A 70,884-nucleotide genomic window follows, 5' to 3' on the forward strand; every position below is an offset into this window, starting at 1 on the left:
AGCAGTATATGCACCAGTGATGAATTAACACCTTTTTGGTTGAAGTAACAATTAGTTTATGCACTCGATGCTAGAATTCTGAGTTTTCTCAATAATTTCTTATACAGTCGATCATCTGCTCCATTTTTTTTATCTGATTATTAATTTCTGCAAGTATATCAGTTTGGTCGCAGCTAATAGGCTAGCTAGCTCCAGCAGGCCGGCCTGGTTGGTGGCTTGGCGGTGGAGGCCGGAGGGGGGCGAAGTTATTGATCGATTAGGTGACGAGCAAGCACACACTACTGGCGAGCACCAGCCAGCCTACTGCATCGATGGTACATGTACAGTTGCCAGTGTCTCAAAGTCTTGCACTCCCTACTAGCATGCAGTAGCAGGCCCGGCCGTCGACAGCTGACATGGACAGGGTCCCTCCCTCTCTTAACACTGCTCACTGCCAACTTATATCCATCAATGGAGATTAATGATTTGCTCTTAGGCCTTGTTTAGTTACCAAAAAATTTTACAAAATTTTTCGGATTCTCCGTCACATCGAATCTTTAGACACATGCATGAAGTACTAAATATAGACAAAAATAAAAACTAATTGCACAGTTTGGTCGGAATTGACGAGATAAATCTTTTGAGCCTAGTTAGTCCATGATTGGACAATATTTATCAAATACAAACGAAAAAGCTACAGTGTCCATTTTGTAAAATATTTTGGAACTAAACAAGGCCTTATCATGCATCCCATCTTTCTCACTGTCTTCCTTCTCAGCTTTTATATAAACCACTATGAGCAGCGGCACCAATGAGTAGTAGCCAACCTTGCTCTCCATTTCCTGCCAAGTGCCAACAAGTCCCTCTCCTCCTCCTCCAAAGAGACTAAACCACAAGATCGAGAGAATAGTTGCAGGGAGGCACAGGGATCTTCTTTCAATGGCGGACTTCTCACAGAACGACTCGCTCCTCCTCAAGATGCCTAGCCACTCCCCAAACTTCTCAAGCCTCCTGTTCTACGGCCACAACCATGGCGAAGCAGCAGCTCCTGCAAATGCAAATGCAATGGTAGAAGACGCCTCACTTGAGAGCTCTTCTGCTGTGGTTGACACCTCCCCACAGGACAGTGCATCTCCAATGGAGAGGAAGAGGAAGGCTACAGAAGACAGTGCTACACTGAGTTCTGCTCAATCCAAGGTAGTAGCAACTTTACACAGCCACCATTGCCATTTTTTATGCAACATTGTTAAAAAGAAAATTGCATTTTGGTTTATAGGATTGCAAGCAGCAGGAGAGCAAGAGCAAGAGGGGGAAGAGGCCCAACAAGGAGACTGAGGAGAAGAGCACCACTGAAGATGAGGCCACCAAGGGGTACATCCACGTGAGGGCAAGGAGGGGTCAGGCAACAGACAGCCACAGCCTTGCAGAGAGGGTACACTTCCCAATCTAATCCTTGTAGCATTAATTTGACAGTTAGTTGTGTGTAGTTTGGTTTCAGTTTTTGCCCTCCATTCATCTCTTACATGAACACCTCCTGATGGCATCCCATTTTTTGTTGGACTCCCTTAGGTGAGGAGAGAGAGGATCAGTGAGAGGATGAGGATGCTGCAAGCACTGGTCCCTGGTTGTGACAAGGTCAGATTAATTACTTGGATTAACTATATGTGATATCTGCTAAATCATGGGTCTAAGTATTAATTTTGAGGAGGAACAAATGTGCTTTTTGGACAGGTTACTGGAAAGGCCCTGATTTTGGATGAGATTATCAATTATGTGCAGTCCCTGCAGAACCAAGTTGAGGTAAAACACAAACCATGAAGCATTGCATATATTGGTGCTAAAAATGTGGCACTTTAGACAGTTCCAGACAGCAATTTGCAAATCATACTCCCACCTGTTTCCTTTTTCAGTTCCTTTCCATGAGGATTGCCTCCATGAGCCCAGTGCTATATGGGTTTGGACTGGACAGTGATGGCCTCCATGATCACGCACAAGTATGAAACAAACAAATTCATTTTGCAGTCTAAAAATATGGTTAAATTAATTGATGTTAAAATGGTTAACATGTTTTGTGCTGTTTCAGAAGATGGGAGGCATGTTCCAAGAAGCCCTTGCAATGCCAGGTCCAGTGCTGAGCCAAGCTAGCCCAGCTCCATCTCAAGCCATCATGGACACCACCTCCACCACACCCTACTCACTGCAAGGCCAGGGTTCCATCTCTTTCTCTCAGGTTGGCATGTGTTCCATTTCCTCTCATATACATATACTACATGCACATAATCTCCAAACATATCAGAATCCATCCATCATGTTTTAACCAATGTGAGGTCACTCTTTTTCAGGAAAATGGCAGCACTTACCTGATGCAGCAAGCAGTGGGGGAGCCAACAAGGCAGGAGCTGCTCAACCAGTTGGTGTTCAACAACATGTGCTCTTTCCAGTAGGGGAAGAGTATTTGTGTGAGAGGAAGCGAGAAAGGGACCCCACATTGACAATAGGTACTATTGCAAGCTAAGTTCATTGATTGGGAGGCCTACTAAAAGTTGCCTCTGGCACCACTGGTCTCATGTCTGAAAATTACACTTCATCTACTCCTAACTGAATTATTAGGCTATCATGCTAATGTCCGTTTAATAACATTTTATTTGCTGGTCTCTGGACAGGAGGAAATAATGCTGCAAGATTTGGTAGGAGCACCAGATGAGTTTGAGATGTTGGATCTAGTCCATCCCCTTGTCTGGATTGGAGAGAGCAGCAAGTAGAGCCTGCTGTTTATTTACACATTTTCAGTGACTTCGTAATATTTGTAACTCCTGTATTAGGCATTGTCCATGAGGATTATTTTCTCAGCGGCTGCACCGTCATCGTCACCAGCTCACCGTTGTAGTCTTTGAGCAATCGGTTGTTAATATAAGAGAGCTATTTTGTTCTTTGCCAACAGTGATTAACCGCATTCAGTCCAACTCCCAGCATCTACAAATCATTAAATTGTTTTCTTTAAACCAAGAATCGAACAAAGTGAGAATGCATGGAGTTCTTACATCTGTAGTTCAATCATTTCAAATGCAAAGAGTGATGGACCGATCAGTTTGTTCCCATGCTCTCTCTTGCATCAGGTATGGGCAGAGCTGTCTGACTGACTTCGTGTCCTTGGCTCTCTTTGACTAGTTCAGACAGTCTTCGTACTGTTTGCTCTTGTGAGAAATAAACTTAGGCCTTGTTTAGTTTCCACCAAAAACTAAAAACTTTTCAAGATTTCCTGTTACATCGTATCTTATGACACATGCATGAAACATTAAATATAGATAAAAATAAAAACTAATTTCACAGTTTGCCTGTAAATCGTAAGACGAATCTTTTAAGTCTAGTTACTTCATGATTGGACAATGTTTGTCAAATAAAAACAAAAGTGCTATAGTAGCGAAAACCAAAAAATTTTCACAACTAAACAAGGCCTACTCCCTCCGTCTCTTTATATTTGTCGCTTAAAAAACGTGCTAGTCATGCTTTCTTAACTTTAACTAGATTTTCACAAATATTAGCAACATTTGTCTATCTCTAAGTAAATTTATTATAAAAATAAATTCAACGATCTATCTAATCTAATTATATTAATTATGTACTATAAATATTAATATTTTCTTGTATATATTTAGTCAAAATTGAGTCTGTTTGCGTTGTCGGAAGTGAGAACGACATATAAAAAGCTACCGAGGGAGTAAATAACATTTCATCGGCAACTAAGATATATCGGGTGTGTTTGCATCAGGTATGGACAGAGCTGTCAAAGGTCTCTCTCCTGTGTCTGTGTGTTTTTCTCTGCACTTTACCTGCATACGTACATGTTATAAAGTGTATCTTACCTACATAAGCATTGAGCAATGACAACCCAAGCCATCGACACAATGCTACTTGCTGCCTTTAGTATATTTTTGGTTTGAGGCATAGTCCTATGGGATGGAGTGCTCTAATTTTAGTTTTGAGCCACATGATTGTCACATCGATGTTTGGATACATGTATAAAGTATTAAACATAGACTATTTATGAAACTAAAAACACAACTAGAGAGTTATTTGCGAGACAAATCCTTTGAGTCTAATTAATCTATGATTGGACACTGATTGCCAAATAAAACGAAAATGCTACAGTACTTGTTAAACTTTAACAACCCCAACCAAACACCCCTATCTTCTTTGTTCAGTTAAAAAGATGGAATATTCGTTGTTCTTCGTTTGGTCAAGGGGCAATGAAAAATGGGACGAGATCACACTTGACACGTGAGATTCACTTATTAGTCTCTTCCTTTTTTTTTCCTTTCTTCTAGCCCCCGTCGATCTGCCGCTACCCGCATTGGACATTGCCTTGAGCTTGAGGTCTCCACACCCCATTCCCCCTCCCTTCGTCCGAGCTCGCCTCGACCTCGCTAACCACCGGAGCAGCTTGCCCTTGCCAGCCACCAGAGTTTTTCTCACCGCAAGCTGGAGATCCGATTGTGCCCCATCAAGCGTCACCTATGTCGTGTCGTCAAGCTTGAGCGCTAGAGCTTCCCTCCCACCACCACCCCCCAGGCACCCACACACCACTACCACCACTCACGCTAATCTTTTTGTCCTCACTATCTCTTCGTTTTTTGGTAAAAGAACATACTCTCTTCTAAGAGCAACTCCAAGAGCTTGGCTATTTTTGTTGTTGAAGCTATTTTAGAATTAGCATATCAAAAAGTAGGCTCCAATAGATGTGCTATCTGGTTTTGTAAAGTAGAAAGTTGGCTATCCCTTGATTTTCGGTGGCCATATATAGCACATTGGCTATTTGATTTGTAAAATAGCAAGGTTGTTGTGAAATTCTTCTTTTTAAAGAACTTTTCAATTTTACAAAATAGTAGAATTTAGCTACTAATTTTAGCCAAGCTCTTACAGTTGCTCTAAGCCAAACACTTCTCTACGTTGGCACAGAACCACTATACCCCCTCTCCTCCTGCTCGTGTTAGTCGTTCTTCATCCCTCACCGTCCCTTTAATTTTTTTTTAAAAAACATAGCATTTTTAGATAAATGACAGAATCCAGCCTCTGTATCCACACGTGGATATATTATATATGGAACCAAACTTTATAGGAGTCACTACACTCTAATTAAGCCTCAAAACTAAAGTACGCAAAAAAAAAAAGAGCAAGAAGACTAAAAGAGCTTCCAGCTTCCATGCCCTTACTTCAAAACTTCTTTGATCTTGTGAGGTAGCAATCCTTTCGCGTCCTAGTTTGCTTAAAAACTCTGGATGTCAGGCCTACCTAACTCTCATATAAACCGAACACTGCCCTATGTTAACACGGTTCCATCCCCCTAGACACCCCCCACCCAACCACCACCACCACTTGCGCTAATCCTTCTTCTCGTCCCTCACCGTCCCTTCAATTCGTTTCCTGAGAACAGAACGAACTCTCATTTAAGCCAAATACTTTCCTATGTTCATGAGTTCATCTCCCTTGACCTGGAACCAAACAGTCTCAGAATTGCGCCCCCCCCCCCCCCCCCAAAAAAAAAACACACACACACACACACACACAAAACTAGATTGCTTTTGTCTTGCATTGGAGGCTGTTTTAGGAAGGGTAGCTACAAAGAACTAAGCACTGAAATTATTTGCAAATGAAGCATGGAACTGGTTAGCATCTCTCTGGCTCTTGCACAGGTTTTATTTACATACGCATGCATTGTTTTCAGAATCTTCCAGACTTCTTCAGAAGATAATATACACTTGTAAACTCTCTGCCTTTTTCATCCCACCACACTGTAAACGGTCACACAAAATAGAAACTATTCTGAATTGCTCTCAAATAAAAAAACATTAAAAGAAGGAGAAAAAATGCAGTTGCCTAATCAAATCACACAGCACCGCCATCATCAGCCTTTGCCCTACCACTGCAACAGAAACCGTCCCACAGACTGGCATGTCTGCGGCTCTGCCTGCAGCTGCAATACGTCACAGAAGCCCCACTCACTCCCCAGTGACCACTGACAGTGATTTTGTTATCACTTGGATTTAATATTCTACCGGTAAATAATCACCATCCACTGCCGGGGCCGGGCCTTGATTATTTGCTTCAGAACATGTCTCTCTGCAGTCCTGGTCTAGCTAGCTAAAGAAGTCTGCTCATGATCATATTTTCCCTTCCACTGAAATTGTTCTGTACGTTCATTTCCAGAGGAGGTACGTATTTCATCAAGTTCAGTACAAAAGCTACCTAGCTCCAAAAAGTCTCTGCGTGTATGATATATATACGCTTCCTTACAGAATGTTGTACGTAAAAGATGAGCGAATTTCCACACGGTTTTTGAATGAGCCCCTAGCTACACCCATTTGTAACGTACTGCTATTGCATGGTACGTACTACCGATGTTGTAATCACACCAACAAATGGTTTGTGTACATCGAACAGTGTTAATTCAAGGAGTTAATAATTTCAGTTTTGTTTCCCCAGCAGCTTCTCTGAGGAAATTAAAGCCACAGTCATGATTGTGTTTGTGTTCAAGCCTCTGGAGCCATTCAGATTCAGAATTCGCATTCAAGCATGCAGCTATCGCTGAGAAACTTCCAAACCACGCTGCATAAGTGCAGGGATAGATTCAGATTCAGTACCCGTTTTAACTGCTCCACATGGCAGACTTGCTACTCGTCGCTGTTTTCACGAGGGAATGACTGTAGCAAACGCCAATTTTTCCCCGGTGCAATTTGCCTCCCCTCCCCTGCCCTTCAATTCCCTACAGACCTCTCGATCAGTACTTAGAGTACTTCAGTTTTCATGCGCTGGCTGTAGTTTTTTTTTTCTTGCACTGTTTCAGTGCGGTAAGGACGTGAGGGGGGCAAAATAGGTACTTGAGAAAGCACTGACGTTTGTACATGGCAAGAGTTTACCCCTTGCTTGCATGCAACAATAAGTTGGCAAGGACTTTGTCGCTGCCGTGGTACACAGTGAAACATTACGCCCTTGTTGACCAAGGATCTGTTGGCGTTTACTGATTCTGTGGTACATCGTATTCTCTAAGGGCCCATTTCATTGGACTTCGTTCAGCTCCGGCTCTCACAGTATAGAACTACTGTAGCACAGCTAAAAAACTGTGGCATCAGCAGCTCCTTCATTTTTACTAGTATTGGAGCTGTTTTCCCCCGTTGCCTATACGCGCAGAGAGCCAGAGCCGCATAAGAGCGGTACCAAACAGCCCTAAGGTCTCCATTGATAGATTTTATCTCCTTACTCGAAATTAAATAGGAGTCGGTGAATTCACTAGTTCTGCGTTCCACTATAATAGTCAGAGTTGTTTAGAGCCATGTTAAATAGGGTCTAAGACGTATGGCGCTTGTATGCTTTTAGTACTTCAGAGACATTCAAACTAAATATTATGCAAATTTTATTGAAGGACATATGAAAACATAGAGCAAAATGGAGTTATTGTGTGTTCTTATATGCCCCACTCTAAACACTTTGCAAAACCTAACAACCTAGGATGGGGTGATTGCAACCACAGGGAACCTTTTAACAGCACAAAACGTTACATAGAAAACCCAAGGAGTGGGCCTAGGAACAAAGAGACATATAGATCAGACGGTAAACATCCTAGTCACACAAAGAAAGGTCTTATATTCGAATTCTAGAAACACACACGAGGAGAGTACTTGGCCATTGCACACTATATATATCAAGGAACCAGTATTTTTAATAAAGAAAAAAAATGGGAAATGGCCATTCATACCCCTACTAAATGTTATGATACCACAATTTCTCTTCTATCAAAGCATTTAGTTTGGGACAATGCATGGAAATACTTATTTGTGTAACCTGTGATAACCTCAATGGACAAGTACCAAACACGTACGTAACCATAAAATTTAGCTTATTATTTGTACATTTGCAGATAGACTCGCTTGCATCCCTGATAATATTGTAGAACAAAGAGAGTACTTGTTTACAACCCAAGCATGCATGATGGTTTATTTTATATGTTGAAAGTGGTATTTATACTTATTTCTTGTTAGTTAATTTTACAGAAGTTGTTTATACAGCGGTGAGAAGGTTGAAATTTTAAATATTAGGAAAATATTATAGGGAAATGAATCTTAATATTACTAATGGGAGGCCTTCAAGGCTCCAACAAAAGCCACCAAGTTATATTTGCGTACAAATTAAATGTGCTAAAAGATAAAATCCTCACAATAATTAGAAACATCTTGTGTTTAATTCATTGGGCTCTAATCACCGTCACCAATAATAATCTACTCTATTTTTTAATGTCCACATCTATCATTGTAAAAAAATATTCATTAATTACCTAAACTTGAATATAAATTACCCATCTTAGTCTTTAGCTAGGGCACTCCCAATGCTAGAAACTACATATAGTTTCTATACCTATTAATTTTCATAGACACTATGTATAAAAACTATGGTCCCAAAGATAGTTTCTATAGAATATTTTTTATCCAATCACATTCATTCTCTCTCTATTCTCAGCCAATCATATCATTTCATGTCTTGGATCTCGTGTAGACATGGTTTCTAACTTAGAACCAATTTCTATGATTTTTGCTCTCTCTTTTCAATAACTACATTGCCACATCAGCAAAATGCTTAGGTGGCACTGCAATTAATAATTAATGTCTATAGAAACTATATGATAGTTTCTGCATTGGGAGTGCTCTTATAAAATACCATTTGAAATACTCCCTCCGTCCATTAGTCTCCCTCATCTAAGAAAAAAAAAATCCAATAGTCTCTGTCATTTTACGTATGACCGCTTCGTCTCCCGTGTGTGCGGCGCCTCGGCTGAATCGCGAGCTATTACGACGGCGCTCTCCCGTTTCCTTTCATTATGACTCCGTTAAATCCAGCACTCGTGTTCCAATCTGTACCAGACGCGCGAGGAGACCAGCGACCACGGAGATTTAGCGGCGTTGGTTAAGTTTTACCGGCTCATTACTCTTGGAACAGCGATTTAATGAAAAAGGCCATGGGCCTACGTTGCTTCTTGGTCTCTGGGCTGAGGGTTTAGATGAGGGAGACTGATGGACGGAGGGAGTAACGTCCTAAAGCATTGTTTGACAGTGCTCTAACGGCTCTACTCCACGCGAGAAGTCATGGAGCGGTACCAAATGTCACCGCTCCAGCTTTGCCTGAGAATCATTCCCTGCGCTTCGGGACTTTTGTAACCGGCCAATTCTCTCCGCTCCTAGCCCTTTTCTTCGCCCGACACCGCTGACAACCAATAGCACTGTAGCCTTCAACAACCTTCGGCTAGCCTTTTGAAACAGAGAAGGGCAACATGGATGCATATCATCATATACCTCCAATTAATCTAGGCAGCTGATTCACTGCTAATGTACTGTGAATGAAAGATTAGATCGAGCATGAACAGGGACATGCAAGAATTCAATTTCGTGGGGGCGAGGTCTGAGGTCCTGAGCTATAACTGTTTTGCTGTTGCTGCATACTGCGACTACACTACTGCATGCATATCGATGCGTGGTCCTTGGGGAGACGATGATTACTGAGAAGACGATCGATGCGTCCATGCAATGTTGCTTGATTGGGCTTTCTCCCTCTAGATTCAAGACCTTTTAACCACAACGCATGTGCCTTGTTGAGCACTGCCGTGCCCTAGGAAACATCGGTTCCTTCTAAGACCTATCCACTATTCCGTATGTAGTACTATATATATAGCAGTGCACAAGAATCAGAACTTACATACATATATAGGTTATTACAGTTAAAATGTCTATATGAATGTATACATATGTACACTTTAACACACGGTAGAGTCTTTTTTCACGAGCGTGTCAGAGTGACACGTATTTCATTAGCAGAAGTAGAATGTTAAACACTACAAGAATTGGTGCTTTACATGACGATGGATTTGGTCACAGATTTCCAAAAATACGTCACAGTCAACTATCCATGACGTACGAGAAATTCGTCATGTATCTCACGTCATATATTTGTTGCACCGAATTGAGCCGTCACGGATTCATATTTATTTTCGTCATGGATTGCATGGTCTGGAAACATAGCAAAAGGGTATTGTGATGATCTAAAACGTCATGGATTTGGTCCACGTGGATTTGGTCCACGTCAGCTATAGGCCCAAATTTTTTGTTCAAATACGACTTAAATTCAAATTTGAATCAACATCACATGAAGATCGTCACAGATCACAACCAAATATCATCACAGATCACAACCTATTTTCATCACAGAAAAGGTTTAGAAAACAAAAGATCAGGTACAGATGATCAATGCCATCTTCATTACATGTTAATCCCATCTCCAGAATATAGGGTATCAGTTACAGAGAAAATGGCAAGACTTACACATGTCAATGCCATCACCCTTACAAGTCTCAACACATTTCAAACAAATATCAACACATTTCTTGGGCACTTGATGTAGTGGAAGAGGACCAAAATACATCTTCTTTAACTTATAGCGTCGTTGGCGAACAACATTCTTCAGCATAGCCACATATGCTTTTTCACATAGATTGAGGTTTTATCCACTTCAAACTTGGACTTCATTTAACAAGATTACAAGTACATGAAATATTTGTTTGAAAGAAACATAGGAGCAGCATTATACAAGATAATCATGTTTGTTCATTGTTTTCAAATTAAATGGCTAATCTGGAGTATTGGAATCAAGAGCCCAGCGATCTGACTATGTTGAATAGGGAGGCCACCTCTCATACAAGAGATACTTGCATGACAAGAGATCAAATTCAGAGTAGGGAGGTCACCTCATACAGAAACTGGACATGAAACTTCTTACAACTTGGACAAAAAAACTGCAACTATCCTGGTTGCATTGTCTAATCAGCTCCTCTCATAAAGCAAAGTTCACATGGATCAGATGCCGCAATCCTGCAAATGCGAGCAAGAGCCTCAGTAAATATTAGTAGGCAACTTCGTCAAGCCGTTCCTTCCCACCACTAAATGCAGATGTTCATAAGGTCTAGGCATAAGAAAACATATCTTTCCTTGGTGTGGCATGTAAATGAGGGATACAGTTTTAAACGACTTGAAATAAGAACCAAGCGCGACTCAAAGTTTTAGTAGAATTCCAACAAATATAGTGGCAACTCCAAAAAATTCACTGCATCAGGTTGCTGGTCTTTGAACTTGTTTCCCTAAAAATGACATATATGCAATACTAACTCACATGTAAGCTGACATGTACAATAAGGACCAAAACTAGCTAGATCTTTCATTCAAAAAAATAAAGCACCAAAACTAGCTAGATCTCTATTTTTTTAATAATTATTTTCTAATTGCACGTTGCCACAGGTTAGAACAGCCAACACACTGTCAATAGTAAGACTATAGCATGAAAAAATGAAAATTATGGGGAAAGGTCTATTCCCATCAAGCAGTTGCTAATATTTGGTTTTGATGGGATAGCGATTGCTAATATTACAGAAACGACAATGGAGAATAAAGATTTATGAATAACTAAAATAGCAGGGTTATGTAGGGCCGCTGAGGCAAAACTTATAATAGCTTTGTTAGCTTCTCGCACCCACCTTTTCTGAAATCAGATCAAGTTAGAGTCTAAAATTTATTCAAGTTATAACAATATCATCATTTGAATATTTCAATCTCAGTTCCTCTAACAATCTACAGAATCTGTAAACCCTTTAGTGTATATCCATTGTCAATAGATAGTATCATAATCTAATACGAAGAAAATTGCTCAAAACACAAATACGACATTATTTTGTTAGTCAACCTCCTGGTAGGTATTGTTAGATTATTGCTTTGTGACTCACCAATATTATGCAGGAGCTCCTCGCCATGTTGAGCAAGCAGGGATAAAGTTACATCATTCCTGAGTAAACCTAGGATTACTAAGGAAAGGTGGAACCCCAGCTAGGATATAGCACAAAGGTTTAATTTACATAGAACATTTGTTGTGGCCAATTGGCTAGCGTACGGCAATAGGCTACAAAGTTGTTTGTTTGTTTTCCAAGCAGAGTTGCCTAGTTGTGAGCACTCAGATGTTTTCAACTGTTTGGGAACAAACCTGCCTTGCAGGGTTAATTATAAGAAAACTTGCAAGAATGAATCAAAATTATTATTTGGTCATGGCAGTGTATATGAAAATCAACCCCCTCCGTTCAAAAAAAAAATCTCGCTTTTGAGAAGCCAAAAATGATCTAAAGTTTTACAAAACTATATAAAAATATAATGATATTTATAATACAAAATAAGTATCATTAAATTGATATGAAATATATTTTTATAGTAAATGTAGTTGGAGACATAAATGTTAAACATAATTCACTATAAACTCAATAAAAGTTAAACTAATTAATTTGACCTACACGCAACCCATAGTTGGATATATACTTTTGTAGACAGAGAGAGTAATATGCATGCACACATCAAGATTTAACAACGCTTTTCTTTCCGCTCTAGAAAATATGACCGCTGATAGCAAGACGTTTATGGAGACTTCATCAATCATCTCGAGATTTGTTGTCCAATCTTTCAAAAGTGCTCATAAAAGTAAGATGTGTGTGAGAGGGTATGTGTTTGGGTACTGTGTTATTACGAACAAAAAAAGTTAATATATACACATGCTCCTATGTAGCTCAGTCACTTTCTTATATTGTGTGCGTGATAGACGGTAGTTTCTGTCTTCCGATTATCCGACATCGTTGGATCGACGGATTGCGATGTGTTAATAACCCATATTAGCAGCCTTTAAAGAAATTATTAACGCAGGCCGCCGCTGATGGATCGATGATATATATGAGTAATCATCAGTCACCGTACCGTCACCGTGAGCCATATATCCAATGCAACATGCACGAGAGCCATGCACGGAGCAGGCGCAAGGAAAACCTGCAGCTCCCGGCCGCCAGACACGGCGCCTTTGCCGGAGACGAACCACCCGCACGTATACGTAGATCTTCGCAACGAACTAGCCGCCACGCGGGGCCACCAGACAGCGCGTGGTTGCCCTGGCCCACATGCCAGCGACGACGACATTGGATAAGGATCGGAGGAGGGCATGCATGTGTAGCGTGGTGGTGGTGGTGGTGGTGGTTGTCCGTGAAAGGCCGCGAGAGTGACATGAGCGATGGCGGCATTCATCCGGCCGGGGCGGTTGTCGCTGCCGCCGGCCGGTGGTGGGGCGGCCGACCGAGCGCCGGCCGGGGCTGGGTCCCGGCCCGGCCGCGGGGCAGGGCTGCTGCATGCATGGGGCCGACGAACGGCCATGCATGCATGCATGCATCCGTTAGATGGATGGATCCCTCGCTCATGCATGCATCCCCACACGGAGGATGATGATGATGATGATTATTATTATTAAGGGCACGCAATAATGCAAATTATTAGAGCAAGTATTATAGCAGGCTGTAAGCCAGCTAAATGCTGAGTGGAAGAGAGAGAAGAGAAGAGAGAGTAAAAGCGGGCTTACAGCCGGCTCAGACACAAAAACCAAAAAAGTCTGTGAGATAGACAAGTGAGCCATGTATTAATAGTGATGAGCTAACCATTGTATGAGTAGACTGCAAGAAGGCTATAAAGAAATTTTACAGCGAGCTATAATACTTGCTCTCAACCGACAGTGGGGTTTGCAGGCTCGTTCTCGATCGGCGAGCAGGCAAACAACAAATGCTGTGTTGCTGTCAGTGATCTGTGTTTAACGCTAGCTGTCTAGCTACTAGTGTCTAGTAATAATAGCTCGATGGAACAGTGTCTCCCTCTAAGATCGGATAGATGTTGAGATCGACTGATGATCGAGCCCCTGCTGGTCATGTCATGTGCTGATCACATGATCGACTGCATATAGCTAGCTGCAGCATGGCCTCTCTCTGCTTAATAGCTGAATGATGCATGAATGGATATAGGTGAACTGATGGATGGATGGAGACTGGAGTAGTACACGGGTTTGTTATCTAACGATGAAATAAATAAACTGCAAATAAATATGGTGATCATTGATCAACCAGCTTGGACCCGGCCCTCTCTCCAATCCCTCATGAATGTAGTATTGCCTCAACTCTGAATTGTATATATACATGAAGATATATTGAAGACGGGAGTTGTGAGCTGTAGCAGCTTTTCAAGCCTACTGTATAGCACAACCTGCAGGTAGCTACTAGCTAGGAGGTCATGTCTGAATCCAGCTGATATACACGGTGACTGATACCTCATCTCGTGCAATGCCGGCTGCCCTGCATACTGTGTAAGGCCAGATTTCATCTTTCTGGTAGGAAGAGCAAATTAATACACGCACGCATGAGCATGACTCCATCAATCGGTTCCACGTACTACACAGACGGCACCAGCTAGCTCTAGTTTGCCTGAAGATCATCAGAGCCCCCATCGGCGCGGCCCATCCTCACTCTTTTGGCCTGGCCACACACAAACCCAGCTGCGTTCTTCCCAAGGTCGCCAGCATGCAGAAAATGCTGTTCAGCTCGAAAATCTGGGCCCTGTTTAGTTACTCACCTAAAAATTTTTCATCCATCCCATCGAATCTTTGGACACATGTATGTAACATTAAATGTAGATAAAAAACAAACTAATTACACAATTTGGTTGAAAATCACGAGACAAATTTTTTAAGTCTAGTTACTCTATGATTAGCCTTAAGTGCTATAGTAACTCACATGTGCTAATGATAGATTAATTATACTTAATATATTTATCTTGCAGTTTCGTGACGAGCTATGTAATTTGTTTTTTTTATTAGTTTCTAAAAACCCTTATCGATATCCTTTCGACACATCTAATGTGACACCCAAAAAATTTTCATCCTCAATCTAAACAGGGCCGCGCTCATGCAGGAGCATGACAATGGCAGTACCTCAGTACTACAGATTATACAGTGCCGGAGTGCCAGACTGAGCGAGTAAACAGCGTCAAGAAAGAAACCAAACGCTTGGCATGGCAGTACGTAGCGGGCGCGGCCTGTGCCTTTTCAGCCCTACTCAAGTTGCATGCATGGCCCTTTGGCCTTGGCCTGCAGCGGCACAGTAAACTGAATGGATCCAGCAGCATTTATGCAAAAGCTGTGAAACGACACTCATCAGCCACATCAACAGGCATCATCTTGAGATACTCTACAGACTACAGAGAGATAGAGAGAGGTCGACTCGATCACATGATGTAGCAATTCGATGTGTGTGTCTGTGTGAGAGATGCTAGTCCTACTACTACTACTACTCGTCTTGTTTAGTTCGGAAAAAAAAGATTTTGATACGGAAACATATTTGTAATTATAGCAATTAGTATTCAATAATAAATTAATTAGGTTTAAAAATTCGTCTCGCAAAATATATACAAATTGTGTAATTAATTATTTTTTAGTCTATATTTAATGCTCTCTGCATGTGTATAAACATTGAATGTGATATAATGAAAATCACACATTCACACGACCCCACCAGTGGCGGGTAGCTAGAGTTATTAGATCCTACTCCTACAGTCCTACTACACGCGGATCGGACACGCCTATATATGCCTGTGCCTCTGCATGCTGCCTATATATCATTTGACTAGTTGATCTGACCAGCATCTCCCAATAGCAGAGACAAGCATTGCAATTTGCAGCCACCTAACGACCATGGTTTATTACTTCATCTCTCAATATTATGATCTCGATCCAGCTGATCATATGCATGCATGTTTAAGCCAGTGCCCGATATGTTCCTACTGATTTTAGTTAGGACCCACAGCAAGCTTTTCCGATGTCGATGTGCAACTGCAGGGTTCAAGTAATGCAAATGGGAACAAGCAAAGCAACAAGCCCAGCTGCTTGCTGCTGTAGACCTTTCAATTCAGAACAGATCGAGCTCCATCCTCCATGCATGCATGGTGATTGAAAGAAAAAAAAACAGTTGTAGCAGAAAGAAACGCGGCAGGATCCATGCCAAGCATCTCTGATCTCTCGATCTCCTGCATGCAGACGAGACATCTGGGACGTGTACCCAACAGTTCGCGGCTTTGTGGCTGTCGATCGGCGGATCTTTTTTGCCCATGCGTGTGTGCACGTACACTGCATTCGGCACAAAAATAGGCCCTGCCATATATGCATGAGTGAAAGTGGAGCAAGGAGGGATGGGGGACTGGCCTGGGGAGGTTGAGATCTTGCAGGGGATCGGAAGGCCGGGGCGTCTGTGATCTCTGGTGGGGCTCGGCCTGCCGGCGACTCGCCGGCCGGGCAGGTCCCATCTGCAGCTGCGCCATTGTGTGCATGCGGGATTGAAAGGCAAGCATGGCTTCTTTAGGCCCATGTTGGAACATGACTTTTTTCTGTTTTTCAAAGGCGCGCGAGATGGTCATAATGCAGGTAGGTCAAGATTATATTGGGCGCCAGATCGATGCACAAAGCAAAACTAAGACAAAATAGTTATACTTGTGTTTAGAATGTACACTCAAGTGCAAGTATAGCTGTATGGCATCTCCATTTCATGATTGTCCAAGGCCCGTGATAGTACATTCCAATATTCAAACTCTATGGTTTTGACCAACAAGTGGCATACAAACTCGTATATATATATATATATATATATATATATATATATATATATATATATATATAATTCCTTTAATCATGGTCCTACGGAAAACTATGGTTTCACGAAGGTTAAAATCGTATGAAAAGATTCAGAGAAAACAATAGGAAAAGCTCAAATTTCCTACGGTTTTGAAACAGCACTCTAGGAATTAAAACAAACATGTCATTTACACATTTCTAGGGGTCCAATAGTGCACTTAAATATACACTATACATATATAGCAAAAGTAATGTATCTAGAAAAAAATTAAAACGTCTTATAATTTAGAACCGAGGGAGCATCACATCTACATATGAACAAGCCACATTTCCAAGTACTCCTTATGCACATCTGTAGGATACTAAGGTCATTCATATATCATGTAGATTTGTATTGAAAATACATGCAAAATCCGATAGAATTTTGAGGATTTATAAGAAAAACGAGTATTTTAGAAGATATTAGCTATCAAAGATTTGTGTATTGAAAACCAGATAAAATCGAATTTTGAAAAGTATATTAGTGGGCTTTTAACTCTCCAACCATGTAGGTTCACACGATACAATGACAATAAAATTTATAAAGCCCCTAATGAACACAAAAATTCAGAAATGTTGCCCAATCGATTTAAACAAATATAAAAAAAAAGTTATTCGACCTGTTCACTTGGTTGAAAAGTCATGGCTAAAAATACTATTCACTGATTTGTTGTAAGCGGAAAACATTGGCATATATATATGGTGCTATTCTGGATTGGAAGATTAATTCAGCCGATAAAAGAAATTATCGATCAGACAATAAAGCTCGCTCATCCTCCCCTAGCTCGATCCGCAGCGGTGTAACGTGCATACGGATGGCGAAACCGCGGTCGGCCAGACGTCCAGATCAACCGGCTGTCTCATCGTTCACACTTGATCAGAACTTGACCACACGTGAGAATTAACACAGCATGGCGTACTGCAAAAGCGCGTACGTGCGGCGGAGAGACTGTCCGGCCGGGAGCGGCGGCTGCCGACATGGTCGGTCGGTCGTGCCGTCCGTCGCGCGGACCTGCCCGTGAACGCGCCGACGACGTGTGGCGAGCCGCACGCGGCGCGGCAGGCACGCAATACGAGGTGGTAGGTACGTACGTACGGTCGAGGAAGGCATGGATGGGCTTGGGCTGGGCACGTACTCCTCGCCGCTTGACACGGCCCATGCATGAGGCTGGCAGGCCCCATATGTGGTGCATGCATGGTTGCACAAGAACCAGCTGAGAGGGCAGGGGTTTGGCTCCTTTTGATAGCCATAGCAGTCATCAGTCATGAGCCTGCATGCAGTGTTGGATTACTCCGGTGCCGATCGGCCATGCATGCATGCACACGGATTAGAGCTTTCCACGGCCGGCCGTTGCAGAGGCGACGGCGACGCGTACACAGCCAAGGTCTCGGCTAGCAGACACACATGCACGCTGACTCTGATAGCTAGCTACTAGGCGCTGTCAAGTTTAATTATGGGTCATTGTCTTGTCTGATGCGAATGATCCTGTGTCCTGCAAATCGATCAAGTCAAACCATGCATCCGTCGTAGTAGTAGTAGTAGTATCTGATCTTCCCATCCCGGTTCCCCCCACCATGCACGTTCAATGCACCTGCAGGGCCGGAAACACAAGGACGGCGGAGTCTGGAGTGCATTGGACTGTGCTCCTACATTATGCATGGATTAAATTCATCTTTCTTCTCCATGATTATTTCAGTGATCTTTTTGGTTGCTTTGCCCGCTCCGTACCTCGACCAGACTGTGTGTCATCGTTCTTTGCATCTCTCTATATATACATATAGCAGCAGGAGGCCAGAGCAGGGGGCCGGTCGACCATGAACGGTTATAACCATCAGTGTTGTGACTGCTTATTTCTTTTCTCCCAAAACTCGTTAACTATTAGGCCAGTCTCAATGCATAGTTTCATGGCATAGTTACCAAGATTATAAACTAGGTAATCGAGTCATAGGAGTTTCATGGGGATGAAACTCCTCTCTCATCTGATGATGAAACTCCTTCATTTAATGACCCTGCCAAGTCAGCAATTTTTAGTTATATGGCACCCTATTTAATGTGCATGAAACATGCATTGAGACTAGCCTTAGTATTCGGCAGCGTTTTATTAATTGCATCCTTTATATTACATCCGATACCAGAAACATCACTTGCTTGTGTCGGATGGCGACATGCATGTTTTCCTTTCTTCCACTGTCGACATCACGTCATGGAGGAGCACAAACACGACACGGGAGATCGAGAGTTCTTCCTCAAATGTCCGATCGAGGTGGAAGATATTCAAGTGTGTTAATTAGGCTCACGCCATGGATATGATCGAGGAGCACACAAGCACAAAGTCTTTAATTCTAATCTAAATAAACTAGTACATGCATGCAGCTCTACTAGTGATGCTTGGCATTGTCAACGCCCCCAGTTTTGGCACCGTCCACACCGGCCAAGGCAGGCGATGCTACAGCCTACAGCACAAAAGCGCGGCGGTAAAAAAATAATAAACACAAAAAATGTTTTCGCCCGGACTCGAACCGGAGACCTTCAGTGTGTTAGACTGACGTGATAACCAACTACACCACGAAAACATATCGGTTCTTGGTATTTCTGGTTAATACTTATTGTAAATAATATTGGCAAAGCTACGCAGACGCTTTTATTTTCAATCCCATGTTATTTCCGTAAAATAGCATAGGACACACTACAGATTATGCTTCGTTCGAAAACAGAATGCTGGAAACTCATGAGCACCACTACTCTATGTGGCCAGGTCGTAGCATCGATTTACAAGCACAATTACTATATCTTAACAGTCCATCGACGCACGCCAATACAATGAGACCACGAATATGCATGTCAAATATCTCTTTTCCCTTTGCATACTTGGCTTGTCAATCTTCATAACATCAATCGCATATGGAGCATCTTACTTGTTAATAACAAAAAAAGTTATATACCATGCTACATGTTGGCAACCTTGCTAGCTATATTTGTGAGCAAAATAAACGGAAAGGTTTTCTTTTTTCCAATAGTTTCCTATAATTTACTTTTCTAGAACTCAAAAAGTCGGATGGGAGGAAAAACTTGGTGAGAGAGGAGAAAATTCATGGTGAAGGAGGCGCCAAAATGGATAGCAAGCACACAAGGCACGTGTATACTCTATGACATAAAATAAGCATATTACTAAAATATATTCTATGATATATCTAATTATAATATTTTGACGTCATAAATTTAAATGATTTTTTCTATAAATTTAGTTAAAGTTTAAATTTTTTTGATTTAAAATAACTCTAGAAATCTATTTATTCAAAAACAGAGTGAGTATTTATGAGTTGAAGGACGTTTTTTTTATCTTTGAGGAGGTCACATACACAAAGATGAGAATTATTTTTCCTTCTTTTTAACTAGAAAAAAAGGATTAGAGACTAGAGAGTTATTTTAAAGCGCTTATGGTGATGCTCTTTACTTTCCCTAGTTACCTCCAAGTTGCCCAAAGATTGTAATCGTCCGTTTGCCAGGCCCATTTCGGCAGTGTTTTTTTTCTTTCCCTTCTTTTCTTTTGCGAAGGGCATTTCGGCACCGCTCTAATCCCATAATCCCATCCGACCTCTTCTTGAACCAAATACCAGACACGTCACCAGTGACATGCATGTTTCTTTGTTTAGCCTATTGTTGTTCTGTTGCCACATCACAAGGAGACGCGGCGGCGAGGGTGAAAATGTGTCATGTGTGTAAAGTGTAATGCCTCAAGGCAAAAAAAAAAAAAAAACCACGTGCACGCGCAAAAGCGCAGAAGAGAGCGGTAAGGACTAAGGAAGGGACAAAAAGAAAAGAGCGGTAACAAAAAAAATACTTAGGGACAAAAATTATTGTTTTCGCCCGGACTCGAACCGGAGACCTTCAGTGTGTTAGACTGACGTGATAACCAACTACACCACGAAAACCGTGATGCTTACGGACTCCCTTGTTTTGTTCATGTCAGTAAACAGATTGTAAACTTACACTTAACACAGTGACCACTGTCCACTGACCAGGGGTATATGACAGGTGTTCTCTGGTCGAGCTATGCAAATACCTTATTTACAATCCCATGAATAGCATCCTTTATTTTCGGATAATAAGGCATAACACATACTACAAGTTATATGTGATCTGTCTGAAAATAGAATGCTGGACTGGAAGCTCAAGAACACACTGCTGCTCCAGATTCTTTACAAGCACAGTTACTATATCTTAATACTCGGATGCTCCAAACGCTAGCAACAATAGCGTAGGACCCAATTAGCGGATATCTAGCATCTCAGAAGCAGCCGCAGCATTCCTCCAGCACGCAGCAGCAGCAGAGAGCGGCCAAACTGCAAACGACACAGAGACCAACATGAGACGCAGATATTTACACGAGATTAAGCGAACAGATAAAAGCTGAAAAAGCTGAATAACATGTTTGATTTGTTAATGCTCATTGGCCTTGTAACCCTGGTTATGATGGTCATTTCTGCTTTAGTTGGCTTTTAGAGTTCTTTTGTGAGTGAATCGAGCTCTTGTCTCTCTATGGTTGTGTGCCAAAACTGTAAACCGGAAACCCAGTATTCGGACCTTGGGTGCGAAAGCTGGGCGAATACCTTTGGTCTAAAACCCTGGTTATGATGGTGCTGTATAACTCATCACCAGTCTGACTGGCCAGATTTGCATTACCAGAATTTACTCTGTCAAGGGATGTACATTCATACATAAGCAAAAATGCTTTACAATAACTAAATCAATCCCCTGAGACTACAGAACATTTGTGAGTATGTGACTGCTTATTCTTCCTATCCATGGTTAAAGATAACTATAAGACTGAATATATGTGAGTGCTTATTCTAACAGCTCATAGTTGAAGGTCACTAAGACTGAATATATGTGATGACTGCTCATATCTTGCTGCTTTTCTTTAAATTAAAGGTCACTAAGACCTGAATCTTACTGCATCATGCAAAATCCTCCAACCAACCACTACCTTAGATGTTTACACGGCTATTGATGCCACTATCTGAAAAAAAAGACTTGACAGCAAAAGTAAAATTGCAACATTTCTTACAGCAGTGTCTACAACTCTATATTAGCACTTAATAGACATGCCAACAATGGTACAGGGACCAAAAAATAAATAGTGTTACAAGGATCTCGCTCTCCTCCTTAAAAACACTAGAAACTGCTCATTACTTAAACCCAGACTAAAGTAATAAGATCCTGATGAGCTTTGTATTATCCTAGCCCAAGATCTCATTCTCATCACAACAAAAACCAGGATCTGCAGCAACCTCTAACCTCAAGCAATAAACATCCCATTAACACACAAGGAATGAAATGTTTGACGGCAAAATGAACATCAAGCAAGCAGTTGTAGCATATTATTATTTTTTGAATGAAAGTTGTAGCATATTTTTAGTTACCATCCTTTGAGGAACCCAGAAGAGCTAGAGCTACCCTGGTTTCCATGGTTGTGGTGGTGCTGCTGCTGATACTCTCCATGCGGCGGCGGGTCGTTGAAGTAGCCCTGGTACCCCGGTGGAGGGTGCTGAGGTGGGGGGTAATAAGGCCCCTGCGGCGGTGGCGGAGGTGGTGGATGTCCATGGCCCCAAGGGGGAGGAGGGTACACATCTGGTGGTGGTGGCCGAGGATACCCTGAAATTGCAGTGAGATAAACTATGGCATCACGACTTGAAGACTCATTTCACAAGATCTCTCGCATGGCATAGGTAGCTCGCAAGAACGACAGTGGTGCAACTACAGAAACAAGATTAGCAATAGCAGAGCTGATCCTTCCCAGCAGGCTGGGCGAGAAGATGCATGGTTTGAAAGATTGAGCATGAACCGTGACAAACAAGAACAGTTGACGACTAATACAATACTTGATGAATTTTGTTCTTGTGACGACCTTGAATAGCAGAGGGATCAGATCAATCAGACCAGTCTAGTGATCGAATCAGATACTAATTAAGTTACGTGCTAGAAATTAAAGGAGATGAGGAGAAGATGGGGGGTGAAGAAATTGCGTGCCTGGAGGAGGGTAGGGTTCCTCGGGAGGGACTTTCTGGTAGCTCATTTCTCTTTTCCCCTTTCTTCCTCTTGTGAACTTCTTGCTTATTACGAGATGTTTGTGTCTTCACGCTGCTGACTGACGGACTCGAGTACCGACTGGTGGTACTGGAGGGGACAGCGTTACAGCGTCATTTAGTATGTACGGGCGTTATTGGTTCCTTGCACATCCTGGATCTGGATCAGTGCATCGTACGAGTTTGCTTTGGGCCTTGTTTAGTTCACCCCAAAACTAAAAACTTTTCAAGATTCTCTGTCACATCAAATCTTGCGACACATGTATAAAGTATTAAATATAGACGAAAATAAAAACTAGTTGCACAGTTTGTCTATAAATCACGAGATGAATCTTTTGAGTCTAGTTAGTCCATAATTAGATAATATTTATCAAATAAAAACGAAAATACTAAAGTACCGAAATCCAAAATTTTTTGAGAACTAAACAAGGCCTTGGCTACAATCCTCTGATCCACAGTACGTCTGCTCTCTCAGTCCGCACAGCCTACCTACTCACGCCGCACAATCACTGGGCAGGCTCTCGTAGAAACATAAGCTTTCTTCGTATAATGTTGGAGCAGTACTTTTGCATCGGATGAGACAGGCCCCAGGTGCTACTTCAGGCTACACCAACAGATGTTGAGCCCGGTAGATATGCTACCAATCACACCTTGGCATTAGCTCCAAAATCAGCTTTATCGGTAGAGCTGAATCTGTTTTCATATTTTTTTTTAAAAAAAAACGGCTCTCTAAGATATGGCAAATATCTTTGTGAAGCTGGCACAGAAGTCTACAAACATGCCTTAATATCACATCACATCAAATAACTTTATGATAAATAAATTTATACATAAGTTTAAAATCAATTGCTGGAATAGCTCAGTTGGTTAGAGCGTATGGCTGTTAACCATAAGGTCGGAGGTTCAAGCCCTCCTTCTAGCGCTTTTTTTAATGCTTTTCTTCTATATTTTTTTAAAATGTCTTTTGCCCAAGCTGCTTTTCTAGTTTTGTTTCATATGTCCCAATGAAAGCCAATTCTACTGTTTTCAGTTTTATTTAAAAATGTTATTTCTGTTGTAAAACATACGGATTTGATCCTAGAAGGAAAGGAGAAAGAGGAATTCTAATCCTATTCCGTTTGTATGTGGGTTCTTACCAAAACTCTTAGACCTTGGCAGGACTATATATACGTGGGAGCTCTATGTTGTAATGACCAATACTCAGAGAAATAAAGAATAGTCTCCCTATCTTGTGTCTATTTGTTCTTCTATACTTTCATTTACTATATTGATCATGAGAGACGGAGAGGGAAAGGTCCCAACCGCTGGCAACATGTTTTTATAACAATTTCCATGTCCGAAAAGGCTGATTTTCTAGTTTTGTTTCAATACGTCCCAAGATAAAGCTAATTATACTCTTTTCAGTTGTGTTTGTATAATGTGCGTCCCAGTACAGCTATGATATTTAGACTATATTTGGAATGCAGGATTTTTTTTCTTGTGAAATTTGTGTGTTACAAACATGTTCTTAAGTGTTCAATAGGTCACATTTATCCTAATGTACAAGTGTTTTTAATTTATTAAAAAGAATGAACACTACTTGAAGTAGCAACCAAATGAGGTCAAACCACATTAAAGTTCACCTTGGCTATTTCAAAGTTCGGGTGTGAACTATGATGATATGCAGATCAAATACATGAAAAAAATCGGATTGGCATGCCAGATCATTTGGTTTCGTATTCTAGGTCCACTGGTTTTTGCAGATTGAGTGTGAGGTTGTAGATTTATGGCCGATTTCAAATATGATGTGGACACGGGATTAGACTTGTCTAATAATTTATAGATATAAAGAGGTTTGCCAAAGCCTAAGGAGACGCGCCCAACTGAACCAAATGAATCTTGTATTTCCCTTCTTTTCTCCAAACCTCATCTCTAATCCGATGACTACATGTGGTGTCTTAGGTGTTAACTAACCTACGACAAATTGACAATGTCTATACGCCCCGACGGATATGCAAACTGTCTTTACTAGCCATTCATCATCAAGTTTGCACAATAGATATCATTTGCTAGTTTGATTGTAGACATAGTCGTTCTTTCGCCACATGGTTACACTTCTCGATTTCTTAAGTAAGACCCACACTATCTAGTTTATAAAACCGAAGCATCCATTTCTGCAAAAGGCTTGGCAAGTCATGTAGCTAAAGGATGTACATTCAATGCTCGAATATTGGTGCCTCATGCACCTAGCTCATCTCTCCTTCTGCTTCCTCTCCCACGTCTGAAAACAATTTTGTTTGACGAAAACCTATATATATGTTCAACTCCATTTGGGGGGCTTGCCCTCTAAAACAGTTTGTCCTTCTAGAGAATGTTGTATAGTGCAACAACTAGAAGGGACATATTTCTATATGCCAAAAACGAAGGTTTGTTTGTGAGGGCTTTTTCCTAGCTCTTACTCCATGCTACAGTATCCAAAGGAGGGGGAAGGGGGTGTTTCTTTTTTTTTGAATGCATAAATTTTTTAAATAAGACGAGTGGTTAAATTTGAGGTTAAAAAAATCAAACGTCGTATAATTAGGGATGGAGGGAGTATAAAACAGGCGCTTATTTGTCTCATCAGCAAAATAAGATGGCAACAGGAGCCTAGACTTTACTGAGTTTTGAGTCGGCGAATTACTTTTGCAATAATAAAACTTTAATTCTGTGCAACCCCTTCGTGTTTTGAGCGAGGAAACAGGGCCTTCTATGGCCCGGCCCGGCCCACCAGCGTTTGGTTTGGAAACAGTGCGAGAATGGACTTTGGATTCCTTCCACTGAAACGGCCCGTGACGCCGGTTTGCCCTCCGGCCAGCGCGCGATAGCTATCCGTTTTCCGCATCCGGGGCCCGTCTGCGCCGCCGGCGTTGTTCTCGTCGATGGCGACCGCCCGGAGCCTTTTCCTACCTCCCTCCCGTTGTTAACTCCTAGGGGCGCCGGGTCACCGCGTCATTTGACGGCGGCAGCTGGCGCATGGTGCATGGCGGCCACTTGAGGAGCGGAACTTTTGGGGTTTGGATTGGAGGTGACCAAAGGAGCGAGCAACATAACAACAATCAGTAGACATGACGAGCAGTGAAATTCTCCGCCTGAAGCTTCTTTCTGGAAATCGGCGAGACACCGAAATGTTAGTTCACTCTACTCTAGGCCCTTGTGTTTTTCGTTATATATTACTGCACATGTCAAAAGTTAAAACTGGATGTTGTTTTGTTCATTCTGTCAGGTTTGGTTACTGACAAGTGAGAACGTCATCATCCCCAAGATGAACCAAGACAGGATGCAGGTAAACCAACTAGTACAATTTAGTGATGATCTCTATTCTTGCAAAAAGTTTACGGTCTAGTAGATCAACATGCTAATAGATGAGAAAGTTCATGTGACTGAAATAACAAAGCTGAGTAACCAGATAGGTTTCCTGTCTAGGTGGCTGCCTGTGGTCACTCACCCAGGCTCAAACCCCTGGGTGCTCTTCCAAAATGATGGTCGTATTATCGATCCGTACTGACATATTGTGCGGCATGTGCATATATATATATATATATATATATATAAATCAGGTCATGAGCATTGTGTGCTGATTGTTTCGAAAAAAACTGTCAACCCGTATTGGCCTTTCAAAAAGAAAATGTCAAGCCATATTAGTAATGGAGCATGGAAAGCTGGACACTGAAACACAGCTAGATATGAGATGATTGTGTCTAATTTGTATGCACGCCACCAAGTCGAAGAGGCTCCATCTAAATGTCGTGTCTAATTGTGTGCATCATGTCAAAGAGGCTCGATTAAGCCTAGCATGCGCAATAGGGGCCACTCAGGCTAGCCAAGGAGACTGCCTATGAACCAACTCAAAGGTTCACATTCTGATCCTTTGGGACAAAGGACATAGGCAAGTCATCCTTGGCTATCAGAGGCAGACCCTTATTGCCATGTAAGGCTTCTCCTCTACTTGTTACCTAGCTTGGTAGCTTCTGTGATTGGTCTGCAGTGCTCCTTCCATCAAGCATCTATTTATACATACATGCATACCTTGTAGAGAGAACGTATCTTTCTTTTTTTTGCTTTTTTTTTGTTTGTGTGATGTTCGAGAACATCTTATCCTCTAATTGGATATCAGCATATGTTCTACCTTTTTTGTCACTATATGGGAAACTTTGATGGCCTTGCTTGAGGCACGAGTAGATGTCAAAGTTAGTAACAGCAATATATAATGAGCACATCCTGAACTGACCGAGACGCATACATGATACATCTTTACATGTATAGAAAATGGCGGTTCTTTTGGATCTTGTGAAATGAGGGCACTTTGACCCTCTGAAAGGGATTTTGTAGATGCTGAAAGATGCCTAAAGCTATTGTTATTGACATCTCTTTACAAAATGAATTGATACTTCGCTGGATGCTGGCAGCTGTTTGACAAATTTGGTTCTGATCTTCCACTAGGTATTCCCTTTTGGTGAAAACGAATTATGTCGTACGTAGGTCAAACTTTCCTTGCACAGACTTCTACATTCATTTTCTCTTCGATCCGAAGTAAAATGTAGTAATGTATTCACAGGTTGTAGTCTTGTAGATATTGTTATCCATAAAGCATGCAGGAGAATCAAACAGACAATGGACAGAGATACAACATCAGGAGTAGTAGATTAAAGGTTCATTCAAAGAACACTATGATCTGATCAAGTTTTTTTATGTTTACAGGACTCTAGCCTTACACTGCTTCAATGGATCTGCAACAGTACAGGAGGGCACAAGCTTGAGGGTGCTTCAATGGTTTTGAAGTTGAGTTCTTTTTTTAAGGATGGCACGAAATTTGCCACAGGCTTTATTACAGGACAGAAAAAACATAACTAGAGTTACAAAAAAGTTGACTGACATTTTGTATAGGGAAAAGGAGATCAACTGATGGCTGAACAACTTAGTATAAACTCATTGCCCGAGGTCCGTGGAAGCTTTTGGTAATTTTTCCTCGATACAAATCTGTATTATTATAAAAGAAATTTCAATTATGGAACTACATATGTACAGTCAAACTAGTTGATTATGTAACACCTCACATACATATAAACCAAGAAACATATAGAACATATATATATGTGATATACATGCGCTAGCTTAGTTACTTTGTGCTTCTATACATTGTGTTATTCAGACATGATTGGAACTCATATGCTTCAATCAAACCTCATCGTTATTTGAATTATTGTTAGAGACTGATAGGTTTTTTTTTTGACAAGGAGAGACTGATAGGTCAAGTCTCCTTACTGAGCTTGCCTGGTTGCATCTCTCTAGTTTAGTTAGAGCCATAACACAATGAGAGTGGGTATGCCTGCCAATGGGGCGTGATTGACTACACATTGTACCCACTACCCAGTTTCTGATACCAGGGTAAAAGACTGGTGGTACAAATCGGTTACTGATTTTTAGCTGATACAGGTATAGCTACTGATGGGTGATGGGGTCACTTTTCGTTCAGAGTCATATTCATTTATTTAGTGGGTCGGGCATGTGGCTTCTAGTACATATTGTCTAGGTATAGCTTGTTTGGTAGAGCTTTAGCTCCTCATTAATTTAACCAGAAGCGATTTGATTTGCCTTGGAACTTTCTTAGGTGAATTAGCTGGATTTCTATTTGAAAGAGGATGGTGTTTATACTGATTATTGTATATGGGGCGTATTTCTCTTTTGCTTATTTTTTGTTTTATATATCTGTTTCACCGCGGGGGGGGGGGGGGGGGGGGACGAAACCATGACGAAATACATCAATACTACTGAATATACAAAATAGACCTAAGCTAATTCTGTTGACAGGACATATACATGAAGTGTCATGACATTGTTTTCAGTATCATTGGTTTACAATAACCTGACAACTGAAGATTGTAGTTGAAAGAAGCAAACAAAGATTGTACCATTCCCGTTTTAATGGGAATAATAACTGAAATCGACATGAAAGTGTTGCCATGCATGCATCCACAGTATAATGTTGAGCATCTATTAGCAGTAAATAAACATCAAAACAAGACGATATAGGACCCAAATAATTTTGACCTATACAGCTAATATAGAGTATAATTTTAGGAAAAAAATCGAAAATTAGTTTCATATTTTCTGAACTAAAATAATTTTTCTAAGATAAAACCAGATTTTGGCATTATTAATTCAATAAATTTTCAAAAAGGTATTTAGATATTTTTTGAAAATATTAATTCTGTAACTTTTTCGGTAAAGTTTATTTAACCCTTGGAGTATCATCATAGTCCAATTTATCTTTCTTTTTATCTTCCTCCTAGCTGACGACTTTCAACGTGGTGCCATGCCACACTAAACTGTCTTGGAAATAACAACTGATCTGAATAGTTGTGGTTCGCCGTTCGCCACCACCGGCTGGGAGAACAGGTGTCTCGGTGTCTCCTACATGGACATGGCCACACCCCCTTCCCTTTCCTCTGCTTCCCCCTCAATCGATCTGTTTGCCTCGTCTTTCTTTCTTGTCCCCCTAGGCTGGGTGGTCAGAAATGTGTCGGTGCCACCTTCAATTGTATTCGCTAGTGGCTGCCCGGCTAGGCGAGGCGGCGGCGGAGCTCCTGCTGTGGGCTGTGAGAATGCGCTGGCGGCCTTTGACGGCTGTGGCAGCGGTGTGCTGCCTCGTGTTCAGCCAGCACTGGTGTATTTTTGTTTTTCTCGATCACACAAAAGACTTGCACGCTTTTGTATTAAGAAAGGAGCAGTTTGAATACAATAGGGTGGGCTTTGGAATAATCAACAAAGCTTTCGTTCTTCCTAGTTTGGACACCGGCTAGCCTATTATTACTCATCACTGAAGTAAACAATCCAGGTTCTTCGCTCCAGCCTACACCCACAGCTCCACTTCATGTCTGATCAACGCCAGCAGTTCCGGTAGTTGGGTGTCGCCTCCACAGAAGCACCTTGCATTTCTCTCTCTCTCTTTTTTAAGGTAATGGTAGCAGCTCTGCCTTTCAATTAAGAAGGGTAAAGAGGTTTATATACAGATCAATAGGACCATTGCCTCCAAAAGGATTATACGATGCATTCCTCTCTTTCCACAGCTCCGAGGCCACACAAGAGCTAGTGTATTTCTGTGAGTTCATTTCTGTCTTCTTTGTGTTATCGTGTACGAAGTCGACAGGCACACTAAATGACTATTGGCGACAGTGGAATTCCTCTATCAGGGAGTGGTGATACATGTCAATGTTCTCTACTTCAATGGCTTCTGTTTTCTTTGTTTTTATACAATTTTTGGTACTCAAGTTCAGATCATTTCAGGTAATCATCATCACTAAGATGAAACCAGACACAAGTACTCCACCCCACAGGTACTCCAACTCCTGTTTGATGTCCTTTCATTCAGTATTGCAAGAATTCATAGTGCTGCCAGTCTGCCACCGGCCCATCCGAAATCTGAAAGAAAAGAAAATTGAAGTAACTCAAGATTAGTAGCAAATCCAAAAGGATGTTGTAAGTTATTCCTATTCTTTTACTGCAGTCTAGTACCAAATAAGAATCGATCGATTGTTACCATGCACATTTAATTTTTGTCATTTTGTGAAGATTAAGGCCAGAGGATTTATGCAGATTGTTCTACAAAAACAGATGCCATGCCATGATATGGGTGGAACATACACGCTTAAGCACATAACTAATAGAGTAATAGGAGATAATTGATGATAATGATGTGCATATCAGAGCTACCGTTAGGAATATCAGGACTAACTGCATGCATTAGTAGTCAAAGAGACTCAAGCCTGGCATGGGCAATATGGGCCACTCAGGCTAGCCAAGGAGACTGCCTATGAACCATCTATCTCAAAGGCTCACATTTCTGATCCTTCGGCACAAAGGACACAGGCAAGTCATCCTTGGCTATCAGAGGCAGGCCCTTATCGCCATGTAAGGCTTTGCCTCTGCGTACCAACTAGCTCCATCACCTCTTGCTTGGCTTGCAGCACTTCTTCCATTCAACACTATTTATAATACCTTGTGCAGAGAACCAGATCAAATCTTTGCTCTACCAGAATATCTTATTCTTCTATATATTTTTTTTGAATAGCACTTATTCTTCTATATGGGTAGTAGAATATATTCTAACTTTCCCAATATATGCCAAAAACTTTTAAGGCTTCGCTGGAGTAGATGTCAAAGATAGTGAGCACATTCTGACCTGATCGCCAATCGCCATGCATACAACTTTATTTTACATAAAAATGAAGGCTTCCTTGGTTCCTATGAGCTGATATCATTTTAACTGTCGGAAAGAGATTTTCTGATGCTAAAACATTACTAAAACCATCCTGATCGACATCCTCTTTGCAAAAACATGAAAGGTTCAATTGCCCTTTGAACAGTGGCTATGCTAGTACTAGTAGATATCATGCATAGTTGACAAATTAAGATGCCAATCGATCTGAGGATGAGGAATTGAGGATATCTTGCTAGATACTAATAATGCAGAAACTTTGGTTCTGATCGTCCACTTAGTATTTCCTTTTCTGGAGAAGTATTAGGCATGTAGGCCAAGTTTAGCATCTATAATTTTTTTTTCGTTTATTATCTCCTCCACACAAATATAACAATGTGTCCACTGGTTGAAGATTTTTCATGATGCATGCATGAGAAACCAAGAAGGATGGGCCTAGATCCGTTGCAAAATTAGCATGGGGCTATGCTTCTTAGAAATTCCATTCCCCAGATCCCCATCCTTGTCTGGGAGCTTTCAGCATTGGATACACCCACACCATGGAAACCAACAGACAATGAGACAATTTGATAAGACACAAAGTGGGACATAGCCTACAGAGTTCCATATCCACACCGATTTAGATCAGTTTCAGTTTTTATTATGTTCACAGGGCTCTAGCCATATATCTTTTTAGTGGATCAGTAACTTATTGGGAACAAATCCTCTCCCACTTTAGTAAACAATCACCACCTAAAATTATCTTTTTCCTCTCGAACACATAAGAGAGCTGTGTAACGGGGGCAAGGATCTATACTATACAAGAAACCTTGCACATGCACAACACAACCCACTAGGATTCTAAACAAACAGTCGTGCAATAGTGGTCTAGCTAGGTTAGGAGGAGGTTCACCATCAAACACACAAAGATTATGAAGATTCCACAATGTCCAGAACCCTAAGATGATGATGGAACTGAGATCCTTTCTTAATTGATCAGGCACCCTCCTTGAGCTTCTGTCCCACCAATCATAAAAAAGGAGATCTCATCAGATAGGGGAGTGAGACTGTGTAAGCCAACTCGGCGCAGAAGGAAAAAACAAAATTCTCGTGCTTGGTTGAAGAAAACAGATCCTACTTGTCCTTGGACAAATTTTCATGATCCGGTCCACAAGTGTGTTGAAGCATTCTTATTTATTGCTGCACAAATATTCATGGGCTCTATATGCATGAGGTGGATTTGGCTCCAGAAAACAGAACCCAATCGTTCCTGACCAGGTGCGCTATTTTTTCGGTGACCATCATCTCCGAAGTTGGCAATGGCTCGCATACCCTCTTTTGGACAGACCGGTGGCTCCATGGACAGTGCATTGCAGACCTTGCACCTCGACTCTATGCTACTATTCCAAAGAGAAGAATTTAAAAGTGCTCTGTTCAGGAAGCTCTCACTGATCGGACTTGGGTTAAAGATATACAAGGTGCACTCACAGTTGGGGCTATAGTGGATTTTCTACAACTTTGGAACCTCCTATCTGGTTTTGAGCTACATCCTGGAGTTGAGGACTCACATATTTAGCAACTCTCCTCCAGTGGGCAATACTTGGCCAAATGCCCAAATCTGCATATGAGGGTTTTTCCTTCGGCTCCACATTTTTGGCCCCTATGAGCCGATTTGGAAAACAAGGGCACCAGTCAAGTGTCGTTTCTTTTTGTGGCTGGTTGCACATAATAAGCACTGGACTACAGATTGTCTTGCGCGGCGAGGATTGCCTCACCCTGAACAGTGTCCTCTATGTGATCAGCATGATGAGACCATCAACCATATCCTAGTATCATGCGTTTTCGCAAGGCATTTCTGGTACATTTCTCCTTCGGCAAGTCGGACTCCATGTTCTTGCTCCACAACCTTCAGACAGATCCTTTGATAGGTGGTGGGAGAAAACAAGTTCTGCTCTGAATGGTGAGACGAATAAATTAAAGGGCTAAATTTGCTAATAATCCTTAGAGCCTGGACATTATGGAATCGCCAAAATCGGTGTGTTTTTGATGGGGTAATGCCTAGTGTCACCAGGGCCTTGGTCGCTGCAGGGGAGGAGTGCCGGTTATGGTGCATGGCAGGTGCTCAGGGGCTGTCCTTCCTGACTGCCCCACTCCCTGATGGTTCAGTTGCCGGTCTGCCCGACAAAATGTAAGCGAGTGAGCGAGGCCACAAGCAAGTCATATCCTTGGCTACCAGGATGATCAGCTCTTATCACCATGCCTATGCAAGGTATATCCCCTCTCCATCCTCTATCTCTTATCACACTTATTAAACTCTTAACATTCTCATCATCTATCTGCTATCTTATTTAGATGGCCTCATACCTTTCCGCAAGAGGGTATGCCTGACCGGGAACATGCATGCATTTGCATGTAAAGAGAATATGTTCCTGGAAATGATTGGGTCTCCCTTTCCGGCGCCGTTTGTGGTTGCAAAGCTACCTGGGAATATTTCCTGCTTATCATCTTGTATAGCATGCAATTGGCAGCTAGCAACGACTACGACTTATGTACAGAGACAGCTATGTTGACCTTGGCCACATAACAGACATCTAGCTAGGTATTTTTTGAGATCACGCCCCCGGCGCGTTTTTCATTAAGTAGAAAGAAGTTTTGGCAGTACAAGAGAAGTGGTAACAACCTGGTTACCCAAGCCTAAAACTACTGGATCCCAGATCCGAAATTACATGATAACACAATTTTGCTACTAGATTTCCCAAGGGCGGCTACAATAAAAGAAGAAGGCGCCTCAATAAAGCTGTTCTCTTCACATTACGCAGTGAGTCAAATGGACTGAAATTGACCAAACGCAGAAGAGAATGATCTGACATTGCATTGGCCCACGAATGGTATCATATATGCTTAGTGCTATATATACGCCGCATGCCTTTGACAGATTTGGTGTTGGGAATAGTAGTCCCTTTCTACTTATCTCCATGTAAAAAAGGCAGCAACGCTGACCTTCCACTGTAAGGTAAGATGCATCTGTATGGTGGCAGAACCTTTTCTTCAATTTTTCTTGAAAGATAGGATGCCATATGGCAGAATTAATTATTGCTCAATAAGCAGGTATTACCTACTGTGATTATTTCTTTGGGCTACTTTTGTTTTTTTTTGAGGGAAATTAGAGGGGTTTGCACCCCTACCGGAATTGGGGCTACTTTTGTTACGTTGTTTCATCCTTCTACTTCTGGTAATACATACCCTAGGAGCAGTTCACTGCTAGTGTAGGTTTCAATGCGCGTGTTAAAACCTGAACATTTGGTCTTGGTAGAACTTTTTTTTTGTGACATACATATATTTCGCTTGGTAGTTGGTACCATTCAACATGCATATAACCTCAGTCACAGTGGCTCAGTGAACTGATGCAAATCCGAAGAAAAGTTATTTGAAGTTGCAGAGCTTCTCCCTGTCAGGAGTTCGGAGTGAGGAACTGCACATATACGCAACTGGAATTCCAAGGTAGTGCCTTTAATTTTGGCTCTCCTGCTGCAAAAAAAGAGTGAATGAAACTCTTTAATATTATTGCATGACGTTATGATAGAATGTTATATGGGTGGCCAAAACACCATGGGACGTATGAAAATAGCCTTTTTACTGTTTTGAATAAAAATCCAGTAGGGTGTCCTTCTGTTTCCCTCAAAGGATGCAGTTTCATTTGCTTGGAAACAGTGTCATGCATGATGGAATTTTTTTTTTGAAGGTCAACGGGGGGGAGGCGATCCCCACCTGTGAATTTTTTTTTATTTTAGCCCAAACCGGCTCGCGAAATGTAAGAGTTACAATGCAACCTCGTGTTGCCTTGGCTACTTTTACAACCAGAGAGAGAGGAGAGAGGAGGACAGGCAACCGAGAGTGGTATGAGCCCTCTGCTAACTAACTTTCTCCAGGTTCTAGCCATTTGTAGAATGGAGCACCAATGATCAGCAACAATCCTTTTCCTCAACGGAAATCTGTACTTCCACATCAGGGTGGTGGATATGCATTCCTGGAGCACATGATCTGCCGTTTTAGATTCATTCCTGAAGATCTTTGCATTTCTTGCCTTCCAAATATGCCAGCAAACCAATGCCAGAAAGGATGGGAACTCTGGAAACTGGTTGCCCGAGGGCCCTCGGACTGTATGCAGTTCGCTCATATCCACTGAGATTATGGACTGGAGGTTCATGCTTGCTGATTATGATAACCAATGATCAGCATGATGGAATTCATCCCTCCTCTCTCACTCTCTTAATTTCTTTGCGACCTTTATCACTTTGTTGATATGTCACCATATTAAATTGGTGCAACCCACGGTTACCCTAATGAGATAATATTTTGGTCGTCACACATTGCCCTGTTTGGAACAGCTTTTGTTCCGCTTTTGGCCCATCTATAGTTTCTACCAAACTCGGCCCTAAATATAATGTGATGAAAAACCAAAATGGGCATACTTAAAAGTATTGCTAACACCGGCAAGATTGTCTATGTAAGGAAGTGAGTTTAGCTTAGCTAATTGCGTGGGAAATATGGTCCTGCATCCAAACACCCGAGTTCGAGTTCTCTTTCATATTGAACTTGGCTGTTTATTTCTCTTCTTTATGGAAAACAAACACCTAGTTCCTCCGAGGATGGATCTTTTTCTTTTTTAGCATTGCTGCAAACCTGCAACAATGGAAACTTGTATCAGTTTATATATTCAGCTTGTAGTTTGAGAAATCTTAGGATTGGTAGTTATAGATACTTCTTTGAAGGCCTTGATGTAAATTCTCATAAGACGTGTTGAAAAAAATAAATTCTCAATATCAAACATCAATTCAGTAGCATTTAATTATCATTGACAACAATAATCATCCAACCTATTATATTTTATAAGAAAAATTATATCCTCACTCGTATCATAAAAATATGTGAAATGACCTCCAAATAAGATGCAAGCCTAGCATGAGAAATAAGAGTGAGTCAGGCTAGCCAAGGAGACTGCCCATATGAGACCACTAGAAGCCTCAATATTTGCTGATCCTTTAGAGAGGATATAGGCAAGTCATCCTTGGCTACCAGAACTCAACCTTATTGCCATGTAAGGCTTGCTATCTCTCAATCTCTACTCTATCATCTCTGTTGTGTGTTCCAGTGCTTCCTTCTCTCAGCTCTTATTTATAGCAAGCAAAGGCAAGGAGCATGATGTTCTCTATGATCTGTCTCTCCTGTAATATGCGCGTTAAGAATATCTCGTTGTCATTGACCTATGGAAATTCTATCCTCTTGCCAATTGCCAATGCAATTTCAACCATGTGCAGCGTATGTTCTTGTTGGTAACCAGCTGCATGCAAATGTCTCGCCCCATGATTGAAAAGAGATACTCTCTCTGTCCTGTAATCTTATACTCTTATAAAGCTAAACCCCACTAGAGATTTCTCTCAACATGCAAGCTATCCACATCAACAATACACTAAAAACTTGCAATTATAGCCAACTAGCATATGTAATTATGATAGTCATCTCTTCATCTACTAACATGCATTTAGCTGTTCATATGATGTGTCAAATTATTCAACAAAATTAATTTAAGATAATTTCATTCATATAACTATAAATATAAATAGTCTAATTTTTTTTAAATTATTTAAAATTCCCGCAGCAACGCGCGGGGTATTCTCCTAGTATAGTATATTCTAACATTCAACTTGTCTTCAAATATATTGTGTTCTAGAGGATAAAAACTAAATTTGCATTAAATACTCTATTTATTGACAAGTCACCATCAATCACGTTGATGATAGCGTGTTATTAGAAAATAAAAAGAGAGTACATGTGTCTTTTGTGTTCTCTCTTAATTTGTCCTAAAATTCCTAGGATGTATTATATTATAGGACAAAGAGAATACGGTATAAAAAATACTAATAGCATATACTCCCTCCGTTCTGAAATAAAGTGTATTCTGCCATTTGAGATATGTCCGCAAATATAGTACATTTGAGGAACAAGAAGATAATATTTACTTAAATAAAGTTACGGAAGAGGAAAGTAATTGAGTGCTTACCATATTTTCTATAAAAAAACTTAGATTGCACTCTTTAATCATGCAAATAGGATCAAATTTTAATAGATTAGGAAGTTAAGTAAAGGGTATATGCGTCTATCACCCTCTTTCTTATTTTGTCTTAGAATAGCCACAACACATTATATTGCAAGACGGAGAGAGTATCATGAGACCGGCCAAGATAACATATATAAACATGCATCCATATATGGCATTTATGCATTTGAGGAAAAAACTTGGAATATTTTTGCACAAAATAGTGGTAGCGGATGGACGACTGTCACCTTCCAATCTCTGGAAATGGATAGATATGTGAGTGTTGACCTTGAAAAGGGAGATTTTGTGCTAGAATATCAGCTCTACATCTATATGGATGGCTAAGTGCGCATCTGAATGTTTATTTAATTTGTCCTCAACTCTTGTAGTTAGCCAGTTGGACAGAATAACATGCTAGTGGCTTTTAAACTAAGGTCATATTTGGGTCCTGGTCTGAAGTTTAGCCACTGGAGTAAACTTTAACTCTTAAGGCTCCGGTGGTTGATCTAAAGTATTGTCTAAAGTTTAGTTAACTTCTAAAAATTTATTAGTTCATTAAACTACATAAGTGCGTTAATAAAAGTTGATCTAAAGTTTTGCTTGCTCTAGAAAAAGAATAATTTATTTTACCCCTACTTTTTTTTAGCTCTTCCCTTATATATATAGCCACAGAAACCTAGGGCACAAAAGTATTTCTATTATATTAGACGGAAACTTTAGTCTCATGATCCAAACAGTCCTTTGTCTAAAATTTAGTGGCTAAAGTTTAGTTGGTTAAAATATATATAGCCCTTAACTTTTGCCAACTAAATTTAGACAACGGGATCCAAACATGATCTATTAAAGGGACATAGTCTCTCTGGGCGCGTTTGGCTCGTTGCTGTGGTGAACCTGGCTCGAATGAGGGAGCCCAGGCTCCGGTTGGCCAGGCCCAACGCATGCATGCGAGAGTGATTGGTTGGTGGGCTCCTTCCAGCCAGACCGAAGGAAGATGATGATTGGTTGCCTGATCCTGTCCGTTGGTCTGAAAAGTTATAGCTGAAAATACTGTTTACTAATTTATTATGAAAGAAAAACACTGTTATCTGATAGAAAAAATACGGCTAATAAGACAAGCGAACAGGCACGCAGCCACGCTTTGGAGAAACGAATTCTAATCTTGTTTTTCTAGGGCCACCTCCTTTTTTCTCCCCTCGGTCAGGCTCCCAAAGCGGGCCAAGGCCCCCAAACTAGGGGAGTTGCAGCCCAAGAGCGCAGCCACCCTCCTGGGCCACCCTCCCAAACGCGTCCTCTGTATATACTTCTTTCTTCCTAGTTCTCGTTTTGAACATGGACACATTCTTAAATCAAGATACAATAATTATTTAAGTATAATACTTTTCTAAGTATATATGTGCTAGCAACTATTTAAAATATGTTTCTTTGAAAATGTTTTTATGACCAATATGCTAGTATCATGGCATTATACAAAAAAGAATTGATATATAATTTCTAGAATAATGGTAGTTTTGTGTTGATATTCTAGCACAAAATCTCCCTTTTCAAGGTCAACACTCACATATATATTCATTTCCAGATATGGAAGGTGACCCTCGTCCATCCTCTACCACTGCTTTATGCAAAAAATATTCCAAGTTTTTTCTCAAATACATGAATGCCATATATGGATGCATGTTCATATATATTATCTTAGCCGGTCCCATGCTATTTCTTATACTAATTTTTGCAATCGTGGAGGGAGACATTTGCCTGCAGCTGGTTACCAACAAAACATACGCTGCACTTTCCTCAAAAAAAAAAACATACGCTGCACATGGTGAAATTGCATTGGCAAGTGGCAAAAAGATAGAATTTTCATGGGTACAAATGACGGTAAGATATTCTTGACGAGCATACAGATGGACCGTAGAGCATACCATGCTCCTTGCTTTCGCTTGCTATAAATAAGAGTGAGAGAAGGAAGCACTGGAACACACAAGATGATGGAGAAGAGAGAGAGAGAGATAGCAAGCCTTACATGGCAATAAGGGTTTAAAGTTCTGGTAGCCAAGGATGACTTGCCTATATCCTCTATGAAGGATCAGCAAATATCGAGGCTTTGAGTGGTCTCATGGGCAGTCTCCTTGGCTAGCCTGACTGACTCTTATTTTTCATGCTAGGCTTCCATCTTATTTATTAGAGGTTATTTAGCATCCTTCGAGTGAGGATAATTTTTCTTATAAAATAGAAATAGGTTGGATGCTTATTATTGTCGATGATGAGTAAATGCTACTGAATTGATGTTTGACATTTTGTAACATGTCTTATGAGAATTTACATCGAGGCCTTCCAAGCTTAGCAGCCAAGTTCCCGGAACATAGGGTACGTGGTACGGGAACGTGGTACGCGGTACGACATTCTCATAAACTATGGAACGTAGGGGGTATATAGCTTCGTCTCGTTCCTTTAAGTTGCGGAACGCGTTCCACTTTCTAAAGGAACGTGTTTGGGACGTAGTGGTTGGCTCAGATAGTTTTATATGTTGTTTTGAACCAAATGAGTTCGATTTCTAGCGTGATATAGTTTACTATTGTATTTTTGTTTCATTTAGGGCTGTCCAACTCCAACCTTTTGGCTCATTGCATGTGTAGGCGAATGAGTCAATCACCATCTAGATTTTTCGCCGACCGCTCATGGACGGGCACGGCGCAGTATGCACACACACCACGAAGTTCCATAGTCGCTTGGGACTGACGTTCCTATGATTGCTCCTATATATGATTCGTGTTCCACCGCATTTGGGAACGATGTTCCATGATGTTCCCGTTCCACGTTTCGGAACGAAGTTCCCGGAACGAGGAACGTACCCATGTTCCCGTACCCCGGCTGCTAAGCTTCCAAGAAGTATCTAATTGCTAATAATAAGATTTCTCAAACCAGAAGCTGAATATATATAAACTGATACAAGTTTCCATTGTTGCAGGTTTGCAGCAATGCTAAAATTAAAGACAAGATCCAAACTACGAGGAAGTAGTTGTTTTTTTAATTAAGAAGAGCAATAAATAGCCAAATTCAACATAAAAGAGAACCGAGATTTGGGGTGGTTGGATGCATGACCACTATAGATTTTTACCTGTATTGCCCTTGGAAAAAATGTCTATTCCTTTTATGGCCTCTTTTTTAACTTATTTGTATGGCTCAAAAAAAAATCTTCCTTCTATAGCCTTCATTTGATACTTGATTGTGTTAAATCAAGGATAAAAATGACCATTTTACCCCTGACAGAAAAAAATAAATTTTGTTTGTACATTTAGAGTAAATTATTTTGCAAAGAACAATAATTTATTTTTCAAAGAAAAATAATATATTTTCAAAAAATATTTGCTTTCAAAGCAAAAAAAATATTTTTCTATTTTTTCAGCACATTTTATCCTTGACCTAATTAACATTGTGCCAAAAACTGACGGAAGGTCATAGAAGGAAGGATATTTTATTTTAATGCTACATGGGTGATTTTAAAAAAAAGAGACTATAAAAGAAAGAGGTTTTTTTTTCCAAGGCCATACTGGTAAAAAAAACTCCTATATATTTATGCATCACACTAGCGATGCACATCACACTGCAGTACACCACACTGCTCCTTGGAATCCAATGCAGTAGTGCATGCATGAATATATAGTACGTGCTAGCTATCTAGCTGCCATTTTCATCATTTTTTTGCATTATTGTATTTGTGAAAAGTGACGTGTGAAAAGAAGGAGACACGGCGGCCACCTCTTTTTGTTGATGTCCGTGTTGGATGATCGATATAGCATGAACCGGCGCCCACAATACTCACAGAATAAAGAAGGGAATATGTATATCTAGTTACCTGCTAGCTTTTATATATTCATGCATACTCCTATATATATATATATCATATCTCGTATAAAAGTACATATTACCATCATCTACTGCTTTGCGGCTCCGTTCGAGCATGTCCATGCATGCATTCTTGGAGTACTTCATATCTTTCCTGATCTGAAAATATATGCATTATTCCTTACTACTATTCTATCTCAAATTATAAGATATTTTGATATATCTAGATTCATAGTTTTTAGTATGTATCTAGACATAACATATATCTAGGTGCATAACAAAAATTATAAATTTAGAAAAAAACAAAATGTCTTATAATTTAGAACAGAGGGGGTACTTTTTAATATATCTTTTAGAGCATTTTCTTTTATTTTTTATTTTTTGCAATATAGAAATGCTCAAAACCATCACGAAAATAATGTGTGGCAATCAACCATAATGCAATGAAACTGCACGGTGATATCATTTTGTTCTCATATACTCCGATCCCTCCATCCAAGTTTGAGCGTGGTGTAAGCATAACTGAAGAATTCAAAAATGATACGCGCGTATAACAGTTCGAGCACGTTTCTGGTTGAGCAGGGGCGAATGTATATTGTAATTGAGCTAAAAATGGGGGGAAAGTTAGTTTAACTAAAATTTCATCATAGATGTACCCTGTGGCACAAGTCACTCTCCTTTAATTTTGTCTAGCTTTGCCACTGTAGTTAGGGTGATATAACACGTGTCTCCCTCTCCTGACCCATAAAGCCCAGGCACACAATCTGAAGCGCCAATGCAGCTCTTTCCATGTTGATTAGATGCGCAAGTGAACGAGGGAGCTTTTGGCTCTGTTCGCTTGTCTTATACTCCTAAGCATAATTTTTTTATCAGCCAACAATATTTTTCTCCTACAATAAATCAACGTATATGGCCTGGTTTAATTTGAAGAGGTCTAACTCCATAAAGTATGTACTCCTTCCGTATTGGATTTAGAAGTCGTTTAGGACAGCAATATGGTCTTCAAAACATAACTTTGACCTCTTATTTTTATAAAAATATTTAAGAAAAAATGATATATGTATACTTTTATAAAAGTATTTTTCAAGACAAATATATTCATATAATTTTCACATTTTCAAACCCAACAATTTAAAATTTATTGATGATTTATATTCCTAATGTTTGACTCAAATCTTGTCCAAAACAACTTCTAAATTCTATACAAATGGAGTGCATGAATTTCTTAGAGTTAGGTATTTGTAGCTATGTAATTCTGGATAGAGTTGGAGACATGTCGAGTGCATTTATATGACTCATTTCACTTATACTCCCTCTATCCCTGAAAGCTTCAATTCCTAGAGTTATCTTAAGTAAAAAATTTTAAAATTTGACTGAATTTCTAAAAAAAACTAAGATTTATAATACCAAATTAGTGTCATTAGATTTATCATAGTATATATATTTTCATAAAATACTCATTTTATGTCATAGATATTGATACTCTTTTCTATAAAGTTGATTAAACTTAAAAAAAATTGATTGGCACAAATTCTAGGGAGCAGTAGACTAAATATGAACATTTAAATCACTCTAATTTAGTGTACAAATAACTGCATATCCACACTGAATCCCAGAGGTGGAGAATTGTTCCAAATGGTCCAGTGATATGGAGCGAAACCAAGTGGAGCTGGCTGTTTCTGAAGAACCTGGAACCTCAATTGTACATAACAATAACTAAATATTGTCCTTATGTAATGTAAAACGGGCTAGGGGCTAGGGAAAGACCCTCTTCTAGCTCTAAAGACAAAATATAGGAATAATATAGGAAAACTAAGGTTGATCGAGTTAATTAGCTAGCTAGCAGGTTCATTACTTATTTTATATATATATATATATATATATATATATATATATATATATATATATATATATATATATGAAGCATATTATATCACATTACTCCTAGGTGCACTAGCTTAGCTAGGTAGCCAGTAATCTGAAGATCGAGCAGCATGCAGGAACGAGAGAGATGCAAAGGCTAGCATGGGTGATAAGAGTGAGTCAGGGCTAGCCAAGGAGACTGCCTGTGAGACCGCGACCACACCCCAACAACCCAAGGCGCGCGGCTAATCGATCGATCATCGTCTCGCTCTCTGCCAGAGGTGACGACGACGACGACGATCGATCGACACGCACGCACGATGATCGATCCTTGAGAGGGCCGGGAGATCGATCGAGGCCGGCACACAGGCAAGTCATCCTTGGCTACCAGAGCTACCAACCACTCTGATCGCCATGTAAGCCTCGCGCTCTCTTTTCTTCTTCATCTTCCTCATAATCATGCATGTTGGCTCTGCGCATGCGTGCATGCATCGGTTGGTACAGTATATACTATATAACAGCTCTTGTTTGGTGCCTGGCAGTAGTGCTTTGCATCCAGTTCTATTTATAGCTAGCTAGCTAGGCAAGCAGCAGGTTGCAAAATAGAACCCGTCGAACGACGAATGCATCAACTGGCCATGCATGCATCGTCTGTATCCATGCATATAGAATCTTTCATCTCGTCGCCTTTTCGTGGAGAACATATCCAAGATAACGTCAACCCGGACATGCTGCATCAAATCAGGTCGGGATATGCATGCTTAATTAAGCTTACCCAATGCAACAAGGATCAAACAAAAAGGGAAAACTTCTTTTGATTATTGTTCGATTTTTCTTCTTATTTGTAAAACCAGATTTTTTAAAAAAACTTTTCAACTTTTGAAATCATCTATTGATCCTGCACCTTGGACGGTTTGTTGGACGGTAGTTTCGTTTGATGTGGCACCCCAAATCGACTGTCATCAAGGGGTAAACCGAACTTTTGTTGATAGTTTATGGGGGTAAAATTGGACTAAAAAGTATATATTTTTTTAAAGTATATCAATTTTTTAATGCAACTAAAAATCTAGAATCTAGCTTAGGCTTAGAAAAACCGCAGAACATTTGTTTCAGCTCAGAAAATTATAAAACCATTTTAATTTTTTTTCTAAAATCATACTCTATCTTATGGTGTCTAGATTGAAATTCTCGCTTGTAGATCATATCTTGTTAGCTGTTAGCTTTTTGGTTTTTTTCTAAATTTTGTTTTGTATTGCAAGTGTTTGTGGAGTGATACGAGTTATGCCATCCACACTTCGACAAGACGACAACAAGACTCTATGCTTTCTATACTAAGGCCTTGTTTAGTTTCCAAAAATTAATTTTTGGTTTGAGGTATTGTAGCACTTTCGTTTTTATTTAGTAATTATTGTCCAATCATAGACTAACTAGGCTCAAAAGATTCATCTCGCGATTTACACGCAAACTGTGCAATTAGTTTTTGTTTTTGTCTATATTAATGCTCCATGCATGTGCCGCAAGATTCGATGTGACGAAGAATCTTGAAAACTTTTTGGTTTTTTTGGGTGAACTGAACAAGGCCTAATACAGTCATAGATAGAATCAAGTGAGACTACCTTATATTTATTTAGCCTCTCCTTTTTGGTGCAGTTTATAAGCTACTTGTATATATGGTCAAAAATGTTGAAACCCAAAGCCAAATGACATGTATTTATGTAGCCTCTTTTTTTTTGCCACGCTTCTCCCCCCTAGACCTCATTTGTACTAAAGTGCAGAAAATAGATAAAACTACCTAGCTTATTTTGGTTGTTATTTTTTCTCCATTTGTACAACTTCTCAGGGAAGCGCTTTTCATTCTCCCCACTTGTACGAAACAAGGTCTAAATAGGATCAAGTATGATATGGTTACATGACAATTGTGTTGTCATGAAAGTCACTTGAACTTTTACATAGTACTAGTCATCAGTGTATACCAATTATAATATATATGGTTTCTTCTACTACCAATAAAAAGCAAAATGAGTCCATAGAAGACTCAAATAGTTCCATATTGTGTTGTCATCAATGTCACTTGAACTTTTACATATATAGTTCATCAGGTCATTACTCATTAACGTAGACGAATCATAATAGATATGACAGCTTATACTATACAAATCAAAATGAATCCATAGAAGAGTTAAATAGTTCCAATTTAGGCATCATACAATAAAAGCATGATCTTAAAGGAAACTATGAAGCAAGTTTCATGATTTTCTAAGCTAAAACATTTTCCTATGAATTTTATAAGATAAAATTAGATTTTAGGATTTTTAATTGCAAAAAAAATCTAGAAAATAATAGTTATTGTTCGATTATCCTCCCTAAACTATCTAAAAATTCAAATTGATCCCTCATAGTTAACGTGGTGCCAAGTTAGACAAAACCACCAACTAAACCACCTAGTGTAAAAAGAGACAAATGGTTTCAAATAAAGTTATATAGGGGGTTAAAAATCCATTTTTATGAATAAGGGGGATCAACCCAAAGGACTTTTTCCCCCAAAGAAAAAGTTCAGGCTGGCCGGTGTATCGGTAACGAAAGGCAGAGTCCATGTTGGGCCTAGCGTATATACAATCCACATGGGCCGGCGGGTACCGATCTTCTCCAGTAGCTGGCCCATATCCGAAGCTGGCCCAAGCCAAACTAGTGGCCCATTCGTGCATGCATCGCACAGTCTCACGCAAGCTGATGATGCTTGCTTCAGCCTGTCATCAAGGCCGTCAGTGCTGTCTCTTTCTCAGAAGCACCACTAACACTAATCCTGTCCTGTCAGCTAGGAGAATCACAGCTGCTTAAAAAAGTGATGTATCATTATCATGGTAGAACGGCCGACAGGAGGACTTTATTTAATTAATTTCTGGCAAGATTGAGGCACTAATATATGTATAAATACTATATATAGACGACGCTTCTGGACTCGGGCGCATCTTTATATATCATATCACTAACTAATCTGAGCATATTAACCCTAACCCAGCAGCACCCATCCCATCCCATCCTACTAAAAGAGGCAGCTACCTACTTGTGTATAATAGTAATAAACTACTCCTATAGCATAATGAAATAATGCAATCATGCATGCATGGTCCCCCGGTGGCCTAGCCAAGCCAAGGACAGCCTAAGCTTAATTGTTTATTTTAGTCTAATCTGGCCGCCACTTGCTAGATCCAGCTAAAACGCCGTATGTGTGTCAGCGCCCGGGTCGAATTATTAATCCGGCTTCATGCATGCATCCCCTGTTTACGTCATGCGTGACCTCAATTCATGCCACCATACCATTTTTTATTTTTTTTTTCTTAAAAAAAGAATCTATAAGTTTTCTTTAATTTGCTAAGGAATGATAATGGAGAAGTCAACTGCTCAACTAGTTGGTTTTCTTACGGTGGAACATGATCATATATATATATTCTACAGTATAAGCTCAGATTAAAGAAAATGTATGGTAAGTACTAACAGTATAAGCGTAAAGATGTACCCTAGGTGAATGTGTCTAACAGTATAAGCGTCTACGCTGGTATTGGATTTTAAAGAAAATGTATGGTAAGTACTTCTATGTTATAAGTTATTTTCTAAATAGATTTGTTTAACTATATCTAGTTATATAAGATGTTTTACATTTTACAAATATTTTTTTACTATGTATCTGCTCCCTCCGTTCCTTTTTAATTGTCATTTGCGCTTCCAAAAAACAACTGCCGCCAATTATATATTAAAAAATATTAATATTTATAATACATAATTAGTATCATTAGAAGGATTTTTTAATCTAGTTTTTTAACAAATTTATTTAGAGATACAAATGTTGCATGTATTTTCTATAAATCGAGACAAACTTGTGGCACGCGCAACAACGACAATTAAAAAGGACAGAGAGTAAATATGTTCATTTAAGTTTATCATCTAAATTATCAATTATTTAATAATGTTTTTTTCTCTCTTAATAAATCGATAAATAATATTTATTTTGTCATAGTTTTTCAGCCAAGCCCAAACAAGTAGGGCGTGAGTGAAAAAGTCAAAACGTAATTTAGAAGTATATATATATAAGAGCAACTCCAACAGCTTTGCTATTCTTATTATGAAGGCTTTTTAGAACTTGTATAGCAGAAAAATAGGCTCCAACAGATGTGCTATTTGGTTTTGTAAAATAGAAAGTTTGCTATTCCTTGATTTTCGTTGGCCATTTATAGCCAACCACCGACACTAGTTATCGGATAGCAAGGCTGTTGTGGACCTCTTCTTTTTTAAAAAGTTGTCTATTTTACAAAATGGCTAAACATTAGAATTTGGCTACTAATTTTAGCCAAGCTCTTGGGGATGCTCGGTGCGCATGCCTAGCTAGTGGGCCCAACGCATGCGGCTCCCCACTCCCGCGAAGAAGGCAGGCAGGTGTATGCAGTCTGCATCTCCTATTTGCTTACTACCGTTAAAAAACGGTTTTCCCCTCTAATTTCTAAAATCTAGATTCTTAACTAGTATGAATGTTTGGATCCTCCTATTTCTAAGAATTTGACTTCATTTATTACTCTATAGATCACAAGAAACTATCAAAAGTTAGGTATCAATAACTTCTTAGTTGTCAAGAATCTGATAGCAAAAAGTAGTCTGCTTGGATCCCACTTAACATTTTAAAAGCTAGATTCATTAAAAGTGGCCAAAACTAGAGAAATCTAAACAAGGTCACATACTACCTAAATATGTTGTTTAATTAGCAACTTAAGTATGTTGCATATGTACTTATTGTTGGACGCATGAGACGCGTCTTAACGAGGAGTTTCCTTATGTTGTTTTCAAGTACTATCACACCTCATATAAAATAAATAAAATAAAATAAAATAAAATAAAATAAAATAAAATAAAATAAAATAAAAAAATAAAAAAATAAAAAAATAAAAAAATAAAAAAATAAAATAAAATAAAATAAAAAAATAAAATAAAATAAAAAATAAAATAAAATAAAATAGAGATGAAATTAAACACTCACAGTTAATATAATTTTAAAAAGCATGCCATGTCTCATAAAGATTTGGTAGCCGTATCAAGTGAGTTTCATTTAGATAAAACTCATTCTATCTTTCTTTTAAAAAACATTATCATATCATAAAAATATCTATATAATAATCTATTTAATGCAAATAAAATTACATGGAGCCTTCATCGAAACTGATCCATGTCTGCAGCATGCAAGTGGAAATGCTTGCACTCCTCCATGATAGTTTTGGACAAGGTTTAGGTTAAATGAAAATATAAATTATGGATAACTTTTAAGTTGATGAGTTTGGAAACATGAAAACGATATAAATAGATTTGCCTTGAAAAATATTTTCATAAAAATGTATATACCACTCTTTAATAAAAAAAATTTAGACTAAAGTTCACCACCGGTCCCTAAACTTGTACTATCGTGTCATTGTGGTCTCTAAACTCGTAAATCGACCATTTAGATCCTTGAACTTATTCGTCTATGTCATCTCGGTTCCTAAACTTATTCAGTTATGTCATCCTGGTCCCTAAACTTAGAGATCGCCTATTTAAGTCCTCAAATTTGCTCAATTGTGTTATCCCAGTCCTTAAACTTGATTTTTAGTCTCATCTCGGTCAAAACAAAGCGATCTAAAAACTATATATCAAAAAATAATTCATAATTTTTTTCATATTGTTGGTGTATGGACTTGCTGTCTAGGCACTAACGAGTAATACGAGTTTGCATGTCCTCAAACCCAGATGGCGATGTAGAAAGAACACGAGAGTTTATACTAGTTTAGGCCAAGCGTGACCTACGTCCAGTGTGAGAGGAGAGTTTGTATTATCCTACACCGGAGTGCTCGTAGTAGGGGTTTCAAGCGAGTCGCGAGAGAGGGAATACGACCCGAGTCTCGTCTTAGGGCGTGATTGTATGTTGGCGTGTGTGGTTGTGTTGTAGATGTGTGCCCTCAAATGAGGCCCTTTCTCCCCTTTATAGTTCAAGAGGAGTGGAGGAGTACATGTGTTGCCATGATTCTGTCCGGGGGTATGGGATGTGGTATGGTGTTGTGCGGTGACGGTGAGGTGCTCCATTTCTGGAGTTGTAGTGATCGAAGACACAGCATGGTTGCTTCAATTGTTGTGGCGAGCCATTCCTTATGTTGTATACATGACACCTGGCCCTGTCCTTACCGTCTCGAGCCCTATTCCTGTCAAGCCGAGGCCTGTTTCGTGCCAAGGCTAGCTCCTAAGGCCTCTTCTTCTAACCTGTGTACAGAAATATTGATGGGCTTTGTGGCGATAGTACTTGGGATTTGACGTGGCTTACTCCTCCTGACTCAACTCATACGCACAGTGATGGGAGTCAGATGTCGTAGTGATGGGAGTAGGCAGCACAACGAGCACTATTTCCTTCCTGCGCAACATGGACACTAGGACATGCCCCACGTCCCATCCGTGGTACGATTACCGTGCGCAGGAAGTTCGGGAACAGGGGATCCGAGCCGGGGCTCGGGCAAGGTGGAGAAACCGCGCGAGGCTTGGGCTCGGGCGGAGCAGTGAATCCGCCCAAGGCTTAGGCTCGGACAAATTGGAGAAACCATATGAGGCCTGAGTCACAACCTTGGGCGAGTCGAAGAGTGGCTCCTGTCACTTTGGGCTAAAAGAGAGTGGTTCCGGCCCAATCCGGCAGTGCCCTTTATGTGATTTGGTCTTCAAACCTTTGTCTAAAAAAAGAGCCTTGGGTTTTTTATGCTATTAGCTTGGGTATCTCGGTTTATGATACGCGACACATATGAACTCGAATGAAGATAAACTTTATATCAAAGTTGTAGCCCCTAATACGATCTACAACTTTGTAGTTGAAAAGTTTTATTTAAAGTCCTTTTGTGTCACAAAATTTAATTTTAATTTTTAAATTTTTAAATTTATAAACTTTCAAAAAATATTGGGACCCCAAAAGATTTCAATTTAAAAACTTTTCAACTACAAAGTTGTAGATCGTGTTGGTGACTATAATTTTGATATAAAGTTTATCTTTATTTAAGTTTATATGAAAAAGTTATGAGTTATTTTCCTATATAGAGTTTTTAGATTTGCCCGGTTTCGATCAGATGAGACTTATAAACAAGTTTAGTGATTGGGATGACGTAACAACAAGTTTGAGGACCTATATGTGAGATTTCTAAGTTTAGGGACTAGGATAATATAATCAAACAAGTTTAGATATCTAAACGATTGTTTTGTAAATTTAGAAACTAGGATGATACACCAAATAAGTTTAAGGACAGGTGATGAAGTTTACTCATATTTTTATAAAAAAAATGAGTCAATGTTAGGTTTTGGACACCGTATTTTTGTTCTAATCGATTACGATGCAATTAGGAGTAACTAAAAGTAGGGAGGATAACAGCTCGTACTAGTACTATAGGTACTTTTCAGCTTTAGTTTATAGACAAGCAAAGTCCTGTTACCACTCCTGTACCGTCGAAAATGTCACCACACCTTGAATGTGGATGAACATTTTGTGGTCCAGATTAAAATTTATATAGTTTGCATAGAAATGAGTTTGTATTAGATCTATTGCCTAATTGAGTAGGTGAAAACATTTTAGATATCATAATACTTTCGTTTAACTATAGATTAACTAAGTTTAAAAGATTTATTTTGCAAATTATAAATAAATTGTACAATTAATTGTTTTTTATCTATATTAATTATTCTATAGATGTGCTGCAAGATATGACGGGAATCTTGAAAGTTTTTAGTTTTTTTTAACTAAACAAGGCCTAATTCAGCTGTCTCTATGCCACAACGATGCAAATGACTAGTAATTCAGCTTGTGTGTGTGGGTGGGGGCTGGAGGGATTAGTTTAAATTAAGCAGCGTGATTCTATCAATCTTCAAAAGATATGGATGTGTAGTGTTTGCATTGTGTCGCTGTCTCCCTGTGCACCATAATATAATGACAATAATTGATTAAACAAATACTAGTAATAATGTGGTTACAAAAGCTGGTGTACGGACTCGAGCCCAGAGGCTTCGAGAGAGATCGAGGTAGGCCACGTGTGCCAGCTCGGCACGGTCCACGTATACTATGTAGGTTCTGTATCAGCGTGCGCGGTCACCTTTCAGATTCAATGCAGTGACAGCTTTACTCCAGGCTGCTGCAACGTGCGATGGCATGATGATGTACCCTACCTATCGTAGGATCTCTGTAACTTTTTTTTATTTTACAAAAAGGTGGAGTATCTCTGTATCTAGCACACGTACAATACTCCATGATGCATGTTTAAACTTATTTGGTGTATGCTATAGTTTGGTATACGTACTAGAAGACTGTTTTAGCCTTAGGAGTTGAATGACTAATTTTTGCCCTCGTCGCAAAAAGGAAAAACTAATTTTCGCCCAACTAAAATTACGGTAAATCACAAATTTTAGTAATCAAATAATTCATTATAAAAAAGATTGGCACACCAATGTTTATGTCCAAGTTTTAGCAAGTCACGAGAAACTTCTTATATAATATAAGTTACATAAGAGAGAAAATATATTTTCTACTATTGTTGTGGCACATTTAACCAAATTCACATTAAACTTTGGCAAGCCTATGTTTTGGTTTACCATAATTTTAGTTGGGTACAAACTGAGAGTCAGCCAAGCAGACTCTTAAGACATTGATTTAACTACTATGTACCTAAATATAGTGGGTATGAAAAAATGTGCAATAAATTCTAAAGAAGTAAAAAATAACCATGTATATCTAAAATCTAAAATGTTTGAGCAACAACAAATTCTAATGGGACTACTTATATTTAGGATGAGGTAGCAAGTGGTAATGAATTGTTTTTTATGCGTATCGTATGAGAGAGATGTGTAACCAAAAAGTCCATTGAGAGAGAGATTGCAAGCAAACACAAATGGGATGTGTGCCCTAATGACCATGCATTGAGACAGATGCGTGAAACCAATGGGTCATGCTATTATTATTATTATGGTCCAATGGCCAATGCTCTTGGGTGTGTGATAAGATCGATATCTATGTACTGAACCAGTACCATATGGACGGTGCAAATGTCATATTTGTGATATCGAAAGCGTCTAATCGCCAACCTCCTAAATTTGACAAGCACGATTAGTTCGAATTGGAGTGAGATATCCAAAGTTATAGTCAAGAGCACATGGTTTCAGAAAGGTACGCCACCGTACGATGAAGCTGTGCTGTCCTAACTCCTAAGGGAGATACTCTATACCATAAACTTAACTCATTTTTTTTAAAATATGTAATACTATTTATATTTCTAAATTAATTAATTAAAAATTAGATTAAAATATCATAGTTGAAGTTATTTCTCAGAAAGTGTGAATGATAGATAATTGGCACAAAGGGAGTATAAGCTTACCTTATTCTTTGCGCATGGTGAATAGTTCAAAGGATTTTGCATTGCACCAATAATAAAAACATAGCCCTAGAATTTTTGTTTTATTTTTTATTACATTTTAACGAAGCAACAAAGGCCAAAACACGTGCGCTCACCTAAATTTATTCAGTTGTATGGTCTTCGCATGTCGTATTTTTAAATATCTTTCACTAGGAAGATTCTTTTTTATATATATTTTTATTTCATAAACTCTGAATCATGCATCCCCCTTTAGATTTTTGGTATTAAAAAAGAAACAGACTCCGCTATCTTATTTAAAGCGAGGTTTTGTCATGAAAATCATGAATATCAAGAGTAGTATACTAGGACGGAACACCTCATGGGGTGGATGATACTGATGGTGCTGACAGTGATCTATATAAGACACTATCATGCCACATGAATTTCTTGCTGGCACTGCATGATGAAGAAGCTGAAACAGAGTACAAACATCTCTATAGTTGTCTTACCATCTCGTTTATTTCCACTTACCCCCTCCATCCCTAAAGATCACCATTCTAGCTTCATCCAAAGTTAAAGTATCTAAATTAATTAGGTTACACCAAATTTATGGATAAGATTATTAACTTTTGTGACACCATGCTAATAGGTACCCTCTGTGTTCTAAATTATAAGATGTTTTGGTTTTTCTAAATACAATAATTTTGCTATGTATCTAGGCATAGTGTATATCTCAGTGTATAACAAAAGTTATGTATCTAGAAAAACTAAAATATCTTATAATTTAGAACAAAGAGATTATGTGTAATGGATCTAATGATATATTTATTTTAATATCATAGTTATGAATATTTTTAGAAAAAAATAGTAAAACTTAAAGTATTTTGGATTAGAATAAAGTTATAAGTTAGAGGTGTCACGTGAAGGAGAGAGGTCAGATACTTTTTGAACAAGTGTGGGAAGAAGAGCTAGTTTCTCTTGCGTGCTTGATGCATAAAAGACATAATATACCTCTACAATCTCTTCCGGCCTTGGGGTTCACGGATCTGGCGAGCTCGTTGGTGGAGGACGTGCCCTGGCGGCGGATCCAGTGAGCGGCGACAACAGCGTGTGGATGGGCTTAGTGGGCCTAGGTATGGGCTCACTGGCCTCATCCACATTTTTTCTTTTTTTTGGTTGTTTTTATTTTATTAACTAAGATAGACATCAAAACGCCTCAAAAAAAGACCATGATTAACCGTGACCTTTGGTCCAAGGCGGTGGGTCTATTCGTCTCGTTTAATGTCTTTTGCCCACCTCTATTAAATTTTATGTAGTGTCCTTTACACTGATGACAAGAAAAGGAATATGTGATAAAAAAAAGTTTTACATGTGGAACATATAGGATGGGATGTAAGGTGCATTTGTCAGAGAGAAACATTTTACTATATTTGTTGCCAAACACCATAAAATGAGAACGTTTTAAGAAAAATTAACTGGTTCATGGTTTTGTACTAGTCTAGAGAAACACCTAAATCTATTTTTCTCCTAACTTTGATTCTACTTTCAAAATTCTAACAAGATAACTAAATAGCTTCCATGAAGTGATTTTTTGATTTATGATAGAGATGTTTCTAAAAAAATCTAGAACCAAAGCATATGAGAATCTAGAACCTTACAAAACGCGCCAGTAATGCAAAAGTTTTGGAGCACTCCCAATACAGAAATCACGACATTAATTGTACTACCAACTAAGTTTTTTGCTGATGTGTTAAGATAGTTATTGAAGCGAGAGAGCAAAAAAACATAGAAACCAAATCTAAGTTAGAAACTATGTCTATACGAGAATGAAGAAAATATATATATGTGATTGAATAAAAAACTATTCCGTAAGAACTATCCATTAAAATTATAATTTCTATAAAAATTAATAGGTATAGAAATTATATATAATTTCTAATATTGGAACTTATACGATTGAAGATGTCTATGTAGTTTTCCGTTGCAGCAGGTGAAATTAAGACAGCAGATAGAGCGCCTGGTTAGTGAAGTTAATTTAATCGACAGTTGAAAGGTGAGACACGGATGGAAAAAAAAGAGATTAATTAAAGTTGACAGGAATGCGTCAAAGTCGCGATTAGCTAGTAGACAATAGCTTGGAAATTTTGTGTCCCGGTCATCAGTGGGTTTAGGCAAGAGTGCTCTGATCCATGTCTCTCTTCCCTCCATCCAATGGCCGATCCATCCGTGCTGGGAAGATATTATTATTATGCATCGATTTTTCACCCTACTCATAGTTAGCTAGCTAGCTTAGCTTTGTCTAATCCATCCAAGGCTACACTATTCCTATTCCTACAAGAAGTGTTGTTAGAGTCATTGTCATGCATGTGTTTGAGATGGAAATCACACCACCTTTTTTTTTATTATTACAAACAAGTGAAATCACTTCACTTGAGTCGTGACAAATGAGCAACGCCTTCCTTATCTTGTGTCAAATTGCAGCTGCTCATCACTCATACTACGTGTACAGTACTACAGTAGTGTCTCTGTTGTCACTTGTCAGCTCAGCTGTGACTACTCCTATGATCCTATCTGAGAGGACTGAGGTTTAAGGCCCTGTTTAAATTGGTGATGAAAATTTTTTAGGTGTCATATCAGATGTGTCGGAAGGATGTCGGGAGGGATTTTTAGAAACTAATAAAAAAACAAATTATATAGCTTGTCAGGAAACTGCAAGACAAATCTATTAAGTATAATTAATCTATCATTAGCACATGTGGGTTACTGTAGCACTTAAGGCTAATCATGAAGTAACTAGGTTTAAAAGATTCGTCTCGTGATTTTCAACCAAACTGTGTAATTAGTTTATTTTTTATCTACATTTAATGTTCCATGCATGTGTTCAAAGATTAAATAGGATGGATGAAAAATTTTTAGGTGGGAAACTAAACAGGGCCTAAAGTTAACCTTGGGTCGCCTTTGATCATGTTCGGCAGCTCGATCGGGTTCGGGTCAAGGTCACCACCGATTCATCCACCGCACCGCCCGGCCCCAATCGCCCATAACCTAGTGGGCCCCCACCACGAAGCCTTGCCGTACGAACCAGACATGGGCCCCACTCCCACTCCCACTCCCACTCCCGCCCGCGCCAGCTCAGCGACGAGCCAAGATATTTTCCGACAGCCCCCACCGCCGCTGCCGCCCGGGGCCGGCCCGCCACCTCACCTCCGCTTCCGGCTGACACGTGTCCAGCGGGAGGTGTCCGCTGTTCCGCGGCGCGTGGCGGATCAGCCCGCCCCCCCGCCTCCATCTCTATCGCAAAAAAAAAAAAAAAGCCCCCCGCCTCCATCTCCGCTGCTGCTGCATATTGCGAAGGCTCGCGAGCAAAGCAAACCCTCCCCGTTGGCCTTCTCCGCCTCTCGTCTCGTCATTTTTATTCGTCGGCGTCGGCTGCTCCGGCCCCAGCAATTCGTGATTTCCTGCGCCTCGTGGTCCACGTGCGCGCGGGCTCTCTGCTCTCTCTCTCTCTCTCTCTCTCTCTCTCTCTGTGTGTGTGTGTGTGTGTGTGTGTGTGTGAGTTCGTCGGGTAGGTTGGTGGCGGCGTGGGAGATGAAGAGCGGCGGGGGAGGAGGAGGAGGAGGAGGCGGGGGCGGGCAGCAGTGGCCGTGCGACTACTGCGGGGAGGCGGCGGCGGCGCTGCACTGCCGCGCGGACGCCGCGCGGCTCTGCGTGGCGTGCGACCGCCACGTGCACGCCGCCAACGCGCTGTCGAGGAAGCACGTGCGCGTGCCGCTCTGCGCGGGGTGCGCCGCGCGCCCGGCCGCCGCGCGGGTCTCCCCAGTCCCGGGCGCCGACCCGGCGTTCCTCTGCGCCGGCTGCTGCGACGACGCCGCCTCGGCGGCGGTGCGCGTGCCGGTCGAGGGCTTCTCGGGCTGCCCCTCGGCGGCCGAGCTCGCCGCGTCATGGGGGCTCGACCTCCGCCGCGCGGAGGAGGGCAAGGACGGCGCCGGCGGCGACATCGACGACGGCGACCCCTTCCTCTCGGTGCTCGACTACTCCGTGCTCGGGGTGGCGGTCGACCCGGACCTGCGCGACCTCTACGTGCCGTGCGACCCGCCGCGGGTTCCCGCCCCCGACGCCGCCGGGGCGCGCCCGCTCAGGGGGCAGGCGCTGTGCGACCAGCTCGCCGAGATGGCGCGACGCGAGACGGACACAGCCCACGCGCACCCGCACTCGGATCTGAGCCCGCGCACGCCTCGCCGCACCTCTGCGGCATCCGGTGGACGCTTGCCGCCGGGCAAGATGTCGCCCCCCGCGGCGATGCCGACTCATCATCCTCCGCCCGCCGCGGTCCAGGAGGTGCCTCTGCCGTACACGTCCCTGCTCATGATGGCGTCCGCCAACTGCGCCGACCTCATTGGAGGTGCCGACAGGGTGGGTGATGACGACGAACAACTGCTCTGGGACTGCGCTGCGCCCTCAGTGCCGCCCACCCAGGTAAATTTCAAGACGAACACCCGTTGTGTTGTTAAATTAAAAAGAGAGATAAAATAACCCCGTTTTTATCAATACTTCTTATATAAATCAATCTATTTGCAGTCAGTTTGAATTCTAACTGTCCTGCTAAATCTTTCTCATTTATTCAGTTCGGTGGCCTTACACATGATTTAATAATCACATGGTGGTGAAATATTATGCCCTTCGTTAAACAAAGCTAACAGTATACAAAAACAAATTGGCAGCGCTTCCTAGCCATTCTGCATATCAACCAGACCGAGAAATGTAGTCAAGATCTCGGGTGGCTGAGTGGGTAGATCAAAATGATTGGTTCGCTCCATATTGATTTATGGTGCTGGTTCCAAGGCCATCGATTTTTACAAGCCTGTGCTTTTTTCAGATGACTGGAGAGAGAAATCCGTGGTTCTGAACTTGTCATGGCTCTTCCTTTCCTAGGTTTTTTTCAGCCAGGAGAACAGTATGATCACACTCACAGTAGCTTTCAGTAGAGAACGAGATAAAATTGATCTTCCTGCTCTCTGCATTCATGGTTCAGTTTTTTTCACAGAGAGCTTGTAGTTGGGATAAAATTACACGGACCTGTTGTTTTAGAGTCATTGAATGCACAAATTGAGCTGGTGAAGAAATGTGTTTGCTTTAGAAAGGATGCAAATATACGTACCTTTCTAAAGAAGCGTTGCTATCTTGATGTGGAAAAGTGTGTTGCACATGACTTCACACTACTAATAACTATTATTCAGGATTTCTTATCGTACTTGACTTTTCAGATGCGAAATGGATCATATTTTCACATAAGTCTGCTCAACAATCATGCATCAATTGCAATCTTAATTATTTGAACTTCTGATTGCATGTTTTATTGTCAAAAAAATCATGTACTTCATACTACTACGGATCCTCCAGATTCATCAACTTGTATTCTAATTTTCATGTTCGAGTCTGCTTATTATTGTCAGAGAATGAGGTAGTTGATTGCTTGCTTGTTATTTGTATGGCAGATTTGGGACTTCAATTTGGGAAGGTCAAGGGATCACGATGAGAAGTCTGCTCTTGAAGTTGGATATGGTTCTAACCATGGAGGCTTTATGATTAAGAGTTATAGTGACATGCTTAAGGAAATTTCTTCGGGGACAACGAAAGATCTGGAAGATATTTATGACTCAAGATACTGCTCAACTGCCGAAGATATCATGTCCTCTAATATCTGTCAGTTGTCATCGAAAAATGTAAGTCTTCTATCCCCTTTTTCCGTACCCTAAGGATGCTTGCTTGGTGTGCAGCTGTGTCTATCCAGAACATGTGGCGAGTTCACTGTAGTAACAGCGTCAGCTATGTGTTGTTAACCTGTAGCCCATGTGATGTGATAGAAAATAAGATTAATGGCCATGTATGTGAAGGCATTACTTATCTCACATGTATCGTAGTTTCTTATTTTCTTCACTTTAAGAAAAAAAATCATATCACTATAGCACTAAATGCAGAGGAGCAAAGTCAAAGGGACCAAATACTTTTCTGATTAAAGATGCCATTCGTATAGATGAGCATCATCCTCTAGTTTGTACCACAACTTTGGCCCATCAAGAAAAAATTTAGCTAGCTAGCTTCCATGATGAAGTCCTCTGGCCTGAGCTAAGAAATCTAAGACAGTATTTTGAACATAAATATTTGCTTGGGTAAAAAACTTGTTGATCAAAGCTTTGAGATCAACAAAATACTGAAAATCAGGTGCCTGAATAGTTCGCAAAACTTCCAAAAGCCACATGTATGTTTACAGGACATATAGATGCTCCACATGTTTGATAGCTTGATGCACCACTTGCTGGTCCATAACCCAGCTTTTGCTGATGTTGATGCCATACTTACTGTTGAATGCGTTCAAGCAGTCATGCTCATAATTGGATATAGATCTTATCTTCTAAAGGCCTATTCATATAGAAGTGGACTCGATATGGTCCCATACTCCCATATGGTATGAACCCGTCGAGCTGTTTTCGTTCACCAGGATTGTTATGGGCCACCATACATATCCTCTGGTCCACCAAGTCATGGAGGCATCTTGTCTGTTTATGAAACATTAAAGGCCGATTTTGTCACCTAAAAATCGCTACACAACGCCCCACCACATGTTCTTGGTTTTTGCATCATTTTAGCTCAAGTCTGTACCACAAGTCTCTATCTGAGTCCTTTCAAAGATAATTTCTCTCTCTGGGACATGAATCAGTAGAATTTCAGCATGGCTGACTTCTAATATTAGCTGAAATTTTGCTCCTCATTAGGTGAGCACCGCGAGCAACAAACGGAAGCTGAGCTCCTGTGCCTCGACGATCGATGGACCAACAACCTCTGGAAACCATGTACCCACATCAGGACCAGCACTCACCAGGGAGATCTCCTTCGGGGATCAAACGGTCTCCACCCCTGCAGCTGAGAGGCCTGCTGTGAGGATCGACAGCGAGACGCTCGCGCAGAATAGGGACAGCGCTATGCAGCGGTACAGGGAAAAGAAGAAGAACCGCAGGCATGGATCTATGACCCTTACCTGTCTGCTGCTGCCGACAGCAACTTCGATCTTCCGCAGTATTAAAAGAGTGTTACAGTTTACTCATCACATGCCTCTCCATCACTCTTGTCTAGGTATGAGAAGCACATACGGTACGAGTCGAGGAAGCTGAGGGCGGACACAAGGAAGCGGGTGAAAGGGCGGTTCGTCAAGTCGACCGAAGCCCTGAACGCCGGCTATGGCGGATGAGCCATATGGCCTGTAAACTGTGGTTTGCTGTGTGCCTGCGTTACGTGCAGTAGCAATGTTGGTGGTACGGATGCTATGGCGGAATCGATAAGCAGTGTTAGAGAGCCAAGTTTTTGCGTTGAAGCAATTGTGGTCATTGGGCAGTAGTCAACTCCAGAGATTGCACGGTATTGCTTGTAAGAGACGACCCCCTGCCATCTCATCAGTATGTAGCTTACATACAGTACTGATTTACCATATGATGCATGTGGTCTTTGCAGTGAAGTAACTTGTTTTGTTATATATATCCGGCCGTTTTGTTACTACTTACTACCATCTTGAATCCCTGATTGTGTTAGCCATGCATGTTTTAGGACACATGTCAATGCTGTCTGGAGACGAATATGTACACACTTGCACTAGTTCTAACAAACTACTTGGGCTACCAAACATTTATGTATGTATATATATACATGTAGTACTGTATCATTATGTCTCCGTATAGCAGTAGTTGTGGGAAATTAATTGATCAAGCTGGATTATCTGGGTGCCGGCGGGGGTGGTGCCCTGGGGTAGCGGGAGAGGCTGGAGGCGACGCCGAAGGCGACGAACGCGACGAAGGCGAGCGCGAGGGAGACGGCGCCCCTGTCGCAGTAGAGGCGGTAGAGGCGGCAGACGGCGTACCACCCGCTGGGCTCGTTCCCCCACATGGCCACCGATCCCACCGCCCCGGCGCCGGCCGTCGACGCCGCCTGCAGGTTCACCGTGAACTGCATGCGCATCCAATCAACAACAAGCACACACACAGCTACGTCAGCTTGCGATCGATCGAGATGGAGGAGACGATGATAAAGAGTACAGTTAGATATATTAGATGGCACATGGCAGCCATGAACGAACGAACAGAAGACTATCGTGACCGTATACGTATACGTGTACGTACCTGATCCATGTGGTGCAGCCAGTGCTTGCTGACGAGCTTCTTCACGAAGACCGCCGTGAGCAGCGCGTAGGCGGCGCAGGCGAAGTTGATCGCCACAAACGCCCTGCGATATCGATGAACAAGTTTTCATGCAGTTCGATCGCGATGGATAATTATATCGCCGGTCGGTCAAGTGTACCACAATGCCATGCATCGATACTTCGATCGATAGCAAGAGAAGCTAGCAGATTCCAACGATATCTAAGCGATGAACAAGTAATCTATGTATACGTACTCCCAGACGGCAAACATCTTGAAGGTGACGGTGATGCCCCAGCGTTCCTGCCTGTTGGTGGCCACGACCACGGCGGCGGCGAGCGACGCCGCGAACGCCAGCAGCCGGAGCGCCACCGTGGTCCTGACGTGCGCGGCAGAGGCGGCCCTCGCCGCCGCCGCCGCCGTCGTCGTCTCCACCACCACCTCCTGCGACTCCAGCTCCATCGTCATCGTCGCCGGCGCGTCGCCGTTCGATCGATCCTCTTCTACCGATCGATCGAACCCACACGATTATAGTACGTACGTACGTGATCTCGCCAACAGCGCCAGCTAATGTCGGAGCCTGCATACACACGAGATATATATACACAACAGAGAGACGTGTCTAGTCTACCTGTCGGAATGCGTTTGAGAACGTTGGACTCTCTCTCTCTCACGTACTCGTATGTTCTCCCATCTCCATCTCCAGGTGAAAGGATAAATATGTGTCCACGTAGGATCCTGTATGTAGGTTTAGTTAAACACAAGATTATGTTTGAGAATCTTGGGACTGTCTCAGCAAATGTTGCAATTTTTTTTCCTGCAATGCAATGCAAATGTTTCTGCTATAGAAAGAAAAAAAAACATGCCGTAACGTAATTTGGTTGCATTTGGAGTGTGTCAGAGCCCACCAGCCCAAGTTGCGGTGCGGCCCGGACCAAGCCCGCAGACCATTACCGCTAGGCGGTGCACAACATGGGCTTCTGCTGCATTCCTTTCCGTAACACATGGGCCTGCACTCCTTTCAGAAAGGAAAAAATCTACTTTAGGTCCCTCAACTTTCGCGAAAGTCTGATTTTCATCCTGAACTCTAAAACTAGACAAAATACATCTCTCAACTTTTAAAACCGTGCACATTACATCCTTGACCTGGTTTTGAAAGCAGTTTTACCTTTTTATTTTTATTTATTTTGGCTGAATTTTTTGAAAAATCACAGTAAATCACATAAAAACCATAAAATAGAAAACTCAATTTTGTTGGACTTTAGATCAGTAGATCTACACATTGAATATATAATATAGTATGTTCTAGTACAAATATTTTTGATGTATATTTAGATCTATGTTTTTCTATAATTAATTAGACTAATTATAGCTACATTTTCTATGGTCTAATTGTGATGAAATTTATATGGTGAGCTAATTATTCTATGTTTGAGTTATAGTAAAAATTTTATACTCATTGAATCATGTATTACTTAGTTATAGATTTATTTAGGTTTATGCTTGTTAAATTATAATAAATCTATAACTAAGTTATAAATGATCTAATGAGTATGAAATTTTTACCATAGTTTAAACATATAATAATTATTCTAACATAAAAAATTCACCCCAATTGCACCATACAAACTATAGCTATGAATTATTCTAATTAATTATAGAAAAACACAGATCTAAAGCTACAATAAAAATTTTGTACTAAAGCATACTATATTATATGTTCACTATGTAGATCTACTTATCTGGAGTCCAACAAAATCAGAATTACTATTTTATGAATTTTATGTGATTTACTATAATTTTACAAATATTCAGCCAAAATAAATAAAAATGAAAAAGACAAAACTGCCTTCAAAACCGCTCATAACCATGTCAGGGACGTAATATGCATGGTTTCAAAAATTGAGGGATATATTTTATCTAGTTTTGAAGTTTAGAGATAAAAAACAGACTTTTGCGAAAGTTGAGGGACAACTTAGAAACCCCACGAATCCTTCTTGGCCCATTGCGTCCCCACCATAAAATGCACTATAATATGTTCTGATGTTTAAAACTTCTAGATGAGTATTTTAGTTCCCTTTTCAGATATTTTAGTTCCCTTTTCACAGTAATTTGTTTTATGGTAACTTTCAGAGCTTCGGAAGATTTTGTAATTCCTCCTGTCCTAAAAAAATTGAATGCCACAATTCAGGCTATCTCAACATTCGTGCCTTTCTAAGTTTCACCACTCCAGCATTCATCCAGAGCAGGAGGTTGAGGCCCAAATTCTGACAGCTAGATCGCATACCGAATTCAGAGTTGGATTACATAATTTACGAACACCTAAACATTTCAGTTGCCAAAACGGAGTTCAGGCCCGAATTCAGTTGGAAGACATGACTTCTGATCAGTTCAGCATTTCAGTTTTTGCCAAATGACAGCAGCGTTCAGAAAGAAGTGTCGAAATCAGGAGGAAAGAACATATAGTCAGAACATCAAGGAGAACCAAATTATGCATTTTATTGGAACATTAACCTGTACATTTTTGCTGGCGAAAAGATGAAATGGCTGATGACCAAGTTAGTCATGGTAAAATATTTACAGATTCTTTTTGTGCGCAGCAGCAGCAGCAGCAGCGCAAGCTATAGTACATGAGATGGGATGGGAGCAGAGGGACCATCAGTTGCTTATGTCAAAGTACTTGGGATCGGCGGGGAAGTCATGCTCCACTCGCAGCTGCAACAAAAATGAAACCTGTCACTACGGATTTAACAGAACAAGAAACAACCAAGGAACACTCCAATTGCCACGGATAGGCTATTCAAGCAAGCTTGAATAATCATATCGAAATGATTCTAAGGAAGACTAAAAGATGGTCTAACGTCAGCTATAGTAAATAACAGAATATCATATTAAGCTAAATAACAGAATATCATATTAAACTAGTGGGTTTCAGACCCCTGCAGGTCGAGTTTTTTCTTTTTTATTGGGTTTCAGACGGTCTCAATCGAGCATTGTAGCACGGAAGCAAACCAGATGGCACATGAGCTAGCTAGGCGAGGCATGCAAATGAAATATCATTATACTTGGGACGATGAGCCCCCTAGCTTTATTATTCAGTTTATGATGAACGATGCAATCTCTATTAACCAATAAAGCTCGCTGAATTTTCAAAAAAAAAAAAATCATATTAAGCACATCTGCACTTTGTCCAATCAACTAAAGCAAACTGTCCCGATTTCTGACTGATAATGGAAGGAACAAATGAAAAGGTAGGAACAACATCAAAAGTTTTGTGTACCTCGCCTTCATCTGCATCTGAGTGCCTTTGAGGAAATACAACTCTAAGATCATTGTAGAGATAGAACCTCCGCTCTTCCTCGGGTACTGTATTATTGCTGTATGGTGCCGATGATGGATCAGATTTGCACCGAAGCATTGATTTCGAGGATTTCTTGGAGGGGCACAGAAACCGCAGGTGCAAAGCATAGCGAAGCACAGCTCCACCTGAACTATCATTGATCTTAGAAGGTAAGCAGCATGATTTCTTCTCTCCTATGCCAACCTTATTCATTTGACAGCAGCAACCATCAGAATCAGAACGGTCTTTCTTATTTCCAGGAGAAATAGCCTTATTTGATTCATCAGAATCACTATCCAATGATCTAAATCTTGTTTTCAGATCTCCTTTTTCTGATTCGTCATTTGAGTTGCAGTTCTGTCCACCGCCGCAGCCTACAAAGGCAAACAGGAAAATTAGCACTGATTCAAAATCAACAGTTTGGATTCAACCATTATTTGGTATCAGGCCATCAGCTAATTACATTCTGAACATAGAGTTCCCCGTTCACTAGGTTCACTTCCACATGAAACTGACTGAGAAGATTTGGGCCCAACATTAACATCGCAAGTCTTGCTTCCTTCTTCCACTGGATTAGAGGGTAAGACAGAGGGGGAGAGTGTGACCTTTTGCCGCATGAAAGTCTGTCTCGTTACACAATAAAGAGAAACAAGATGAGAATGGATGATAGAAAACAAAAACAAAACTCGTCGTTGTAATTTATAAAGCAGCTCTCGAAAAAACTAGCATTTGATCCCTCTGAGAAGGTCAAAGAATGTCCCTTCCTGGCCTCAAACTCTCAAATACTTTCAGGTACGCATTAAACAATAGATTACCTGCACTGCCAATTTCCAAATTGGTTTATTTTTCTACTACTTGGTTGAGGGAAAATCACTTGGCAGAACTAATATAGTGTAATACTTTGTAACATATATAATCTCTTATACACACGATAAACACCTGACTAATGCCCATACAAAAAAGGTTGAGGCTAGCAAACAACCCAATAAATGAAATTTGCTCAGCCAGTAAAAAAGGATGTGCATACATATTTCACATGTATCAGCAGGAAATTTGGTAAATAGGTGGTCATATCATACCATGAACATTCAGTTCTTTTTAGTATACAATGAAAAATATCAGTCCAAGGTCATAAAACATAATGAAAAATAATAGTAATTCTTGTACCTTGGTTCCAGAAGGCATGTCACTCAAATCATAGTTGCACAAGAAAGTATGAAGTGGAGTCTTCTCAGGGTTGCTCACCACCTGTCAAAGTCATATTTTTTAATTCAATTGTACAGAGACACAAGTATACAACTCCCAAAAATGGGCAGCTGCAGAAGTGTAAATCAGATCCTGTAAATCTCTGGCTTTATTGACTGCTGTGAGGAACTCCCCCACAACAAACAACAACAAAGAATCAGTTGTCCAAGTTGCCTAGAGATCCCAGCAGTAGGCAGATATATGTAACAGATCATATGACCAAATTATTTGAAGTAAAGTTGCAAAGAATGGAAAGGGTGAAATTAAAATGTCATTTGTGTAATGCAGTAAGGTACAAAGAAAACTAATTGACACTTTTGAGAAATTGCCTAATGCCTATAGACATAACACTAAGGGGAGGATTTTTTTTAAAAAAAATGCTCAGTATTATGCAAGAACTCAGCAGTCTTGTCTGTATAAATTTCATGCAGCAAGGGAGGTTTTAATTGTGCTTTATCTCGGCTGTTAACAATTCTATCAAAGCAAATGCAGACAACTCCATCGTTACGGAATTTCATGTCAACAGGCCTTGTCAATCCAGGTAACTTGTATAGATATTTGATTACGAATGAGTTCAAATAGAGGAAAAAAGCATAAACCAGTGCACAATAAAGAAAAATGATTTCACCAAAATTGAACTGGTTAAAGGTCAGAACGATTTTTTTTGGTGACTGATCAGCACGATATTAATGTTAGGGATCTGAAAGTTTAGTACCAGTTGTATGCGACCCTTAACAGGGATGCGTAAACGACTCTTTGCTGATCGTGAATCATTATTACTGTAGCTTCTCTGGAGCTTCGGGCTTTTGCTGTTATTCGAAGACAACCTCCCAGCAAGATCAATAGAAGAATAGTACAATAAGGAGCTATCGTCATCGATGCTTGTTACTGAGAATGGAAGTTTCTGAGTTGTGGGGAAGAAACTACCACCAGTGACATTTAGAACAGCTAAGAAACCATCAAGTGTCTGCATTTAGAGAGGAAATGGAATCAAATTCAACAATCAGGGGCCCTGTACATTTTAGTAAGTGGACAAGAAATTAGAGACCTGACTGTCTTTTCCATATGAGTATCGACCAGATAAAAGGGACTCCTCAAAGGAGCCAACGAGTGACCTCCTTACATGCAAAGACGAACTGCGACCATAACCAATTCGAGGAGATGTTGGTCGGGGAGATGTAGGGGAAGATTCAGGGCCCCAATTTTTGTATCTTCTCAATGAACTCCATTTAGGTGTCATAACTTCAAGTTCATCATGTAACAAGTTAGTTCCTTTTGATACCTCCTGCGTCCTAGCTCCGTCAGAACCTCCAGTTTCCTTTAAATCTAGGAAGTCATTCTCAAGATCATTCATTATATATCTTTGGGATCCTGACACCTTAATTTTGTTCATATATTTAGGGCTGAGAGGAGACAGAGAAAGCGGAGAATGTGCTAATTTTGCACTAGCTGCTAGATGATCATAATAGGATATAGAATCCTTGCTCCCAAGTAAAGGACCATCAGTTAATGAATTAGAATTGCTCCTAGTAACATCCCATTCTGGGCTCCAGCGAGTGCACCTAGAGGTTGGAGTATCCCGTGTTTCAAAAGAATTGAGGCATCCTGTGTTGGCTTTTTTATTATCTTGGAAGCCAGTACTGTATAGTTTATCGCCTGAATCAGAATGCCTTAATCTAGAATCGCCAGAAGAAAGATTGAGCATATCACCATTGAACTGTTTAGGGAGCACATTTTTCAACGGAGAGAGCAGTCTTTTCCTTGCCTGAAGTTCATGTTGATCAAATGGCAAATGGCAATTGCTGTCAACCAAAGATGAATTGACCATATCTGTTTCTGTTCCATCAGAACCTCCAATACAACCAGAATCAAAGCCCACAACCCTCCTTGCTGGCATATGGAAAGAAGGCACCAATTTAGGAAAAGATCTAGAATTTCCATCTCTTGAATCAATACTTAGTCCACAGAGGCCTGCATGTTCAGATTCATGACTGTCTTTAGAATACCCATTTGATTCATTCGGACCATCTAATGTGGTCTTTCTATTAAAATCACCTATCAATGGGTACGAAAGCACCCTGCTGCTAGAGCTTCCTGAAGGAAGCCCATCCAAATCACAGGCACTAACACCTCCAAAATGTGGAGGGCAAGAAATAGAGGTGCGCAATGTTGTTGGCGCATCATCCTTGACTGTTGAAGGTTGGGGTAAACCCATCGCAACCTAGTTTGGAATACCACCTAAAATTTAGTTATTCAAGTCCTTTTGATGTCCTGCAGAATCCGTATTTCAGTCCCCCAGAATACCAACTGATGTCCAAGAATTATCTACTGAACTCAATCAATATAGGAAGGGTACAACTACACTCTGGCCGCCTCCGAAGAAAAGATATCATCATCTTTGCGCGGCTACTGCAGCAACTGGAGATGAAGCACAGCTTCGACCCTGAGCAAGCAACCAGGAACCTGGGATGAACCATGCCCATCACTGTCCTGCAGAAAGGAAAGAAAATCAAAGAGCATTACATACTTCACCACCATACAGCTGAGCTCATTAATGCCATGAGCTAGTATTACTTCATTCAGTTCATAAAAGGAAACTAGCTTGTGGAACTTCTACTTGCTGCCTCAAAAATAGTAAGTGAACAGCCAACTACGGTTGCATCAATACAACTAAACAATAGGTCGTGAAATACAGAGACTATTACTGCTAGTACACATAAATCAAGACAGTAGAGGTTCACCGCATACATATGTGAGCACTCTGGAAACAAACAAAATTGAAGATGAACCAAAAATCGCATTCAGACTGGCGAACCCCAGTTCGATTGAAGGAGGGACTTCGCAGCAGCTACAAGCGCAAGAAAGGAAGAAGCACAGATTTTGGGCGAACACAAGAACAGCTTTGTTATCGATCGGGACAACCAAACCAAGTTACCACAAATCCGCAAATAAATGACAGAGCCCAAGACGATGACAAGAGAAACTGCGGAAATCCAAACCAAAATTACTTGGATATATAAATCATGACGCCACACGCCAGCCTACCTGACAGACCAAACAGAGAAATCAACCTCATGGCTGCCGCCGAACGGAATCGGGTCTTCACAGCGATTGGACTGCTTCGATCGGATCGCTAGAAGAAAAAAAATCGCCCAGGAAGTCGGGTGCAATCCGGCCGATTGATTCTTCTTGTGTTCTTCTTGGCTTCCCTCAGTTTATCCCCTCCCTTTCCTAATCTTTTCCTCTCTCTCCCTTCCCTTCCCCCTCCTTGCGTTCTTGGCTGCTCCACCTCCCCTATCTTGTCAAATGGTGGCTATATAATTGTGCAACAAGACACGGATCGTTAATTGAGGCGCTAATCAGAGATTCCTACGGTGGGAAACGCTGGATTAGTAGCGCCGGTAGCATCTGGTAGTTTCCAATCCGGCGGAAGGCTGTTTCGGTTTGGCTTGTGTTTAGTTGGTATTCTGTTCGACGCGACGACGCCCATGGATAAAAATGTTTCCCGAGGACTCGCATCTTGCATTTTGGTCCTTGATGTCCTCCGATTTAGAAAAAAAGAGGTGTGGTAGGGTGGCATTGTTATCCTACCCTGCTTGGCATATCTGAAATTCTGAAGGTTATTGGACAAGCTACAGGTGGTTCCCTCGCTTTTTAGTTCTTTTTTCAACTCCCTCGGTCTACATAGTTTTGTTATATATCAAGATATATTAAAAATATGTATTTAGAAAAGCCAAAAAAACGATCTATAATTTGAAATGATAAGTAAAAATTAACCTGGGATTTGTGTTGAGGAGAAAGAGGAAAGCAATCACTTACCATTGCAGGAGCTTGTCGCCATGCTTATCTCTGTTGAATCTAGCTCGCGGCCGGTGATAGATTCAACTATACAGAAGGGTTGTAGTAGCTCGCGACCATGCCCAAAGAGGGAGGATGTGGTTTTCACGGAATAAATTGATGCCGACTTTGCGTAATAGCATTTGATGAGGAAATCGATGTTGTTCTTACAAAGTGTCACTAGCTAAAGGAGCACTCGAGTGGTGGAGGGGATTTACATGCAGAGAGCTCAGGGCGATGGAGGGGTGTTTGGAGCTGTCGATGATGCAAAGAAACTTCTAGAGTACCAAGCTTAGCTAAGGGTGGGCAAATGCATGGAGAGGAAGAAGACGGAAAATAGAGAAAGGTAGAAAAAAACCTCCTTCTTTTTGCTTCAATCTTGACACGTTTCGCGTTGTACTTCTACAAGTGCTTGATAAGCTTCTAGTTTGAATACCATACATTTTACAGCTCAACATGCCGATCCAAACATGCTACAACAAGCAACCAAAAAACTGTGGGCTTGTACCGCTGATAGTTGCAGCTGCAAAAAATCTAAATCTAAAGCAGATAAAACATATCTTGTTATCCAACTATTACTTGTAATAACCATATCTATAGGCCAATTGTTTGCTATACACGCAAAGTTTTCGTGATTCTAAAGTCAAAATGAATTTTGCTCGCATTAAGGCCTTGTTTAGTTCGCAAAAATTTTCAAAATTCCTCATCACATCGAATCTTTGATTGCATGCATGGAGCGGTAAATATAGATGAAAATTAAAACTAATTGCACAGTTTATCTGTAATTTGTGAGATGAATCTTTTGAGCCTAATTACTCTATGATTGGACAATGTTTGTCAAATAAAAACAAAAGTACTACAGTAGTCAAAAACTAAAATTTTTGCAAACTAAACAAGGCCTAATAAGAGATCGAATATACGTATGTGCGTATACATAGGACCTAAACTGTTCCATGTGACTTACTATAAGTATGTGCGTATACATAGGACTTGGTTTCCTTACTAAATTTTAGCAGTTAAACTTTAGTTATTTAGTAGATAAATTTCTAAACACACTAGCTAAAAATGAACTAAAGTAGTTTAGTCTCACTAATCACTTAATAGTAGCTAAAATAATTTTAGCTAACTGACTAAAATTTAGTAAGAGGAAACCAAACATATTCATAAAATAGAATGAATTGTCATTATGGCTGCCGTGGAAGCAAGCTTTAGGAACATTGTCTCATTTTTTTTAACGGTATCCTTTTCCGCTACAGCCAAGTACATAAATGAGAGATCGAATATATTGTGATGCAACGCGAACTTTTTTAAACTCGTGCTCTGGAAAAAATGTACGTCTCACTACACGAATTTGTATGCTTTTATGGTTTTATTATCGTAAGTTTCTCTTGCTTGCGAAGTTGCCAGTATGTATGAGAGCAGCATGCACAAAAGAAAATATACTTGGCCAAACGGGCGGCTAGGTCCTGACACTATACGACACTATGCAGGACTATATCTATCGTGCCTTGCCGTTTCGGGCCATCGTGCCTAACTCTCGGTTCAAGCACGGCACTATGACTCCTTAACTGTGTCGTGTCGTGCCGATAGGCATGGTGGCCCATCGTGCCCGTGTCGGCTCATGGCTTCAGGAGAAGACGAGAAGCTCACTGCGCTCTTGCCTCAAGGAGAAGACGAGTGCCACCGCTGTCGTATAGTTAGGCGGGAGAAAGAGTAGCCACAACAAGGATGTGTCTGCGCCGCCGACTAGAGAGTTAGAGTTTGGAAGGGTTGTATGATGTTTATATACATGGCTGAGATACATTTAATGATCACGATCTATCCTCAAAGCATCAGACGATTGAAATAATCGTGTCAGCGTCGTGCCAGCCTATTAACGTGTCGTGTCCGTGCCGGCACCGCGGGCCGAAGTTGCGGTCCAGACACAGTACTACCACCGGGCCGTGCTAGAACCGTGCTTTTTAGTGTCGTGCTCGGACCGACCCACCGTGTTAGTGCCAGATGAAAATTTATAAAAGAAAAACACTAGTTTGCACAGGGGCTTATCTGTGAAAGCAACGTGAGAAAAAAAAAAGAAAATGAAGCGCGTGGGGACCAGGTGCGTCTCGGATCCGTACTTTCTCCTTTTGCATTTAGGACGATAATAATTGCGACCTTTGCTCGCTTGAGCTTTCCTCATATCCCCTCGCTCAATCGTCACCCAAAATACAAGACCC

At 40.6% G+C, this 70,884-nt stretch overlaps 5 protein-coding genes, 2 long non-coding RNA genes and 3 other non-coding genes across 15 annotated transcripts; 4 read left to right on the top strand and 6 right to left on the bottom strand.

Annotated features, from left to right (window-relative positions):
• Positions 778–2,919, top strand: LOC8060932 (transcription factor bHLH137). 2 transcript variants are annotated; one of them, XM_021464599.1, is made up of 8 exons: positions 778–1,176; positions 1,256–1,411; positions 1,549–1,614; positions 1,711–1,779; positions 1,890–1,973; positions 2,066–2,209; positions 2,322–2,477; positions 2,643–2,919. In XM_021464599.1, the coding sequence occupies exons 1-7, from the start codon at positions 919–921 to the stop codon at positions 2,421–2,423; spliced, it is 879 nt and encodes a 292-aa protein (XP_021320274.1). In that variant the 5' UTR covers positions 778–918; the 3' UTR covers positions 2,424–2,477; positions 2,643–2,919. The 2 variants fall into 2 exon arrangements, with proteins under 2 accessions (XP_021320274.1, XP_002444680.1); XM_002444635.2 differs by having other exon boundaries at positions 779–1,176; positions 2,063–2,209.
• Positions 10,180–10,883, bottom strand: LOC110437351. The gene is made up of 2 exons (XR_002455445.1): positions 10,763–10,883; positions 10,180–10,538 (listed from the first exon to the last, which is right to left on the bottom strand). It is a non-coding gene; the product is annotated as an uncharacterized LOC110437351 (long non-coding RNA).
• On the bottom strand, positions 19,076–19,149 carry TRNAV-AAC. The gene has a single exon. It is a non-coding gene; the product is annotated as a tRNA-Val (tRNA).
• On the bottom strand, positions 20,435–20,508 carry TRNAV-AAC. Its single transcript has one exon. It is a non-coding gene; the product is annotated as a tRNA-Val (tRNA).
• LOC8060933 (proline-rich protein 2) lies at positions 20,487–22,759 on the bottom strand. The gene is given in 4 exon segments (XM_002445752.2): positions 20,487–20,905; positions 20,907–20,919; positions 22,000–22,231; positions 22,607–22,759. Coding segments are annotated over 4 exon segments (351 nt in total). The 5' UTR covers positions 22,653–22,759; the 3' UTR covers positions 20,487–20,845.
• On the top strand, positions 23,511–23,584 carry TRNAN-GUU. The gene has a single exon. It is a non-coding gene; the product is annotated as a tRNA-Asn (tRNA).
• Positions 25,307–35,834, top strand: LOC110437411. Of its 3 annotated transcripts, XR_002455504.1 has the most exons (5): positions 25,307–25,807; positions 25,904–25,963; positions 27,379–27,635; positions 29,516–33,143; positions 33,227–35,834. It is a non-coding gene; the product is annotated as an uncharacterized LOC110437411 (long non-coding RNA). The 3 variants fall into 3 exon arrangements; XR_002455505.1 differs by having other exon boundaries at positions 25,313–25,807; positions 27,379–27,618; positions 29,516–35,834; XR_002455503.1 differs by having other exon boundaries at positions 25,315–25,807; positions 29,516–35,834.
• Positions 55,392–59,618, top strand: LOC8060596 (zinc finger protein CONSTANS-LIKE 15). The gene is made up of 4 exons (XM_002444636.2): positions 55,392–56,536; positions 57,556–57,783; positions 58,834–59,075; positions 59,192–59,618. The coding sequence occupies exons 1-4, from the start codon at positions 55,649–55,651 to the stop codon at positions 59,304–59,306; spliced, it is 1,473 nt and encodes a 490-aa protein (XP_002444681.1). The 5' UTR covers positions 55,392–55,648; the 3' UTR covers positions 59,307–59,618.
• LOC8060934 (CASP-like protein UU-1) lies at positions 59,825–61,037 on the bottom strand. The gene is made up of 3 exons (XM_002445754.2): positions 60,503–61,037; positions 60,229–60,331; positions 59,825–60,055 (listed from the first exon to the last, which is right to left on the bottom strand). Exons 1-3 carry the CDS (start codon positions 60,712–60,714, stop codon positions 59,825–59,827), a joined length of 546 nt encoding a protein of 181 aa, XP_002445799.1. The 5' UTR covers positions 60,715–61,037.
• On the bottom strand, positions 62,715–68,314 carry LOC8060597. 3 transcript variants are annotated; one of them, XM_021464762.1, is made up of 8 exons: positions 67,877–68,314; positions 66,887–67,321; positions 65,880–66,802; positions 65,547–65,798; positions 64,754–64,834; positions 64,050–64,209; positions 63,527–63,960; positions 62,768–62,961 (listed from the first exon to the last, which is right to left on the bottom strand). In XM_021464762.1, the coding sequence occupies exons 2-8, from the start codon at positions 67,044–67,046 to the stop codon at positions 62,905–62,907; spliced, it is 2,067 nt and encodes a 688-aa protein (XP_021320437.1). In that variant the 5' UTR covers positions 67,047–67,321; positions 67,877–68,314; the 3' UTR covers positions 62,768–62,904. The 3 variants fall into 3 exon arrangements, with proteins under 3 accessions (XP_002445800.1, XP_021320436.1, XP_021320437.1); XM_002445755.2 differs by having other exon boundaries at positions 62,715–62,961; positions 65,880–67,321; XM_021464761.1 differs by having other exon boundaries at positions 62,715–62,961; positions 65,955–67,321; positions 67,877–68,313.

This window comes from Sorghum bicolor, chromosome 7, assembly GCF_000003195.3.
Source record: "Sorghum bicolor cultivar BTx623 chromosome 7, Sorghum_bicolor_NCBIv3, whole genome shotgun sequence".
NCBI lineage: Eukaryota > Viridiplantae > Streptophyta > Magnoliopsida > Poales > Poaceae > Sorghum > Sorghum bicolor.

What these genes read in the sequence shown, in the direction of transcription:
- LOC8060932 (XM_002444635.2), top strand. Translation starts at nt 919, where the DNA reads ATGGCGGACTTCTCACAGAACGACTCGCTCCTCCTCAAGATGCCTAGC. An exon ending in TGAGTTCTGCTCAATCCAAG is followed by an intron (nt 1,177 to 1,255) that starts GTAGTAGCAACT and finishes TTTGGTTTATAG; the next exon opens with GATTGCAAGCAGCAGGAGAG. An exon ending in CCCTGCAGAACCAAGTTGAG is followed by an intron (nt 1,780 to 1,889) that starts GTAAAACACAAA and finishes TTCCTTTTTCAG; the next exon opens with TTCCTTTCCATGAGGATTGC.
- LOC8060596 (XM_002444636.2), top strand. Translation starts at nt 55,649, where the DNA reads ATGAAGAGCGGCGGGGGAGGAGGAGGAGGAGGAGGCGGGGGCGGGCAG. An exon ending in GTCAGTTGTCATCGAAAAAT is followed by an intron (nt 57,784 to 58,833) that starts GTAAGTCTTCTA and finishes GCTCCTCATTAG; the next exon opens with GTGAGCACCGCGAGCAACAA. An exon ending in GAAAAGAAGAAGAACCGCAG is followed by an intron (nt 59,076 to 59,191) that starts GCATGGATCTAT and finishes ACTCTTGTCTAG; the next exon opens with GTATGAGAAGCACATACGGT.
- LOC8060934 (XM_002445754.2), bottom strand. Translation starts at nt 60,714, where the DNA reads ATGACGATGGAGCTGGAGTCGCAGGAGGTGGTGGTGGAGACGACGACG. An exon ending in AAGATGTTTGCCGTCTGGGA is followed by an intron (nt 60,332 to 60,502) that starts GTACGTATACAT and finishes TCGATATCGCAG; the next exon opens with GGCGTTTGTGGCGATCAACT. An exon ending in GGCTGCACCACATGGATCAG is followed by an intron (nt 60,056 to 60,228) that starts GTACGTACACGT and finishes ATGCGCATGCAG; the next exon opens with TTCACGGTGAACCTGCAGGC.
- LOC8060597 (XM_002445755.2), bottom strand. Translation starts at nt 67,046, where the DNA reads ATGGGTTTACCCCAACCTTCAACAGTCAAGGATGATGCGCCAACAACA. An exon ending in ACATGCCTTCTGGAACCAAG is followed by an intron (nt 64,210 to 64,753) that starts GTACAAGAATTA and finishes GTAACGAGACAG; the next exon opens with ACTTTCATGCGGCAAAAGGT. An exon ending in GGGAACTCTATGTTCAGAAT is followed by an intron (nt 63,961 to 64,049) that starts GTAATTAGCTGA and finishes TTGCCTTTGTAG; the next exon opens with GCTGCGGCGGTGGACAGAAC.